Source organism: Equus caballus, chromosome 8, assembly GCF_041296265.1.
Source record: "Equus caballus isolate H_3958 breed thoroughbred chromosome 8, TB-T2T, whole genome shotgun sequence".
Classification (NCBI taxonomy): Eukaryota; Metazoa; Chordata; class Mammalia; order Perissodactyla; family Equidae; genus Equus; species Equus caballus.
In genome coordinates this window covers 4,725,477-4,794,030 of record NC_091691.1, presented here as the reverse complement: position 1 = coordinate 4,794,030, position 68,554 = coordinate 4,725,477, and the positions used below count along the sequence as shown (strand labels likewise).

The 68,554-nt window shown below is 55.8% G+C and overlaps 2 protein-coding genes and 2 long non-coding RNA genes across 20 annotated transcripts; 2 read left to right on the top strand and 2 right to left on the bottom strand.

Annotated features, from left to right (window-relative positions):
- Positions 1–5,873: 5,873 nt before the first annotated feature.
- Positions 5,874–7,086, bottom strand: LOC138915305 (uncharacterized). The gene is made up of 2 exons (XR_011421106.1): positions 6,582–7,086; positions 5,874–6,415 (listed from the first exon to the last, which is right to left on the bottom strand). It is a non-coding gene; the product is annotated as an uncharacterized lncRNA (long non-coding RNA).
- Positions 7,087–12,589: 5,503 nt separating this feature from the next.
- TOP3B (DNA topoisomerase III beta) lies at positions 12,590–37,320 on the top strand. Of its 14 annotated transcripts, none has more exons than XM_023646809.2 (19): positions 12,726–12,819; positions 13,551–13,722; positions 19,817–20,000; positions 21,081–21,212; positions 22,498–22,604; positions 23,233–23,307; positions 24,677–24,873; positions 25,369–25,525; positions 26,343–26,456; positions 27,919–28,009; positions 29,909–30,063; positions 30,185–30,290; positions 31,028–31,174; positions 31,289–31,462; positions 33,345–33,473; positions 34,015–34,164; positions 34,540–34,640; positions 35,512–35,713; positions 36,757–37,320. In XM_023646809.2, exons 3-19 carry the CDS (start codon positions 19,931–19,933, stop codon positions 37,236–37,238), a joined length of 2,589 nt encoding a protein of 862 aa, XP_023502577.1. In that variant the 5' UTR covers positions 12,726–12,819; positions 13,551–13,722; positions 19,817–19,930; the 3' UTR covers positions 37,239–37,320. The 14 variants fall into 14 exon arrangements, with proteins under 14 accessions (XP_023502579.1, XP_023502576.1, XP_070131363.1 ...); XM_070275261.1 differs by having other exon boundaries at positions 34,381–34,640; XM_023646810.2 differs by having other exon boundaries at positions 12,741–12,819; positions 19,820–20,000.
- LOC138925320 (uncharacterized) lies at positions 31,102–34,770 on the bottom strand. The gene is made up of 3 exons (XR_011441293.1): positions 34,479–34,770; positions 32,255–32,511; positions 31,102–31,242 (listed from the first exon to the last, which is right to left on the bottom strand). It is a non-coding gene; the product is annotated as an uncharacterized lncRNA (long non-coding RNA).
- Positions 37,321–41,477: 4,157 nt separating the features above from the next.
- PPM1F (protein phosphatase, Mg2+/Mn2+ dependent 1F) lies at positions 41,478–67,151 on the top strand. Of its 4 annotated transcripts, none has more exons than XM_023646804.2 (8): positions 41,478–41,592; positions 48,182–48,429; positions 53,408–53,547; positions 58,399–58,601; positions 59,279–59,467; positions 61,217–61,360; positions 62,237–62,330; positions 63,556–67,151. In XM_023646804.2, exons 2-8 carry the CDS (start codon positions 48,233–48,235, stop codon positions 63,906–63,908), a joined length of 1,320 nt encoding a protein of 439 aa, XP_023502572.1. In that variant the 5' UTR covers positions 41,478–41,592; positions 48,182–48,232; the 3' UTR covers positions 63,909–67,151. The 4 variants fall into 4 exon arrangements, with proteins under 4 accessions (XP_023502572.1, XP_070131361.1, XP_023502573.1 ...); XM_070275260.1 differs by lacking the exon at positions 63,556–67,151 and adding an exon at positions 62,577–62,745; XM_023646805.2 differs by lacking the exon at positions 41,478–41,592 and adding an exon at positions 41,633–41,770.
- The last annotated feature ends 1,403 nt before the right edge of the window (positions 67,152–68,554 follow it).

Here is a 68,554-nt window from a genome sequence, read left to right as displayed (position 1 = left end):
GGTCACCCATGCTGCCCGGTGGACCCAAGTCAAGTTTACCTCCTCCTCTGGCCACGGGGCTTCAGCTGAGTCTGCACAGTGAAGGCTCTTCTAGGCTCGCATACGGCTCAGCCTCTGTGAAATTACACAGAGCACTCTCGCTGGGGGTTCCTGTATCTTGGGGCTCTATTGCTGGCAAAGGCAGAGCTGAGGATTTGGGGTGCTGAATGCAGAATGAGACCAAAGTTGGTGCAGCTCTGCTTCCCCAGAGGCAGCTCTGGAAAGAGCAGGGAAAGACTTGGGTTTCTCGGCCTGTCCTAGGAGGGACAGCACGTACTGGAAGTGTGCTCTCTGGAATTCTGTTTTATCCTGCATCAAATTCCATCCTGGTGAGGAACCCAGAACCTTCCAGGCTCTTGGAACCTGCAGCCTGGAACATGCTGAGAGATAAGGCCTCAGTTCTTGGTCACCTGGAAGAGTTCCCGAGGGGCCTCTTCCCACCCCTGCCTCCTGCTGCTTTTTCCATTTGACACAAGGAGGCAGTGAAGGACACGCTGCAATCTGGCCCTTCCCCATCTCCATCTGGCTCCCTGTTGGCCCAGCAGCCAAGTCAAGATAGCTACAAGCTGTGCCGGATTGTCTGGGATCCTTCCCTGCCTGCAGGTCTTGCTTTAGGTGCCATCAAGGTCGAGAGGCAGATAGGGAAGGAGGGCCCACGGCCAACCTCTGCAGGGCCAAGGTGCCACCTACCCACTGGCGTCTCACTAGTGGGGGGATCTCAGCAATTTTCTTGTCCAGCTCAGCAGTCTGTGCTACTTTGAAGCAAGGATGTTTCCTCAGGTGAGGAGCCGCGTTGAAGCCCTGACCCACCGTGTTGCTGTATTTGGAGATGGGGCCTCTAAGGAAGGAATTAAGGTTCAGTGAAGCCATAAGGGTGGGCTCTCATCTGATACGATTAGTGTCCTTATGAGAAGAGACACTGGAGAGTTTGAGCTCTCTCTCCCGTGGTGCACGCAGAAGAAAGGCTGTGTGAGCACAGAGTGAGAATGCAGCCCTCCACAAGCCAGGAAGAGAGCTCCCGCCAGTAACTGTCAGCCACACCTTGTTCTAGGACTTCCAGCCTCCAGAACTGTGAGAAAATGAATGTCTGTGGTTTAAGCCTTCCAGTCTGTGGTACTTGTTGTGGCAGCTCTAGTGTAAGTGCCTGGCGTTAAGTTTTTGATTGCTGAGGCATCCACTTGAAAGACATCTGCCTTGAATAAACATACCTCACACTACACAACTAGATAAGGGACCAGGCTGATGCGGGCTCCGTGAGCCGAGGAATCGAAAGAAAGATTTCTTGGACTCTCAAGGTCTGGTAGTAGTGCTCTTTTATTCAGAGTATGGCATGGAGTAGCATGGGGACAGGACCCATAGGCGGTGCAGGGTTCCAGCATGGGGACAGGACCCATGGGCAGTGAACAGCTGCAATGCTAAATTTATAAGACATAGGTATGTGAGTTATTTCTTTACAAGACAGAGGAAAGATCATGTAAAAAAGTCGTTAAAAATGGTATCAGTGCAGGTGGGGTCTGGTTATCGGGTGGTCCTATAACTTTGGATAGGAATCAGGTGGGATCAGGTCAGGACGTCCCATGCTTCCCAGAGGATGATATAGATAGGTCTGTAGGGCAGGACACCTTGGGCTTCTCTCCCTGGGACAGCCTTGATCCTCGTCAAGGCCACCCTACCCGTGAAGTTGCCCTTTTTTTTTTTTAGGTCATGTTGGCTTATACAATTGTGTAAATTTCAGGTGTACATTATTATATGTCAGTTTCTGTGCAGACTGCATCATGTTTGCCACCAACAGTCTAACTTTTATCCATCACCATACATATGTGCCCCTTTATCCCTTTCGCCCTCCCCCCACAGAAGCTGCCCTTTTTAGAAAGCTCTGGTTGACCTAGATAACTGACTGTTTGACCGACAGCTTGCTTTTCCCCTCCTGCACTTTAATTCCCACTTTTATGTTTTAAATTCACCAATTAAGAATGAGAAACCCTAAGAATCCCATGTTTGACCCCAATAAAGGCAGAACCCCAGGTCGGCACACTCTCTCCCCATGACCTCCCTGTGTGGCCCCTGGTATGCCACGTATCCTCCAGGACCTGTGAGTAAAAGACTTGTCTTTCCAAAGTTCCCTCATGGTTGTTGCTAAAGTTCATCTTGCAATCACAGTAAGAACCCCAAGGGCCAGTCCAGCCACAACACTGGCTCTGGTGGGGGGAAATGTCTGTGGGAGCTGGCAACCAATAGTGCAGGCTCAGGTGAGTGCCCCTAGGCATTTCTAGCCAATAGCATCACTATCAATGGGCTGAGACCGAGTCAAAACAGCAGCCCTATCCAAAATATATAAAGAACTCATACAATGCAATAACAAAAAAACAACTCGATCAAAAAATGGGCAGAGGATATGAACAGACATTTTTCCAAATAAGATATACAGATGACCAACAGGCGTATGAAAAGATGTTCAACATGACTAATTATTAGAGGAATGCAAATCAAAAATACAATGAGATATCACCTCACACCTGTCAGAATGACTATTATTAAAAATACAAAAGGCCAGCCTGGTCGCGAAGTGGTTAAGTTCATGCACTTGACTTCAGCAGCCCAAGGTTCACAGGGTTGGATCCTGCGTGTGGACATGGCACCACTCATCAAGCCATGCTGTGACAGCATCCCACATACAAAATAGAGGAAGATTGGCAAAGATGTTAGCTCAGGGACAATCTTCCTCAAGCAAAAGATTGACAATAGACGTTAGCTCAGGGTCAATCTTCCTCACCAAAATAAAAAAAAAAAAAAAAGACAAGACATAACAAGTGTTGGAGAAGATGTAGAGAAAAAGGAATCCTCATACACTGCTGGTGGGAATGTAAATTGGTGCAGCCACTGTGGAAAACAGTATGGAGATTTCTCAGAAAGTTGAAAAATAGAAATACCATATGATCCAGCTATTCCACTTCTGGGCATTCATCCAAAGAAGACAAAAACACTAATTTGAAAAGATACATGCACCCCTATGTTCACTGCAGCATTATTCACAATAGCCAAGACTTGGAAGCAACCTAAGTGCCCATCAATGGATTAATGGATAAAGATATATGGTATATATACGCAGTGGAATACTACTCATCCATAAAAAAGGTGACATCTTGCCATTTGTGCCAACATGAATGGACCTTGAGGGTATTATGCTAAGTAAAATAAGTCAGATAGAGAAAAACAATTGCCATACAACTTCACTCATATGTGGAAGATAAACAAACACACACATAGCTAAGGAGAACAGATTGGTGGTTACCAGAGAGGAAGGTGGCAGAGGGAGGGCGAAAGGGGTAAAGGGGCAAGTGTGTGGGGACAGATGGAAACTAGGCTTCTGGTGGTGAACACAATGCAGCCTATACAGAAGCCAAAATATAGCGATGTACACCTGAAATATACACAATCTTATAAACCAATGTGACCTTAATTTAAAAAAAAAAAAGGAGCCCTGGCAAACTAACACAGGGATGATGAAAAAGTTTTGGAGATACATAGTGGTGATGGTTGGACATAATGATGAGTGTAATTAACGCCACTGAACTGTACACTTTAAATGGTGAAAATGGCAAACAATGTTGTGTATATTTTACCACAATTAATATTTTTTTTAAAAAAATCAATTGTACTTCTATACACTTGCAATGAATAATCTGAAAATGAAATTAAGAAATCAATTCCATTTACAAGAGCATCAAAGAGAATAAAATATTTGGGATAAATGTAATAAAAGAGGTGCAAGACCTGTACACTGAAAACTACAAAACAAAAGAAATGAAAGACCTAAATCAACAGAAGGACACGCCACTGGAACGACTCGGGAGACGTAATAACGTTAAGACGGCAGTTCTCCTCAAAGCCATCTGCAGATCCAGTGCAGGGCCTGCCCAAGCCCCAGCCAGCTTCTTTGCAGAAACTGACAAGCTGATCCTAAAATTCATACGGAAATTCAAGAAACTCAGAATAGCCAAAACAATCCTGCAAAAGAACAAAGCTGGAAGACTCACTTCCCAGTTTCAAAATTTACGATAAGGCTGGAGTAATCAAGACAGTACGGTACTGGCATGAGGACAGACACATTTCGATCAGTGGAATAGAATTAAGAGTCCAGAAATACATCCTCACACTTACGATTAGTTGATTTTCCACAAAGTCGCCAAGACAATTCAAAGGGTGAAAGAATAGTCTTTCGAACAAATGGTGTTGAGACAATTGGATATCCACATGCAAAAGAATGAAGTTGGACGTTCACCATATGCTAAGTTACCTCAAAATGGATCAAGACCTAAATGTAAACAGCAACAACTAAAAAATTCTTATAAGAAAACAGAGGGTAGGTGCCAGCCTGGTGGCACAGCAGTTAAGTTCGCGCGCCCTGCTTCAGCGGCCTGGGGTTCACGGGTTCAGATCCCGGGTCTGGACCTATGCACCACTTGTCAAGCTATGCTGTGGCAGGTGTCCCACATATAAAGTAGAGGAAGACGGGCATGGATGTTAGCTCAGGGCTAATCTTCCTCAAAAAAAAAAAAAAAAAAAAAACAGAGTGTAAATCTTCATGACCTTCAATTAGACAATGGTTGCTTAGCTATGATACCAAAAGTATAAGCAACAAAAGAAAAAATATCTTTCTCCAAAGAAGATATACAAGTGGCCAGAAGCACACAAAAAGATGTTCAACATCATTAGCCATCAAGGAAATGCAAACCAGGGCCAGACCCCATGGTCTAGTGGTTAAGTTTGGCATGCTCCGCTTCGGCAGTCTGGGTTTGGTTTCTGGGTGCAGACCTACACCACTCGTCTGTCAATGGCCATGCTGTCGTGGTGGCTCACATATTAAAAAAAGAGGAAGACTGGCAGTGGATGTGAGCTCTGGGCAAATCTTCCTCAGCAAAAAAAAAAACCAGCGAGGGGACTGGCCCCGTGGCCAAGTGGTTAAGTTCGTGCACTCCGCTGCAGGCAGCCCAGTGTTTTGTCAGTTCGAATCCTGGGTGCAGACATGGCACTGCTCATCAAACCATGCTGAGGCGGCATCCCACATGCCACAACTAGAAGGACCCACAACTAAGAACATACAACTATGTGCCAGGGCACTTTGGGGAGAAAAAGGAAAAAAAATAAAATCTTAAAAAAAAAAAGACAGATAACAAACGTTGATGAGGATGTGGAGAAATTGGAACCCTATACACTACTGGTGGGAATGTGAAATGGTGCAACCACTTTGAAAAACAGCCTAGCCATTCCCCTCGAAAGTTTAAACAGGGGCCAGCTCCGTGGCCGAGTGGTTAAGTTCACGCGCTCTGCTGCAGCTGCCCAGGGTTCGGATCCTGGGCGCAGACATGGCACCGCTCGTCAGGCCACGTTGAGGCAGTGTCCCACATCCCACAACTAGAAGGACCTGCAACTAAGATATACAACTGTGTACAGGGGGAGTTTGGGGAGATAAAGCAGAAAAAAAAAAAAAAAAGATTGGCAACAGTTGTTAGCCCAGGTGCCAATCTTTAAAAAAAAAAAAAGTTTAAACATATAGTTACCCCAGGAGTGAGCAATTCTACACCTAGGAATAGACCCCAGAGAAATGAAAGCACACAAAAACTTGTACACAAATGTTCATATCAGCACTATTCATAATAGCCAAAAGTTAGAAACAACTCAAATGTCTACCAACTGATGACTGGATAAATGAAATGTGGTATGTCCATACAACAGAGTATTACTCAGCCACGAAAAGTGCTGATAATGCTACAACATGGACGAACCTTGAAAACAGCAAGCTACGAAAAAGAAACCAGACACAAAAGACCATGAATTGTAGGATTCTATTTATATGAACTGTCCAGAATACAGAAAGTCGATTACTGATTCCCAGGGGGTGGGTGGGGATAGGGCGTGACTGCTAATGGCTACAGAGTTTCTTTCTCCAGTGATGAAAGTGTTCAAAACCTGACTGTGGTGGTGGTTGTACATATCTGTGAATATACTAAAAACAATGCATTGAGTTGTACACTTTAAATGGGTGAGTAGCATGGTACGTGAATTATATCTCAGTGAAACTGTTATGAAAAGAAAGAGAGGAAGGGAGGGAGGGGGAACTCCTGCCGCCCTCAGGGGCTGTAGATGGCCCGCAGTGTGTGGTGCGTTTGTCTCCATGGAGACCACAAAGGCTGCACATCCTGTCCCGGCTACTTCCAACACAGGCACCTCCTGAAGTCCAGGCCCGGCTGGAGGAGCTGCCGCAGGCCGCAGGTGGACCCAGGCACAGGTACGATGATCACTGCTGTCCCCTGTGCCTGCTGTGCCTGCAGCCCGGCATGACCAGGAGCTCTGCTGGCCACGAGCAGCCAGTCCCCTGTTGTGCGACACGGGGGAGGACAGCAAGATAGTGTGTCGTCCCCCACCCCTCCTGCCCCAGTGCTGCCCCAGGAGCAACAGGAGGTCTGAGCCCCAGTCTGGGGGTGGGGGAGGGGGGTGGGTGGACAGGAGGGGTAAGCAGGGGGATTGGGCAAGTGACTTACGTCTGGAGAAAGGACAGGTGGCTGTCTTCACACATATGTGACCCAAGAAGGCTGCAGGCCGTGTATCTTGTACAAGTGCGAAGCCTGAAAGGTGAATCTTGAGCTGGAGAGGGAAGTCCGGGCCAGGCAGGGATCTTGGAAATCCTCACCCCACTCCAGGTCGAGGTCGTAGGTGCCGTTTCCGCCTTTCTGGGCTCTGCAACTTCGTTTGCTTTGATTTTTCCTTTGTTCCTGATAAGATCATTTCTTCTCCCCGTTCACACCTTTGCACCCTGGGGCTCACGTGTTCAAGGACCAGGTTGAAAAGTTTTCAAAGTCCCTCCACCACCCGCCACCGCTGTCTCCAGAACAAACCCCAGACCTCTTCCAGGGGATATCCTTCCTCTGATCTCATTTCTCAGCAGAGCCCAGGCAGCGGCGCGGCATCAGCGGACCACTCTCAGCGCCTGCTCCTTTCTCAGACCTCCCCATGCCCCCTCTTTGGTCCCACAGGCTCCCACGCCCTAGCGGAGACTCCGCCCCTCCACTGCGGCATCCTGGGGGGAGGCCGTCCTTCCTGCACACTGACGCCCCTCCCCCTGGCCCTCTGCCTGCTCCATCAGCCCCCCATATCTGCTACATCCCCACACCCTGGCGTGGATGCGGCCCCAGGGAGCCTGAGCAGACGTTGGCAAATAGGAAACCAGGGGGCTGGTTGCGCAGCGGTGATCAGACCCCAGGGACAGCCCCACCCAGCCCCTGCTGCCCCAAGGCCCTGGATCCTGACTCCGCCACTGCCCTGCCCCCTGCCCACGCCACCCCCCAAGAATAACGCCCAGTGACATCTTCAGGCCGAAATGGAGAGTTGAGCTGGAAATAGGAAAAGATGGAGAACAGCCCAGTCCAGGGGAGGGAGGAACTCAAAGGAATAGATAAATACATTTATGACCATAAAATTGATGACTTAGACGAAATAGACAAATTCCTTGAAACAGTTTCCCAAAAGTGACAGAATACATAGAAAATCTAAAATGTCCTATATCTGCTAAAGAAATAGAATCTCTAATTTTAAATTTTCCCACAAAGAAAAACCCATGTCTAGATGGCTTCCCTGGTAAATTTTTCTAAGCATTTAAAGACTGAACACTAACACTTATCTAGGCCCCATAGCTAGAGATGAGCGCCCCCCAGTCCCTCCCACGCCCCCGGTGAAGAGGGGAGGTTCTCTTTGTGCAGATCCGCTCCCCTCGGCTCTCCCTGCATTCAAGCCTGGGAGATGGTACCATGAAGGGTGCTGGGCAGGGGCTGGAAGACAGCTGTGAGCCCCTGGGAGCACTGAGCAACTGGGAGCCAGGATCTGGGCATTCCAGTTCCAACACCCTCTGCCTCTCTCAGGGACATGCCCACAGCGCCCCGTGCTGCTTATGAGGAGACATTACAGGCGCTGCCTCCAGACTCCAGCCTGAATCCACGCTCCCCTAGTACACAGCACGGAGCAAATTCAGCCCTTACAGATGTGTTTGGGAGGAAGTACTGACTGGGAGGGTAGCAATGCCTTCTAGGGTGTTGTAAATGTTCCTTGTCCTGATCTGGGTGGTGGTAACATGGGTGTTTGCGTATGAATGGAATCATCTTGTCCATTTATGATGCCTGCACTTGACTGTCTGTAAGTTTTACATCTGCCTTTTTTTAGTCCATGAGATTGTGCATGAGCTGTGAAGAAAGGACTTGCATTTTTTGGTTCAGTTTTCTGATCATCTCAGGGAGTCTTAACTTGAAAATCACTGTTGTATATGATTCCTGACTTAAGGGGGAAAAAACTGCTAAGAAACTAGGAAAAAAATGAAAATTTCTTGGTTGTAGAGAAATAAAGTCTGAGTTCCATGAAGGACCCTGCAGCCTAAGGAACTAAGTCTCCTCATTTCTGGGGAGTACAGGCAAAACCAAGGGACAGCAGCAGGAGCCAGAGAGCATGACGTAGGAGCTAAGGCTCATTTTTTTCAAGCACCATTTATTGAAAAGAGTTTCCTTTCTCCTATTGAACTGCCTTGGTGCCTTTGACAAAAATCAGTTGACATTATACATGTCTGTTCTTGACTGGAAGCTCTGCTATGTTCCACCGATCTCAGTCTTTCTCCTTCGGCCAGCACCGTGCTGTTTGATGACTGTCTCATAGGAAGGGTTGAGATCAGGTCACGTAAGTCTCCCACTTTTGTTCCTCTCTTTCAAGTATATAAAAACAGACAGACAAAACAAATTTGAGAAAAAATTACAAGTTTAGAGGAGAGACAAAAAAAAAAAAAATCCAACACATATATAATAGGAGATGCTGAAAAGGAAACAAGAGAACAGTCCAAAGCCATGTACAGATACACATTCAAGAAAACTTTCCTGAAATTAGAAAAAAGTTTGAAACCATATATTCAGAGGGAAGCTGTGAACCTGAGAAAACTGATCACTATGACCAATACCAAGATGTAGTCCAGTAAAATTACTAAACTCAAAAGAAAAGGAAGTATACTTTGGGCATCCAGGAAAAAAAACAAATCACTTACAAGAGAAAGAAAATAAGATTATCAGACTTCTTGTGAGCAACATTTTATACCAGAAGAAATTGGAGGGACATATTTAAGACATTCAAGGAATTGGGGCCAGCTGTGGTGCAGCGGTTAAGTGCACAGGGTCCGCTTCAGCAGCCCAGGGTTCACAGGTTCGGATCCCGGGTGCAGACATGGCACCGCTTGGCAAGCCGTGCTGTGGCAGGCGTCCCACATATAAAGTAGAGGAAGATGGGCATGGATGTTAGCTCAGGGCCAGTCTTCCTCGGTGAAAAGAGGAGGATTGGCAGATTTTAGGTTGAACCAAACTGACTTCCAAGTACAGAGAGCACAGATGAACCGGTCTCCATATACCACGGCCAGCCACAGGGCCAGAGATGCACAGGGAACTGACATTAATTAGATGTGAGTACAAGAAACACAAAAATGCCAGAACTGATTTATAAACCATCTTGGTGACAAGAAAGAATAAAATTTACCCAGCAGACAATGTCATCGGTGTGCCAGAGGATTTGGGAGGTTTGTGTCTCACTTCTCCTGGGGTCTGGAGCTGGGAACCATGCAGGCTTACCTGCGGTGTCAGGGGAGTGACGGTTATAACTGGCCTTGTCCTCAGCTTGGAGCCCAGCAGTGGTGGGGAAGGCTGTGTGGCCCAACTTGGAGCCAAAGAACCACCTTAGGAGGATCCCTAAGGGCCAATTGTCATTCTTGTGGATGAGGACTCTGGAGACCCAGCAGATGTTGGTCCAGTCTGCGGCATATGGCCCAATGTTGCTTCTTCGTGTGCAGGCTATGGTGCCCACGTCTCCCAGGGACCCCAACACTGAGGCCAGCTGAGTCAGCACAGCCTGGGCCCTGGGGCCTGGAAAGATAGAGAATGAGAAGCAGTGAGAGGCCCTGCAGCAAGTGGGTGAGAACTTGGCTTCTGGAACCCAGCTGACTAGCCATGCAACCTGGCTCTGCCATTGACATCTGTGTGACCTGTTCTCTTATGTGTAAAATAAGGATAATAATAATATCTAATTCCTAGTGTCATCATGAGAATTAAATGCATTAATAATAGAAAAGTGCCTAGGAGGGAGTAAGCACTAGGTGTGTGTTAACTAGTTACGGTATTATTAAGACCATGGCCCAGCATGTGCCCTACCAGAGAGGAGAGAGACCCAGGAGCTCTCAGGAGTCCCTCCCACCACAACCAGGCACCTGTGCGAATGTAAGGAGGGTCGAGGGGTTCCTCCGAAGGATGCGGAAGTCAAGGGTTCCTCTGAATCCTGGTCATTTGACAACATAAGGGTCCGCAGAGCCGTCTGCCCCACAGCTCGCTGAGAGGTCTGCGGGGGGCTCGGCTGCAGGGCTCCCCAGGCAGTGGGAGAGCGCATGGCAGCGGCGGTGTCTCCGCTGGCGGGAGCCCCCAGGCAAGCAGGCACGCAGAGCTGCCCGCTCAGCGCCTCCTCCTGGGGCCGGGCCACACGTGCTCCCTGCTGCTCAGCAGGACAAAGCCCTGAGCTGCGTTCGAGGGGCGCCGGGGCCCCTGTGTTGCCTCTCTGCCAGCTGGACACACCCTTCAGATCCACTCTTAGTCCTGGCCGCTGTAACCCTGGGCTGTGTGGAGAGCAGCCCAAAGGGCGCAGGGTGGAGACCAGGAAGGAGATGGGGCTTGGGTCAGTGTGGTGGCCACCGAGGCAGGATGGACTGACTGGATCTCAAGTATAATTTGAAGATGGTGATGGATAACGACTGAGAGAAAGAGAGGAATCCGGGATGCCTTCAAGGCTTTGGGCTGGAGCAACCAGGAAGATGAGGCTGCTATTTTGGAGGTAGAGAACTGGCTAAAGAGTGGGTTTGGAATCAGCAGTTTTGTTTTGAAAGTGAAATCTCACTGTAACTTAATTTTCGGCATTTCCCAACCTTAATTTGACCATAAACTTTTCTTTTTCCAGAGCATCTATCAGGGCTAGTATTCTAATAAAGGCAAGTTGGGAAAAGTGTCTGCAGGGACCAAAGGAAATGTGCGTATGCTATTGTTTAAAAGATATTAGGGGGCTGGCCCCGTTGCCGAGTGGTTAAGTTCGCGCGCTCCGCTGCAGGCGGCCCAGTGTTTCGTTGGTTCGAATCCTGGGTGCGGACATGGCACTGCTCATCAAACCACGCTGAGGCAGCGTCCCACATGCCACAACTAGAAGGACCCACAACGAAGAATATACAACTATGTACTGGGGGGCTTTGGGGAGAAAAAGGAAAAATAAAATCTTTAAAAGATATTAAAATCAGGTCATAAAAATTATTTTAAATCTTCCATAATCCTAATGCTCTAACAAAAAAAATTACTTTTATTTTCCAATTCATGCTCCACATATATTTTACAATTTATTCATTCCACAAATGTTTACAGTGTCGACGAAAATAATCCATAACCAATCTATAAATGAAAATTTAGGTGAGTTTATTCTGAGCTGAAATATGAGGACCATGGCCCGGGGCCTTTCTTCCCGAAGGAAGAAAGGGCACCAAAGAAGTGAGGTATACAGAGTGGTTATATACCCCCAAACAGGACGTTTCACATATGATTGAAATGTCCCTCCCACAATAGTCACAAGATTGCCCTGTCAGCACAGCACTTGATGGATACAGCAGGCAGTGGGTCTGCTATCTCAGAGGGCGTAGCAGGGGGCAAGTCTATTGTCTCGAGCCAGGCGGTCACAGGTGAGTGCAGCAATCAGTTTCTAGCCTAAGGAAAGATGCTTAATCCTTAAGGAGATGCCAACGTTGGGAGGGGGAGAGAAGTTGCACCTTTATCTCAAGGGCCTTTTGCTCTTGCCATAGGGAATCTCTAAAGGAGATATACAATGCGTGCTCAACGGCTATGGTCAGGCCCTTTTGGAAAGATAAGGTCAGGCCGAATTAGGTTTACACAAAATGGCTTCCTCATATACTCCAATATATCCTATTACTTGCCATTTTTATTTGTCAACAGCATTGAAAGAAGCTTGCTCTGCACACATCTGTAGTTTGTTTTTTGGCTTTTTTTATTGAGGTAACATTGGTTTATATTATATAAACTTCAGGGATACATTATATTTCAATTTCTGTATAGACTACACGGTGTCCACCACTGAAAGCCGGGTTTCCATCCCTGGTCATACAGACGTGCCCCTTTACGCCCCCGCCCCCCCCCCCCAAGTCTGTTCTCTGTATCTGCGTGTTTGTTGTGTTTGTTGTGGTGGTTTTCATCTGCCACATACGAGTGAAATCGTACAGTATTTGGCTTTCTCCGTCTCACTTATTTCACTTAGCATAATACCCTCAAGGTCCATCCATGTTGTCGCAAATGGCACGATTTCATCTTGTTTTATGGCTGAGCAGTATTATATACCCGTCTACAGTTTTCAATTATTTTGATTATTAACAGCATACACATTCTCATGCTTATCAGCTAGTTTTCATGTTTATTGTAATGATGACTGTCATATTGCCTCGTCGCGGCGGGAAGAATGGGCTGGAGGGATCGGGGACCCCTGCAGAAGCGGCGGGCCGGGGCCAACTCTGGCCGTGCTCCCGGAACGCGAGAGCCACGGAACCCGAGAACGGAGACGTGCGGGCGCCGGCGGGGAGACGCGGGAACGCCAGAGCGGCGGGACCCGGAAGTGGGGTTGCCGGCGGCTGCCCAGGAGCGGGAGCTGCGGCGGGAGCTCGGGCTGTGGGTGAGCGGCGGGCCGCGGGCGCCGTGCGGGGCGGCCCGGGGCTGTGGGAGCGCGGCCCTTTCCGGGCACCGGGGGACCCCCAGCCCTGCGGCTCGGGAGAGGGTCGCGGCCGGGCTCTTTGCATTCTCGCCGCCTGTTCCTGTTCCCCGGCGGCGTGGACCCCCCTCGCCGCAGGCTTGTGTGGGGTCGGCGGGTGATGGGCCAGCACCCAGCCGCTGCCTGGAGGGGAGCAGGCGCTGCGCTGAGTACTCTCCTTCATCCAACCTCCGGCAGTTATTAGCGATGTGGTGTGTTATCAGAGTTTGTCGTCACGGGTGGGGAAACTGAGGCTCGGGCGGCCGCGCAGCCATCGGGAACAGGGTCGGACCCAGTGCGCGCGGCTCCGGGCCGAGGCGGGTTCCACGTGCCGCCTGCCCCCGGCCGGGTCTCCGGGCGCCCGCGCGTGGCCCTGAGCTGTTGACGTGGAGCAGACAGGGTGCTTTTGTGAACAGCTTTGCCAGAGTCCGGGGCGGGAATTTCTCAGAGGTGAACAGAAAGACCATGGCCTTGTCTTGCCTCTAGCGCTCAGCCTTTGGGAACAGGCCGTAAGAAGTCAGCCCAATGTGGGCTCGATGGCCGGTGAGCCCTGGGGTCCCTAGAGCCTTAGCAAAGGTCACCAGACACTAGTCTCAATTGTTCCAAACCTCAGTTGCCTCATAGTTTGAAACATTGCAATACCGCCGGCCTTGCAGGTTCCTTGGGGAGCTATAACGTGCCTGCTGCAGAGGAGGAGCTGAGTGAACCGGCGTTTCCTCCCTCGTCTTTGGGAAGGTTCCACGTGGTCGGTCCTGCGGGGTGACTACTGTTTGCCCTGCTGCCGGGCCTCCCTACGGAGCTGGGTGCACGAGGTCCTGGGACACTAAGGTGAGGGGACAGTCCAGTGTCTGCCACAGGACTGGCAGCATGTGGGGTAGCTGTGAGAGTGGACAGTGCGGTGAGAGGCTGACCTGCTGCTCCCTCCTAATTACAGCCCCAGTTTGGGGTGTTTGCCGTCAGCACCCCCTTAGCACTTGCTAATCCCCCTTTTGAAATTAGAGGGCAAATTTCAGGCTCAGCTTTGGCAGGCAACAAGGTCACACTTGACATACCGTGTAGGTTGCTGGAAAGAACCGGGTTCTGGCCATTGATGACAGGCTTTCAGTTCCTGTGAGGCTGTAAAATTGTCATTTTTTGTGTATTTAAGCTTTTTGAAAAAGCAAAAACTGAAGTGAATAATAATGTTGATAAGGCCAAAGCATTAAGATGGTATATAAATGAAGTTTGCACACCACTGCTTTCAGCTTTTGTTCTCACTGGCTTCCACTTTGAAATTGGGGATGTGCCTTAATGGAAAAATAGGGAGGTCTCAAGATTAATCACAGTTAAGACTGCGGACGTCTTTTAAGAGGTGGAACCTGGTACAGTTAAAAACAAAAAACGTGCCTGGCTGGAAGTAAGGAAGCGTGAGTTTCAGCCCCAACTCAGCCACCTTCCCAGGGTTCCTTTAGAAACTGCCTTTCTGAGTCTTAGTTTGTTCCTCCTTGAGATGGTGGCACCGGATCGTCACCAAACTCCCTTTCCCGGGCTTCCATGATTCTATATCCCTGAAGGAAGTGATTGGTTTTTTTCCTAATAAAACAGTGATACTCAGATATTACAAAGTACCCGTGCAGAACTGAAGTATAAACTATAGAACTAGAAGGTGGTTTCTTTAGAGCGTGAGCTGCTGACAACGGGCCACGTATCAAATGTGGAATAGCCACTGCACAGTCTGGCGGGAAACAGGTGATCTGAACTGGGGCATGATGCTGACATGCTTTTGTGTGCACTGTCCAGTTGTAGCCCTAGTCCTGGATAAATGAGGTGATCCCTTTGAAGATGCCAGGGCAAAATGTTTCTCTTGAAAGGGATCTTGAGAGAAGAATCTGTTATCTCCTGAAAAAGTATTTAGGATCCTTGGGTATGAAGGGGAGTAGTGAAGATGTAAAACTTCTAGAAACTTCAACACCATGGAAAAAAAGAACGTTGAGAAGGAGAAGTGTATGCAGTTTTTAAATTTTAGATATCTAAAAGACTATTTCTATTATTGACTTTGCAGGTAAAATTACTCTTTTACATATTCAATCATTCATTCAGTCAGTGTTTGCTCATTGTGTACACTTAGCAGTAGGGTAAACAAAATGCAGCCCCCATTCTCTGGGCACTTCCTTACGGTCTGGGATGCGTCAGACAGAAAACCACGTGAGTGGAGGAGACTCTGTAGGTGAGTGCCCGAGGGAGGTAAGCGGCTGCTCCTCCGCCTGGGATGCCCACCGAGGCGGGCCAGGGTGAAGGCTGAGCCCGCGGCTTCTGGAGCAGACAGGCGCGGTCCCAGTCCTGCTGCCTGAGCTCTGGTCCCCCTGACCCTGCAGTTCTCACCATAGGGCAGCGCCCCACCCGAGGACACCAGCAGGACTGCCGGAGCCTGGCATGTCATCACTACGCTGTCATTGCTGGCTATTGTGACACAGAAGTGAGCAACTCTGACAAAACATTCTGGGATAAAACCTTTTGCCTCCTTTGAAAGGGATGGGATGCTCGAAAGCTGTCGTAGAGCAATCTCCCATTGCTGCCTGTTTCCCCTCTGGCCTCTGGCTTCTCTGGGAGGGGGAAGGGAAGCCCCTGGGTCCCTTGAAACCGCACTTCTGGGCATCTGACTTTCCCCAGAATGGAGAGCAGAGGCTGGATACAAACAGCCTTGGTTGTTCATTCATTCATTCAGCAAACCTTTAGTGAGTGCTGGGTGCTGTAGATACAGCAATGAACTGGCCACCATCTATGGGGGGACCCCCTCCGTGGATGCACTGCCACAGATGCCAGGTGTGGTTTTCAGGGGGATGGATGGCAGGGGTCAGAGTAAGTAGACCTAGGTGGAAGCCTAGGGCAGGACCCACCCTGACGCACAGGGAGGGAGGAGGTGGTGTTTGGGAGAACAAGAGTAGGGGCACACAGCGGGGCGGTGGGCCACGTGCCCAGAGTGGTCATCAGGTCAGTGGGTTCGTCTGCAGACCATCGGTGCTGTTATTCCAGGCATTCTCGGCTTTTTTCTCTGGGATGGTTTTGTATTTAAGAGGAATGTCCAATTATTTATTTTGCGGAAAAGAGCAAATGGTTATCTCCAGGGCAGCTTTCTCATAAAGATCACTGGCCTCATTGTGGTCGTCTGGCCTCTCACAGAGGGGACAGGGTTGACAGCAGAAGCAGCCCTTGGGCCGCATCCCCTGGACGTCACGAGGAGGAACAGAAGCCCTGAAGTGAAGGTGGTTTCTTTGGCATCCTTTCTGAACGGTGCCCTTCCCAGCCCTTCTTTATTTTTCTGGTCTTACTTTATTTTGTCTTTATTTTTAAATCTGTTGTCTTAGGTCTTTTGACTAGTCACATATGTCCACAGCCCTCAATGTAAACCATGCAAAAGGGACTGTGGTAAGCAGGATGCGCCTGGCCCGCCCCCAGGGGACCGCTTCCACTGCTACTTTTCACAAACAAGCATGTGCACGCATGCAGTGCTCCGCATGCGCTGTCACACCCCCGACTCTCTGCGTCCTCTCGGCAGTCTCATCCATGTTAGCATTTACCTGGCAGTGCTTTCCTCTCTAGCTGCCTCTGGTGTTCCACTGTACGGACGTGCCATACGTCTATTTAACTAATTCCTTGCTGACCTACACTTCATCGTTTCTGATCTTTTATTATGACTGATAATGCTGCAGAGAGTTCCCCAGCTGCCTGTTCCATCACAGGCGCTGCCATGTCCTGCCCCTGGGAGACTCAGTGTCCACGTGGACAGTCTTGACAACGCTACTGCTCTTTCCGTGGCCTCCTTTCCCACTTGGACTTTGCCCCCATGTCCCCCATCCCCCCTCCAGCTTTCTTTGTTCTTGGATCCACTGGAGCATGCCCTGATGCCCTCACCTCCTCCCCACGGTCTTAGAGAATCACTCCCCTCAACCCGGCCCCTCCCTCTCCCTCATACTCCCCTGGCAGATCCCATCCACACTAAACCCAGCTCTCTCCCTGCTGTAGGCCTGCCCCCAGGGCCGCCTCCTGTCCTCTCCTTGCTCACCTCCAAGGGCAGCCCTTGGCTGACCCGCTTCCTCTCACCCCCTCGCCCACCAGGAGACATCTCTCCTGCATCTTCTCTTCCCTCTCTACTGGACCAGTCCCAGCCTCACACAGACATGCTGGCACATCCTCCATCTTAAAACAAAATGAACGGGGCCAGCCCCATGGCCGAGTGGTTGGGTTCACGCACTCTGCTTCGCCGGCCCAGGGTTTCGCCGGTTCGAATCCTTGGCGCGGACATGGCACCGCTTGTCAAGCCATGCTGAGGTGGTGTCCCACATGCCACAACTAGAAGGACCCACAACTAAAAATACACAACTATTTACCCAGGGGTCTTTAGGGAGAAAAGGAAAAATAAAATCTTTTAAAAAAAAAAAAAGCAATGAACAAGCATACCATCCCCCTCCTTCTCCCAGGCTTTGCTGAGCTCACCCTACTCGGGCTTTCATGTCTGTCGCTGCACCCCACAGCTCCCGTCAGGGCCACCGGGGACCTTCAAATCACCAGACCTCGTGTCAGGTCTTCAGCTGTCATCTCGCACATCTGCAGGTGTGGGTAGCCTTTGATGGAGTGAAGGCCCCCCCAAAGTTCCTTTCCCTTGGCTTTCAGGACCCCGCCTCTCCTGACCCACCTGTCTCCCTGACCCCTGCCTGGGTTCCCTCCCCCTGCTGCCGCCTCCTTCAGCCTGCCAGGGCTGTCTAATGGGCAGCTTACACTGAACATGCCTGAGACGCAGCTCCTGAGGTCCATCCCCCACCCCCACCCCGAACAGCTCCTTCCTCCATATTTGCCAGCTCAAGAAAAGGGAGTCCCCTCTGAGTGCCCAGGCCAGAAGCCTAGGAGTCATTCTTGACTCCCCTTGCTCTTCCTCATCCCAGTCCTGTCGGCTCTGCCTTCGGAATCTGCCCAGACTCCAACTTCCCCTCAGCGCCTCTGCTGCTGCCACCTGGGCCCAGTCACCCCTTTCTGCGGGGCAGCCCTTTAACATGCAGGGGTCCCTTTAACACCTGAAGTCAGATCATCCCACTCCTTCGGAGCAAACCACAGTCCAGGAGCAAACCACAGTCCACGGCCCGAGGTCTACACCCCTGTTCCCTCTCAGCCCTGCCACCAGCCTCCTCGCTGTCCCCGACCCTGCCCTGGTCCTTCTGCCCGGGCTCTGCCCCCAGATTCCTCCCAGTTCCCTCTGGCCCAGTGCCTCCCCTCCCTGCACTGCTTTGCCCCACGTAGCACATAGCGTGACATCAAGTGCCAGAGGACAACATGGGGTTGCTCGATGCTGTACTCCCTGCACCCAGGACAGGCCAAGCGTGTCGTCGGTCCTCAGTGACTACCTGTGGGGTCACTGAGTTCCCTTTTGGGAGTGGGAGTGCTGGGGTGTAAGGTATGGTCCCACGGCTCTCAAGCACTTGCTCTGAGTGAATTTCATCACTCACACTTGAGTTCCCCGCTCCCACACGGTCACCTGTGCGTGTGTGCTGACCCTCATCTTTGCTGGGGGGAGAAGCCGGAGCTCCTTGGAGCTCTAACTTGCTTTGATGAGTATTGTTGGAATCATTTCCTATTACAAAGGGCTAATTTCCTCTTTATAGAAACTACTCCAAAAGTAAGAAAACAGCCATCCAGTTGACAAAAATGGGTAAAAATATAAATAGACAGTTCACAGAAAAGGAAGCCAAATGCTTTTAAACATGAAGAATGTGGTTCTGAGTGCTGAGGGACTTACGAATTTTTCTTTTTCATACTAAAGTCCATGTTTTCTTCTGGTGTTTTTCTGGTTTCATGTTTTTACTTAAATCTTTGCTAGAAATTGGAATCTGTTTTGGTGGAAGTTATAAAGTACGTGTCTACCTTTATTTTTATTCCCAGAAGGTTGCCCGGTTGTCTCAATACGAGTCTGTTTGTATACAGCACTCTGTTTGTCGGTGTCAATGCCATATTTTTAAGGATCAGAAAGAGAGAAAGTGTTCACGTGTTGCTTTCACTCAGCCAGCAGACATTAAATGTCCTCTGTCGAGCACAGAACCAGCTGTTGCCGTTGCCACCAGTGACTCAGACATCAAGCCACTCGTGTGCAGCGGGGGGATGAGGTGGTAGCCGACTGCGCGTGATGTGCAGAGGGTGGCGAGGGGCCAGAGAGGACGAAGAGATTCCTCTGCTGGCGGGCGTGGGGAGAGCGCTCTAAGGAAGAGTTAGCGTTGAGCTGGGCCTTCCCACAGCCCATCTGCGTTCCCCAGGCTCGGCAGAACATTCTGAGCAAAGGGAACAGAGGCCTGAACAATGTGCTTTTTCTTTAGACAGTGGTCTCTAATTGGCCAGAGTACGACCTGCAAAGCGAGAGGTGGGTGGGAGCCTGTTGTGAAGGGCCTCGAGTGCTCTGCCGGGGACTGGATCCCCTGGCCAGTGGATCTCAGGCGCGGTGGTGGGTCAGAAGGACCTGGGAGCCCGGCCTGGGTGCCTGCATTTAGAAAGGCGTCCCAGGGCACCTGGATGCTTAGCTGAGGTGGAGGTGCCGCTCTCAGCCACAGGGAGTAGACGGAAGTGCTGCCTGGGGGAGGGTCGGGCGTCCACTCTTCCCGGACCCATCGATCCAGGTCCAAAGGCCCAATGTCTCCCGAGCATGGGTATGGAGACAAAATTGACCTGAGGTCGTGGGACTACCTCAGCTTTTCCCCAATGAAGCCGAATTCCCAAGGTCATCTCTGAGCCAGTTCAGTTGACCTGACTGGTTGTTCGTATGTCAGATGTCTTCAAGTTTCCCTAATTTTTCTTTTTCTTGCCTCAGGTTTATTTTTTTGCCTCTTAAAGTGAGTTTCCTTGTTAGTGGCATGGGTTCCGCTGGAAGCATTGCCTTCTTCTGCGTGTCTTTTCTTCTCCTCAGTAGTCAGCATCGACAGTAGCGTGGAGCTGCAGGAGAGCCGTTTCTCAACTTCTTCATCGCCGTTTCCTGAACCTGGAGTGTGGAGGCCAAGGGCCCTGTCAGCTGTAAGACAAGATGAAGACCGTGCTCATGGTTGCAGAAAAGCCGTCCTTGGCCCAGTCCATTGCCAAAATCCTCTCTCGAGGTAGGGAAGACCAACCCTGGCGTTCTCTATGGCTTTGATCTGTAAGCATGGTTGTTTCCACTTTACACAGTTTCTTTCTTTTGCTGAAGCGTGACTCCAGCCTGCTGGAGTAGATTCGGTTCAGGACCGCAGGTGCTACTGAAGCACCTCGGTGTTAATTGCCGTGGGTGCATTTACTGCCACACCCAGCGTGAGCCTGGCCTGGGGCTCCCAAAAGGTGCAGGCAGAGTTCACAGCATAGCACCAGCTGGCGCCGACGGCCACTGTCAGAACACTGTCTGATCAGGGTAGTTGGTCACAAGCAGCAGAAACCAGCCCTGGTAACTTACTCAGAGAGGGAATTCACTGGAAGGAAAAAGACACAGCCGGGATCCCACCCCAGTCTAAGTCTGAGGAGGCCACGGCATCATCACCACAGGGCCCCCACCACTGCCCTGGAGCCCTGATGGCTGCAGCTGCAGCCCACGCACCCTGTGTCCCTCGAGAGCAGCCGGAGACACTGGGGGGCTGGGAAAGGGAATGTCTGCCCGACCCCGACTCTGTCCACTGCGGTGGTTGGTGGGGTGCTGCTTCCCCTACCGTCTCTGACTTCCTTCCAGACAGGGAGGGTGTTTGGGTGCTGGGTAGCCAGAAATGGCAGACATCTGTCTTGACCTCTAAAAGGGAGAGAAGAACTGAGCTGTGGTGCCCAGTCCCCAGAGGCTGCGAAAGTTCGGCTGAGGGGCTGCCAGTCAAGTGTGACAAGACACCATGGGACTCAGTAATTAGGAGATCCTTGGGGACCTCTGAGGAAAGTTTGAAAGAAGTGAGGCCAAAATACAGAGAATAGCCCAGGGGTGTTCAGAGGGGGCGCCCGTGGCCCCCAGCCCACCCCTTATGCTGGGTTGGTTGACTGCTGGTGTTTTCCCCAAGAACCATTAGATCTCGCGGCACTAAACTACCTGCAGTGCCTGAGGAGTATTACCACTTAGCACTCTGGGGAAGGGGACTCTGGCCCTCCAAGAGGCAGTGTCTTGACCTGGGGCCTCTGCAGCGACTGCAGCTCACTGGAGCAGCCATCACCATGGTTCTCCTCCCCAGGGAGCATGTCCTCACACAAAGGGCTGAACGGAACATGCTCAGTGCACGAGTACACCGGGACCTTCGCTGGCCAGGCAGTCCGCTTCAAGATGACGTCCGTCTGTGGTCATGTGATGACCCTGGATTTCCTGGGTGAGCCCCCAGTCCCCCTGCCCACCCTCCATTCCGCTGAGGGAAGCCCAGCACGGTGCTGCCCAGGGTCCAGTTGGAGAGAAGCTTGTCCAGAACCCATGAGTCATGGGACCAGCAGATTGTGGAGAGTGGACTCAGGGTCCCTGGGTGAAGTGCCCAGAATGCAGGCTCTGGTCTCAGTGCCCATGGGTGCCCATCCCAGCAGCACCCCTTAGTCATTCCTGCCCTGTGCACCTGCCTGTGCAGACGGGAGGTGGTGGTGCCCATCTGAGGGGCCTGGCCCGTGCAGGCGTTCAGAGAGGGCTCTCTCCTGCTGAGTGGGCCTGCTGTCCACAGTCACTCGGTGGTTGCCATCGTCATCCTCATGTTGTAATTGTTATCTATCACTTTGGAAGGGCCAGCTTAGTGACCCAGCAGGGCTACGTGCAGGGCCTTGTGGTTGAGGAGAGTCCAACCTGTCCTCTGACCACAGCTCATGGGCTGGGATGGCACTGGGACTGGGCCCCCATGAGTTTCTGCTCCTCGTGTGTAAACTGGGTCTTAAGACAGTGCCATCCACTTCCCAGGATTGTTTAGGGACTCAGTGTGACGGTGAAGGTAGAGTGCTTAGTGCAGGGCCAGGCACACAGCAAAGCCTCAGTGGTTCTTGCTGCTCAGTGATGACAGTGACATTGATTCATTTTTGTGGCCAAGCATTAGGACCTAGAGCTTTACTACCAGCCAGCAGGTAGGGTGCCAGTATTTGAGCTTGGCAGGCTGAAAGAAACGGGGCCTAAAAGAAAGCCAGAGGGCTGAGCATTCAGGTGCCGAGCCCCAAGGAGGGAATTAGGTAGATGTGGCTGACATGAGACCGAAAGAGATTGGTTCTCCATGGAGATCAGCTGAGCTGAGTGCCCATCTCATGTGCCAGGTTAAGTGCCGAGGGCAGGTGGGTTACAGAAATACAGTCTGGAGGAGAAGATGAAGGCGCAAGGGGCATGGTTGGGGGTTCTTGCAAAGTGAGCCAGCCCAGGGGCCGTGCTTCCAGCCAGGGAACATCCCGGAAGCGAGGCTGGAGCAGCAGCCCTGCCCAGAGTTTGTGTGGCTGCCATGGGTGACTGAGGTGGAAGGCCAGGCTCTGCCTCTGACTGTCAGTGTTGCCCTGGGAACATTGTGCTCCAAGCATCCCTCTCCCCGTTGGTGAGACAGACCGTCACCATCCTCACCGGGTTACGACGCTCTAGGAGGCCAAGCGCCTGTGAGCCATGAAGTCCAATTCAAATGCCATTGTGCTCATGGTTTGTAGGAAAGTACAACAAGTGGGACAAGGTGGACCCGGCAGAGCTGTTCAGCCAAGCCCCAACAGAGAAGAAGGAAGCTAACCCCAAGCTGAACATGGTGAAGTTCCTGCAGGTGCTTGGGGTGGCCCACGAGGGGTAAGGGAGGGTGCAGACTGCCAGGGAGGTCCTCCCCTGGCTTCCCTTGCCTGCAGCCCTCTCTGTGGGCGCCCCCTGCTGGCCCACGAGGCACCTCTCAGGCCCACTCCCCCTTACAGCACAGTCCACCAACCTGGGCACCCGGGTCCCTCAGCCTTGGAGAGCAGGAATTCCGCGTTTAAAATTGTTTGGTGGTGGTTGTTTTTCTAATTTTGAAACACATACATACACATTATAGAAAACTGGAAAATATAAGTAAGTAGAAAGAAGAAAAAATTATTGATAATCACACTGCCCAAGACACCCGCTGTTAACATTTAGGGTTATTTCATTTCAGCCCTTTTTCTATGCGGTTTCTAAGGTTGAGATCATCTTGCATTTATAACTTTGTTGGTCCAAGAAACAACAGTTCTGAACTAAATTCTTTCTGAGTGGCTAAGCCAGCCAAACCGCAGCTGACTCCACCAGCCTGTGCCCCGGCCTGGGCACCAGGCCTCCTAAACAGGCTGGGAGTCGGGCTCTGCTCCATTGCCGGCGGGAGCGCATGGGTGCGCACAGTGGGGCGGGACCATGGCAGGGGCAAGTCACCACATGCTCTATGGCAGGTGGAGGGCAGAGGCTGCGACTACATCGTGCTGTGGCTGGACTGCGACAAGGAAGGGGAGAACATCTGCTTCGAGGTGAGGGTGGGGCCCGCTGAGGCCTCACACCCAGCCCTCCTGCCCACCCTGAACTGCCGCACAGTCACACCATTCCTGGGGCAGAAGTGGGGAATCAACTACATTGGCTTAGAAATGCCTCTGTGCTCCTTTATCTTGGAAATACTGTGGACTTTAAAATGCATGGACTCTGCTAAGGGTGGTGGAGTGCTACTTCACTTGCTGGAGGCACATCGGACAAGTGAACTTAGAAAGGGCAGAGTTTTCTAGGTGAATGCAGGTTTCCGATTGGGGCTGTCTGGAGGAGAAGCCCACTTGGAGCCTTGCAGGGACCTCCCGTCAGTGCCGGCTGATGCCCGGCAGGGTTCTGTGCTCCTTTCCGTGCCTCATCCTTCTCACCTCCCACCTTCCCACATCTTCTTCCTAGGATGCCCTCCCTCCTCTGCCGCCCCCCAGGGAGCCCTCCCTCGGGGAAGCAGGTGGCAGCTCCCATGCCTGCCTCGTGCTGGTCATGACTGCAGGCGTCCCCTGGTGCCCCTCAGGCTGTGACTCCATACTAGTCACCCTCCTGCCTCTGCATCCCCAGCTTTCACCCGGGGCCTGGCAGGAAGTACTTCCAGTGCAACTTGGGTGCAACTCAGAGCACCCTCTGCAAAATCGATCATGCTCCATCACTTCCCAGACACCCCCTCCGGTCCCCTCTCCTGCAGGGCTGCCCCTCCCCCGGGGCCCTCTCGGTGGGGGGGGGTAGAGAATGGTGGCAGCTCATGGGGCTTTCTCCCTTCAGAAACGAAGCCACTTCCCTGTAAAGAAGCTGCATGGCCAGGCTGCAGCGTGACTCCCCTCCCACTGCACTGCCTTCTTAGTCTCGACTCCAGGACCCTGCTGTGCTTCAGCCCTGAGCCACCCATGCCCCCACAATGGGGGTCGCCGTGGCCTTCCCACTCCTGCCCACTGCCTTTTCCTCTTCATTCCTTTCTCCTTCCCTGTCTTTTCTCTAGTCTCGTAAAAGTTCCACCCAGCACTCCCTCTTCTAGAAGGAGGGGAAATGGGTCCAGTGGGGCAGATCTGGTGACTCCGAGTTCCCTTGCATACTTGGCAATAGCATTTCCTGGCTTCGTGGGGATGGAAGAGATAAGAAGAGAGTGGCAGCTTACAGGGCAATAGTAAGAAGCGGGGATGTTTGAACAGGACTGTAGACAGAAGGAAAGGAAGCCATGTGGCAGGAGTATTCTAGAGAGATTGAGGCTTCTGGAAAGGGAGACAGAGGAGGGTCAAGCAGGAGTGGAGAGGGGTCACACACACCTGGAGAGGAGCCAGGCCTCACACGTGAGGTGTGGAGTGGGAGGCAGAGACCTCGGGGTGGGTTACAGCCGGCCGCCTTCCCCAGGTCCTGGATGCCGTGCTGCCTGTTATGAATCAGGCCCACGGGGGCGAGAAGACAGTGTTCCGGGCCAGATTCAGCTCCATCACGGACACGGACATCTGCAACGCCATGGCCCGCCTGGGTGAGCCCGACCACAATGAGGCCCTCTCAGTGGACGCCCGACAGGAGCTGGACCTGCGCATTGGCTGCGCCTTCACCAGGTGCTGGCCGCCCTCCCTTGGCCAGAGCCCCTGCCTTGGCTGATCCCATCCGCAGCCCCGGCCCTGATCAGCACCAGACAATTGTCAGTATTTTAAAAACCCTGAAGAAAACTGTCTATTTAGCTGAAATAGACCATACAGGCCACTGCTTGATAAGTAGAGTGTGGTGGTCCATACTGAGTGGGTCTTGAGGGGATGGAGGAGGGCAGAGAATATAATAGAAGGGATTCCCCCCCCAGGATGGTTGGAACCTCTGCTCTTCTCTCCCACTCTGTCATCAGCACACACTCATTCCTCCTCTCCACCCACATGCACCCTCCCCAGCCCCCCATGCTGAGTACGTCCTCTTACCCCGTCTTCTGAGCAGGGAGCGCCCACCTTGGGCCTCCTGCTTGCACCCACCAGCTAGCCCTGGGGTGGACTCACGGGCGGTTGATGGTGTCTTGAGTGAATGCATGACCAAAATATCTTTCTCTCCCCCACCTCTCCTTATAGGTTTCAGACTAAATATTTCCAGGGGAAATATGGCAACCTAGATAGCTCCCTCATCTCGTTTGGGCCATGTCAAACCCCGACCCTGGGATTCTGCGTGGAGAGACATGACAAGATCCAGTCCTTCAAACCAGAGACCTACTGGGTGCTGCAGGCCAAGGTCTGCTGTCCCTTCTCTGTTCACGCAGGGTCTTTCCAGGTTTGGGGTGTGGATTCTGAGAGTCTTCCATCATCATCATCGTCATCATCATCATCATCATCGTCATCATCATCATCATCATGACTGTTGCCATCCCAAGGCCGAGGGCACAAATGTGGGCAGCTGTCCCAGAGGAAGGAGGCCAGACAGTTGTCTGTGGGATGCCCAGGGAGGGGACCCCCACCTTCATGGAGGTGGCAGGATAAGGCTAGGCCTGGAAGTGTTGAATTTGGAGAAATGGGAATGAACTCAGCTTTGGCAGTGCCCCTTGGGGGCCATCAGCTGTGGCGATCAGGTCCAAGGACTGGACTCAGGGCCACAGGCCACTGACTTTCAAACTTTTTAAAAGTCTTAGAACCCCTTCTCTAAATAAAGCCTCCATGAAAGCTTCTCATAAGATTTAGAACATAAGACAGCTGCTCCTGTCAACGCCAGGCTGGGGCCCCTGGGTGGGGCCATACCTAGTGCTGGCCAGGCCTTAGGGGGTGGGCAGAGGTGGCGTGGGAAATGGAGGCTCTGAGGCTCCTTAAGGACACATCAGCCTCGGTTTGGGGCTACCCCCATGAGACCGTCTGCCTGATCCCAGGGGGTAGGCAGGGTCAGAGCAGCCTTCCCTCTGGGGATGCTGGGTCTGCTGGCGTAACTGCACACCCGACCAGGTGCAGCTGTGAGACTGCAGAGCTGGGCGTTTTGCTTCATCTGCCTCGCGTCTCTTCCCTAGCAGTGGGCGCACCTGGATCCTTTCTCTCCGGGCACTCCTTTATCCTTCCTCCTGCAGGTTAACACCGATAAAGACAGATCTCTCCTTTTGGACTGGGACCGCGTGCGAGTGTTCGACCGGGAGATTGCACAGATGTTTTTAAACATGACAAAGCTGGAGAAGGAAGCCCAGGTGGGCCTGCTCCACCCCATCTGTCACATTTGTCAGGGGTAGGGGTAGGAAGCCTCTGGCTGGGGGAATAGCTCATGACCTTGGCTTGTGGTCTTTCTCCCTCTTCCTGAAGTGCAGACATCGTGTGGAAAGAATGGTTACTCACGCGTGTACTCCTCCTAAGATGTTTCTGCTCAAACCAAAGCAGCAGTGTGCTGTATGCCTGCTCTGCACCAGGCGCTGTCCCACACCCATGACCCGCCGGGCCCTTCCACTGGCCCTTTCCACATGACCCCCTGGGCATTCTCTCCTTTTGGCAAGACTCCCTGTCACTCAGATGTCCCTTTTCTGTGATCTCTAAAGCTAACAACTCTAGAGGGACCTATCTGCATGGCACCAAACCTGACCAAGGTCACACAGCTGGCACAGATGGGTCTGGGGTCTCAGTCAGCTTTCATGGCCTTTATAGTGCCGTTGGCCCTTAAGAAGAGGGTGATGCCACCTGGCAAGAGGCTGGCTGCACAGGGTGGGGGCAGGTCCGTGGCCATCACAGCAAATGCCCTACACCCATGACAGCTACCAGAATCATTGAGGTGCGGCCTGGCCTTCTTCAGCCGCCTTGTCCTTCTCCAGCCTTCCTTGGGTGCCCTCTTGCCCACCCATGCAGTTGACTCAGGCTTCCAGAACTCCTTCTAAAGCTGCTCCATGCTTTAATTCTCAGTCACATTCCTGCAGAGACACCATCACCACCATGTCCAGATCTCAGCCCACTGATCCCAGACTCCACTGCTGCACATACACAATATGGCCTCAATGCTAACCCTGACATCCGTCTGTCTGGAATTCCGAAGGCTCTGCCCTGGCCGAGGCTTCAGAGTTGAGATGTTTGGATTGTTTGTGCCACAGGCAAAGCAGAGTCATCTCTTCAACAGTTGGAAATGGTAGTGCTCCAGTGTTTTATTTAAACTGTATGGTGTTTACAGAAGTTTCAAAATAGTTACCAACATTTAAAAATTGTGAGATTTCACATAAAAGTCCTAATTTCCAGCTCCTCTTGACAAATTGGGAGATGTAGCAATGCTACCAGGCCCTGATGGCTGCACTCAGGCGCAGTGAGGGCAGGCGGCCCCCCCGAGACAGTCCTGCCCTTGCGGCCACCCCAGAGCCCGCCTGCCATCCCTGTGGCCTGGCTGACGCTGGCCTCTATGGATTTTGAATTTACAGCCCCTTCCCCTGACTCTTCCCCATTCCTCCAGGTTTTCTCTTTTCCTAGAAAATTCTCCAGAAAAGAATTTTCTTTCTTTTTCCTTTCCTGGGCCTGAATAAATTTTCATTCAAGTCTTGACTATCGTGAAGAGTGAATTTGAGAAAGAGAGAGACCCAAATGAACAAAACGAGACCCTTTGCCCACACGTCCTGATTCTGTTATGGCGTCTGCTCCCCCCACCAACCCCCAAATCACTGATTCTCTTCTGTCTTCTAGGTGGAGGCCACAAGCAGGAAAGAAAAGGCCAAGCAGAGGCCCCTGGCCCTGAACACCGTGGAGATGCTGCGTGTGGCCAGCTCTTCTCTGGGTGTGTATGGACAGTTGTCGGAAGCCGCCAAAAGACTCTCTTGGGGCAGGCACATGGCGACCCAGTTCAGCCCTGCCACAGCGCCTGGAGGGCAGTGCCGACACTCTCACCTGTGCCAGCACCACCCTCCCGGCTCACCTGTGCCATGCACCCCATCTCTGTGCTCACCTGTGCCATGCCCCCCTTCTCTGTGCTCACCTGTGCCAGCACCCCCCTCCCCGCTCACCTATGCCTTGTACCCCTTCTCTGTACTCACCTGTGCCAGCACCCCCTCTCTGCTCACCTGTGCCAGCACCCCCTCCCCACTCAGCTGTGCCAGCATCCCTTCTCTGTGCTCACCTGTGCCAGCACCCCCTCTCTGTGCTCACCTGTGCCAGCACCTCTCTCCCCACTCAGTTGTGCCAGCACCCCTTCTCTGTGCTCACCTGTGCCAGTACCCGCCTGCCCACTCACCTGTGCCAGTAGCCCCCCTCCCTGCTCACCTGTGCCATGCACCTGCTCTCTCTGTTCCCCTGTGCCAGCACCCCCACACCCCCACTCACCTGTGTCAGCACCCCTTCTCTGTGCTCACCTGTGCCAGCACCCACTTTGCTCTCCTGTGCTGCACACCCTCCCCATTGCTGTGTTGCCCAAGGCTTAAAGGTAATCTGAGCCTCATGTAGATTTCATTTCTCTTAAGTTCCAGAGTGGAAACAAGTAACAAACAGGAGAGAGGATTCCATTTCATAGGATTGTTGGTTAATACTTAACAGCTGCTTTGAGTTTATGTCTTGGGGGGGGGGGATGCAGGCCACTTTATCTTACTAAATGGCTGAGCAGCTGCAGCCAGGCCTGAACACATGGAAGGCTGTGGGGGCAAGGGCCACCTGCAAGGCAGCCTTCACATGTCCTTGGCTCAGTGAAGTCCCCTCAGAGGCATTAAACCGTGGAGTTCCAACTCCGGAGCCAAACTCTGGTCCACGTCCAGCTCAGCCACGTCCTTCCTCGTCCCAGAGCCTCAGTTTCCTCTTGAGAAAACAGGGTGACCATGGTACCCATCTCTCTGGGTTGTCATAGGGATTAAATGATTGAAGCAGCACGTCCTAACGAAGGCAGTGGTAATGATTGCCACCACCTGAGCGGACGTCCTGACAGCATCTCAGAGCAGCTCCCCTGGTAGAGAAACCAGGCATGGGGGGTGCACTCGAGGCCCGTCCCATCTGCTGGGGACAGCTGTGACAGTGTGACATAGCCTCTCTAAGCCTGGTTTCCACAGTAGCAAGAAGGGGTTGGGCTGGAAAGTTGGCGGTCTCTGACAGCTGTCGGCCTCCAGGTGCTGGTGGCCTCTTTGCAGCCTTGGGAAACTGTGGGCAGTGTCCTCTCAGAGCAGCACCTCCAGGGATCCTTGGAGTGACATTGAGTGACAGCTATCTGTCAGTGCTGACAGCAGCCTGTGTTGGTCAGGGAGGAGCAGGAGGACGAGCCCTCCCTCAGTGGTCCTGGAGTGCTGTGAGGACAGAAACCCAAGGGACTCAGAATACTGGGCATCTGCTCATTCTGCTGTCATAGCAGGACATCAGCAGCCCCTGAGGTGTGGTTATGGCTCCAGGCCAGAGTGTGACAGACAAGAGCTCTGAAGGCCAAATTTAATCAATGTGGCTACCAGTATCATGAGGGTGACCCTGTGGAGCATCCCTGTCCTGGGTCCACCCTTACAGGGTGAGGACCTCAGCCTTGGATAAGGCTGTGTGGACACAGGCACCTGGCCAGCAGCCCTCCTCTGAGCCATGCCTGCTCAGAGCCACCTCACCTCCCAGGAGGCCCTGTCCGCCTTTAGGGGAGCCTGAGGGCCCAGGCCCGATGGCAGGCGCCTGGCTGTCCCTGGTGTTCCAGGCCAGCTGAATGTCCTGTCCCTCACAGGCATGGGGCCGCAGCATGCCATGCAGACCGCCGAGCGGCTCTACACTCAAGGCTACATCAGCTACCCACGGACTGAGACCACCCACTACCCCGAGAACTTTGACCTGAAGGGCCCTTTGCGGCAGCAGGCCAACCACCCAGCCTGGGCCGACACGGTGAGCAGAGCCAGGCCCTGCCCCCAGCTCAGGACTTGGGCCAAATCCAGGACTGGCGGCGGCTCCCTCTGGGCGGGAGGGCAGCCGTGCACAGACTCACACTCTGCTCCTTCTCCCTCAGGTGAAGCGGTTGTTAGCAGAAGGTATCAACCGCCCACGGAAAGGCCATGATGCTGGTGACCATCCCCCCATCACCCCCATGAGGTCTGCCACAGAGGCCGAATTAGGTACCGGGTGCTCCGCCAACACTCGCACACTCACACACTTCAAGCTGCTAGGGAGGGAAGGGCAAGAAGCTCCAGCGCTGTGGCACCTTTGGACGGTGTCAGCCCCCACTGGCAATGTGGAGGCTCCCTCCTGCCCCACCTGCCTGGCTGTGGTGAAGGAAGTCCCCTGCAAGTTGTGCTCTGTCACCATGGGATGGGACAGGAGCGAGGTGGTGGTGGCAGGTGTGTGATGGTGTGTCTGAGTGCAGGGCGCAGGCAGCTGCTCTCAAGAAGCCCTGGAGTAGAGAAGGCCAGGCAGGAGGCAGGAAGGTGAGGTGAGTGGGCAGGTGGCCACGATGGAATGGGATGAGACTGAGACAGTGTCGGGCTCAACCACAGGGTGCCCCGCACTTCCCACCTGACCGAGGCGGTGCTGGTGGCCCGTGTGCCAGGAGAAAGCAGAGGGGAGAAGCAAGCGGTGGAGACAGGTGCCACTTGTGCACAGCCCCAGTTTGAAGTGATGGTGGCATGTCACTAGTTGGGGCCAGGCCAGGCACCTGAAGAGCAGTCCCACCTGGAAGCAGGAGCAGGAGGTGGGAGCCGTGGCTGCAAAGGAGCCACAGGCACGAGAGACTCTCCCTCCCTTCCTGTGTGTTTCCTCCTGTCTTGGGCTTTGGAGCAGGCCAGCCTTGGCATCCTGTGGCCCTGCTGCTTGAGCCAGAGCCCTGGCCGGTGACCAGCTTCCGTCCCTGCTGCAGGGAGTGAGGCGTGGCGGCTCTACGAGTACATCACCAGACACTTCATCGCCACAGTTAGCTATGACTGCAAGTACCTCCAGAGCAGCATCTCCTTCAGGATCGGGCCTGAGCACTTCTGCTGCACAGGGAAGACCGTCATCTCACCAGGTAAAACCGCAGGTCCCAGCTCTGCTCCTCTGCATCTCCACAGACAGACGGAACCTTCTCCGTCAGACCTGGGGATGGGATGCCCAGGGTCTAGACGGTGCCCTGTCTCCCCAGGCTTCACGGAGATCATGCCCTGGCAGAGCGTGCCCCTGGAGGAGAGCCTTCCCACCTGCCAGAGGGGCGACACCTTCGCTGTGAGCGAGGTGAAGATGCTGGAGAAGCAGACAAGCCCACCTGACTACCTGACGGAGGCCGAGCTCATCACACTCATGGAGAAGCATGGCATTGGTGTGTGCACCCGCCCACCGCCCGCCTGGGGCCCTGGCCTGAGGGTTCCCAGCCCAGGACTGGGGCCTGGGAGGCAGTGCTTCCAGAGTTGCCCGGTGACTCTTCCATACCCAGCACCTAGTGACTGAGCCCAGGGTGTGGCCAGCTGAGCCGGGCAGGGCGGCAGAGGGCAGCCCCTTGCCAAAGCTCCACGTCAGGACCTGGCCTTGCCTGTAAAAGCCAAGATGCCCCAGCCTGTGCACTGACTAACACCCACAGGGCTGAGTGTTGGCCCAGGATTCATCTAAAGGAAAACACAAAAGTCAGATCAGACTCCTCCTGAGTCTACACAGCCAGCCTGGGTCTGTCCTGGAATCAGATGACGCAGAAACCAAACTCTCTGGGGCGCCGCCCTCACTGTGAGGGGCACAGAGATGCCCACCACAGGCCACAGAGCTCCTGCATGGCAACCAAAATGTTTCCGAGTGGGAATGGGAGGCCCAGGGCAGTTTGCCAGCTCAGAAGTGTAGTCGCTGATGCACGCTCATCACAGGCATGGTGGTCTTGCCCCGTGCCCCAGCCTAGGCCTGTGACTTGTGTCCTCACACCCTTGGGCCGTCCTCGCTGCTGGAGCCTTCTCCGTAGGCAATGCTCACTCCAATGGGCACTGCCTACTCCCTGATCCGCTGCCCCACTGACCAGGCCCCTCCTGGTTGACAGGCTCTGGAGGGCCATGGGACAATCCGGGCTGCTGTACCTGGGCCCTGCTCCATCACTAACAGGCCTTCTGGTGACTGCCAGGGAGCATCTCACCTGAGTCTGCAGTCCTGGTGACAGTGGTGGCCTCAGCAGGAGAGCTGGGCCTGCTTCTTCCAAGGCCCTGGGTGCCTGATACATCCTGCCTTGGTGGTCCTCAGTCTGCTAGGGGGTGCAGGCACTGCTCCCCCAGAGTCCTCTGCTCCTTCTCGTTGATGGCACATCTGTGGCTTCTGGTATCCATAGACTAGACAGCAGCCCAGACCCCATGACCAAAACAAATTCGTGACAGTGAAGAGGGCTCTTGGGACTTTCTGAAATAGATGGGTCCAGGGCAGCCCTGTCAACTGTGGCCCCCTAGGCTGCATAAAAAGGGCCTGATGAGAACCACCCCCCAAGCTGTGGTGAGAGTGCAGCAGGGAGCATGCTGCAGAGCCTCCTGAGCCCGGCGGCCCCAGGTAGCAGCAGGTGCATCCCCGCTCAGAGCCCCCACATGAGCTTCAGATCCCAACCCCAGCCTCATCCTGCGAGCCTGGGGCCTCGGCGGGCTCCTTAGCTTCTGAGCACCAGCTCAGGAGCCTCCTCCTGAGCAGTGCTGGCAGCATCTGGCAGTGCCAGGTGACCTTGAAGTCCCTAGGGGAGGAATGTCCTGGAACTGGGAGCCTGCCCTGGAGACTGATCAACAGGGACCCAGAAGCCAGAAAGTGGGCAAAACTGGGCAGGTTCCAGAAGGGACAATTTGGCAGTGAGTGGGTAAGCTCCTCCATGTTCAGGCAGCTGGGCCCTGGCTCCAGATGGGGGCAGGGGCTGCAGGATCCAGGCAGGAGAGGCCAAGGAGGTCACATTTACCTGATGTGATGGGCAAGCAGAACGAGCTCTGTGACCTTACAGTGTTCCATAACCTTTCTGAAACTGTTCACTTCAGTACAGCGGGAATAAGCACCTGGCACTGGGAGGGCCACCCTCGGGTTCACAAGACAGTGCATGAAAAGCACGTGGTATGGTGCCCAGTACGGTGCTGGTGGGAGGCAGCAGGGGAGGGGCTGAGAGCCAGGCCCCATGATGGGTGGGGCTGAGGGGAGCCCACAGTCCAACGGGGAGTGTCAGGGCAGGCTGAGGAACAGCAGGGCCTTGCTGTGCATTTCAGGGACAGATGCCAGCATCCCTGTGCACATCAACAACATCTGCCAGCGCAATTACGTCGTCGTGGAGAGCGGGCGCCGGCTCAAGCCCACCAACCTGGGTATCGTCCTGGTGCACGGCTACTACAAGATCGGTGAGGCCGCCTGGCCAGCCTTGCTGGCTTCTCCCTGCGCTGTGGCTCTGCCTCTGTCAGCTCGGAGCCTACCCCTACAGGTCATGGCTATGCAGCGAGCCGCAGCTCCCACCACAAGGTGCTGCACCGGCCACCCCTGGACCTGTCCCGGCAGGGGCTCAGTGTGGCTGCTGGATGAATGGACAAGGGCGGAGGATCCAAAAGGGGAGGCGAGGGGCTCTTCCTCGCAGACTAGCTCCCAGCCAGGCCTGGGGTCCTCACTGAGGTGCTGTTTGCTCTGTCCTTGAGGGATTCTGAGGAGCCTGTGGGAGATGGCGGAGCAAAGACCTGGCCTGAGGACTGCCAGGAGCACATCTGTGAGGCAGTTCCAGAGGCAGGATGTCCCTCCACTCCCCACAGGATTTTCTGGGTGGGCGATCAGGAAAGGCCTGGGGGCATGGGAACCAGCCTGGTGCCTTCCGACTCCAGCAGGAGCTGGGGGCAGGGGCCGACCATGGCCCCTCAGGTGCGAGTGCTCACAGCAGTGTCACTCAACCCACAGACGCAGAGCTGGTGCTCCCCACCATCCGGAGCGCAGTGGAGAAGCAGTTGAACCTGATCGCCCAGGGCAAGGCCGACTACCGCCAGGTCCTGGGCCACACCCTGGACGTCTTCAAGAGGAAGTTCCACTACTTCGTGGACTCCATCGCCGGTAAGGTCTACCCCTGAACCAGAGGACCCTGGGTCAGGGCCGCCTGGCCCACAGCTGGACTCCGGGCTCTAGGCCTCCGTGTGGAGGATGGGGTGATGAGGGCTCATCCCTGGGCCAGTGTTGGGATTGAACAGCAGGTGTAGTAACACCACATGCAGGGCACACGCTCGTCTGACAAATTGGTCTGCAGCTCTGCCATTTCCATTACTGCCATAGAAACCCCACCACCCTCGAGGCCGGGGACGTACACTACAGATCCTCGACTGCATGTGGTGGCCTTCCCTCCAGCTCGCCCAGTTACACCATCCACTTACCAGAGAGGCGGGCTGCCGGGGCCGGGAGGATATGACTCTCGCCTGCACTGCTCGCTTTCAGGCATGGATGAGTTGATGGAGGTGTCTTTTTCACCCCTGGCGGCCACAGGCAAGCCGCTCTCCCGCTGCGGGAAGTGCCACCGGTTCATGAAGTACATCCAGGTAGGTGAGGGGATAAAGGGCTGTGACCGCCCCTTCTGGCCTGCAGTGCCCTGTGCACAGATGTGGGCAAGTCTTGTCATCTGTAGGCCTCCACTTTATCTTCAATCATATAGGAATAACATTCTTTGTCCTATTGTCACATAAGAATGATTGGGAGGCCTAAAGCAGCCTTGCCAACAAACACCCACTGTTTCCCCATGACCCCAGGAACATATAAGCTTTTAGGCACTTAAACACACATTGTCCGTTTTTCCCTCACAACACATCACTTGCTATCATGAGTGTTAATATATAGGTACAGGGAAGTTAGAACTGCCTTTCTTCATACCTGGAGCGAGTGTCCTCAGACTCATGGCCAGGGATCCCTGCCTGAGGGGCCCTTACCTGGCAATGTATTACAGATTATGTATTACAGGGTACATATTACAGAACCTGTTTTATGTACCACCTATTATGTATTCGGTATCATGTTATGTATCACACATTAGGTGTTACGTTACGCATCCTGTATTACATATGTATGTATTCTGTGTTATATACATATGTATTACATATTATGTATTAGTATCATGCGTTATGTATTACACAGTGTTTATTGTGTTATACATTATGTATTACATAATTATGTATTATGTGAACATAATGTATTACATTATGTATATAATGCATTAGGTATTATATAACCCATTATGTATTACATAACATGTACATTATGTATTATGTATCATGTGTTACATATTCTGTATTACGTATTATATATCATGTGCTACATATTACACATTACATACATGTTCTGTGTGATGAGACTGAAGCGGGCGGGAGAGCTGGGTGGCCTCAGCAACCCCATGCCTCCCGCCTGGCATTGCTGCAGGCCAAGCCAAGCCGCCTGCATTGCTCCCACTGCGACGAGACCTACACCCTCCCCCAGAACGGCACCATCAAACTCTATAAGGAGCTCCGGTGCCCGCTGGACGACTTTGAGCTGGTCCTATGGTCATCGGGCTCCCGGGGCAAGAGCTACCCTCTGTGTCCCTATTGCTCCAACCACCCGCCCTTCCGAGACATGAAGAAAGGTGAGCGCTGCATCCCCGGGCCTCGGCCATTCCCTCCCTCCCGGGCTGCCCCCATCTCCCCATACCTGTGGTCTCTGTTCAGCGTCAGCCCCTGCCTTGCACCATGCTGGACTCTGAGGGGATCGCTCCCCCAGCCCTTCCTATGCTCACTGGCACCGGGATGGGAGACCCCGGGGAGTACGTGGCACTGCTCAGGCATCAGCCAGCTTGTCTGCTGCTCTCCATCCAAGTCCTAACTGGATAGGCGACTACAGTTGGGATCTGGGCAGTGTGCATGCTGTGCCCCCTCCTGGGCTGGGGTGAGTGAAAAAGGATGCGGCAGGTGAGGGGGTCCCACCTGGAGAGGGGCATGCCCTCGGGCAGCGTCCACTGGGGTTCTCTGTCCTCGTGCTTTTACTGGAGAAAGGAGAGCACGTATCCAGGTGGACCCAAGAGCTCCAAGCCGGGAGTCTGAAGGGGGCTCAGGACCCAGCAAACTCACCCTCTGCTGGGCTGTCTCCTGTACACCCCGCACAAGACAGACAAGAAAAGGGTGCAGCAAGAGTGAGGCACCCACCCACGTTCACCAGAGGGCCGGGGAGCCCTCGGCGGGGGGTGGGTCTCAGTCTACCCTTCCTGACTCAAGCCTCACCTATGGGGCAGGCACAGTCTGCATCTGGGCTGCCGGGGGCAGTGAGGACCATCCCTGCCCTCCACAGCTTCCAGGGCAGCCGATGGCTCCAGGTGGCCCGGTGACATGAGGGCCAAGTGGAGCTGCCAGTAACAAGCTGTGGAAACAAAGTAAACGGTGGATAGAATCAGTGAGAGGCCACCAGGACGGCCTTCTGGAAATGACCTTAGCCCAGGAGGAGGGGTCCTCAAAGGTTCAGGAGGTTTTAGATAAGCAGAGAAGGGCCAGTGTGCCCAAGGCCAAGAGAAGCACTTTCTGCTGGGACGAGGGATCCTGGAGTGTGAGGCCCTGAGAGAAGGCCCAGGGCCAGGGCGGGGCTGCAGCCCGGGGTAGGCGTGCAGGTGTGCAGCATGGGCCGCCCTCTCCCCACCAGGCATGGGCTGCAACGAGTGCACGCACCCCACCTGCCAGCACTCGCTGAGCATGCTGGGCATTGGCCAGTGCGTGGAGTGTGAGAGTGGGGTGTTGGTGCTGGACCCCACCTCAGGCCCCAAGTGGAAGGTGGCCTGCAACAAGTGCAACGTGGTAGCACACTGCTTCGAGAACGCCCACCGCGTGCGGGTGTCCGCCGACACCTGCAGCGCCTGCGAGGCTGCCCTGCTCGACGTGGACTTCAACAAGGCCAAGTCCCCACTCCCAGGTGATGAGACGCAGCACACGGGCTGTGTTTTCTGCGACCCCATCTTCCAGGAGCTGGTGGAGCTGAAGCATGCAGCCTCCTGTCACCCCATGCACCGCGGTGGGCCAGGGAGGAGGCAGGGCCGAGGGCGGGCCCGGGGCCGGAGACCCACAGGGAAGCCCAGTGCCAGGCGGCCAAAGGACAAGATGTCAGCCCTGGCCGCCTACTTCGTATGACGGCCCGCCGACCCTTCCCCAGGCTCCAGATGGCTATCCTTGGGGCAACAGAAATCATTAAAACACATCTTCTCCAGAACAAGCAGCTTGAGACCTTTTGCTGGTGTCAGAGGGTTATGGTGTCCTGCCCACCCCGTCCCTGTGCCCCACCTCTCCTTCCACTCTGCACACACCTCCTAGATGCCTGCTCTGTCCACACCCTGGCGGTGCCTGCAGGGAGGCCCCCAAGTATGGAAACGGAGCACACCCAGTCCACGGCTTACGTCACATTCCAGTACATGGGAGACACAGCACAGCAGCTGTGTGCATGAGGAGGAGGTGGCCCTGGCGCCCATGAGGAACGAGGGCACCAACCGCCAGTCACCCCTGACAGATGTCAGGAGGGAGACCCAGTGGAGGAGGCGGGGCTGGGAGAAGTCCTCTCTGGACCTTGGCCTTCACTCCAGCCCACTGCTCGGGGTCAGACCCCATACTCCCCACTAAGTGGCTCTGAGCAGGTCTGTGTGTGGTGTGTGCATGTGACCCTGGCAGCTTCCTGGGACCTGTTCCTATTTCTGATCTGGAACGAGCCCTTATTGTCTCAGACAGAGGCAGGCCAGTAACTTATAGGAAGGAGCCGGGTGGGGGCCCATGGTGAGCCACAGGATAGCCACTGAAGCCATTTACATGCCAGGTTTAGAAAATACCCCATCAGCCACTGCCTTGTGTGCCACCTGCTGTCCTTTCCGTGTCCACGGTCTGGCCCCCAAGAAGGAGCACCTGCATTAGGCAATCACACGTCCATGACGCGCTGGAAAGCCCCACCCCCCGCCATGCCTGGGAGGCAGCAAGAGCTCAGTAAAACAGCTTTCCAAGCTTTGGGTGGAACACTTGTGCAAGAAGCAGATCAGAAATGTTTTGTACACATTTGCAAGGGATAGTAGACTCTTGGTAGTAGGTTCACAGTTCACACTAGAAGATAAAAGGCCCTGAGAAGAGCTTCTGTAAATAAACCTGTGCCTTCACCCAGCCTTCCATGCAGGTGCTGTACTCCCCGGGCTCCTTCCTGGAGTCCCAGCAAGCCAACCCTAGTGTTCCTGGGAATACGGTTTGGGAAACTACTCTAGAAGCTCAAAGAAAATGTGCAGTGAGATGGAGAGGTGTCACTTCAACAAGGCCCCTGAGGGTAGGCTCCCAGGATGGTGTCACAGGGCAGGGGCACTCAGAGGTTTGTGCGGCTTCCCCTCCCCACCTGCTCTGGTCGGATTGTGGGGCACTCACAGGCCACATCTGCTAGTGCATAGGGTCCCTGGCACATGACTGTGACTGCTCTGCCACCCATGTGGCCCATAGTGAGCAGACCCAGGGCCTTCTCTCCACAGGGCCCCCTTCTGCTGTAGAACCCCTCCAATGAGGCAGCAGGGGAGAGGGCTGGTTTAGGCTTAGAGGGGCAGGCTGCACCTGAGGCCTTAACCCTGCCCCCCCCATTCCTTCCTTCCCAGGATTCTGCACTGAGGTTCAGCCACAAGCAGGGCAGTCATAAAGGGTTCACCTATTTTTCTCTGCAGTTGTCCTTTGTGCAAGAGTCTGGACTCTGCACTCTGGGTCCCTTCACCTCATCCCATCCAGCACAACTGTTGTTTCTAACATGGCTGCAGGAGCAAAGAGGACAAGGAGATGAGGCCCGCCTTAGGCCAGAACTGCCACTTGTGCTCCTTGGGACTGTACCTTCTGTGCTTGGGGCCGGGGAGGTCAGTGGCTACAGGCCAGCCTGCTGTGAGGGGGGCACAGGGCAGAACCCCCGCAGACCGGGCCTTTGCACAGGGCAAAGCAGTGGGGCCTGGTTGTCCAGCTGAATTGGCTGAACAAAGACCGTTGCCCTGTCACCTGGAGACCCTGGCACATGCTGACACTGGATGCCCCAGTGTGTTTGTTCAGATGAGTGTAGCACCCCTTCCAGGCTACTAGACAGAAGACACCACAGACCTGTGGACAGGAACCTCCTCCCCCTCACCCACCATGGGGCAGGCCCTCGAAGACCTGAAGACACCAGCAGCCAAGGGGGATCCGAGGACCCCTTTTTAGAAGGCAGCACTGCTGTAGACAGGAAGCCAGGCAGAAGTCCCATTGCAAGTGCCCTGGAAAGTCAGGGGTGAGAGAGTTGCACTTCCCTCCCAAGGTCACAGCATCACTGATAGTTTGAAAGCCCAAGAGTAAAATATCCCATCTCTACGATTCCAGGATTGTGTGAAACCACCTGCAGACGCATGAGGTTGTTGTGGGGGGAGCAGAGGGCTCAGGGTGGGGTTCCAGAATAGGGGACGTTTGGGGACCGGGAGAGAGTTCAGTCAGAGGGGATAGAGGCAGTAGGAAAACCCAGGCAGAGTGCTTTGGGAGCCCTGTACTCTGCTCACCTCGCCAGGGGTGCAGCCTTGTGAGAGAAGCAGAGAAGCTGGAACTCAGTGGCTGGGTGGGGTGGGTGACATTGAAAGATTCCTTTCACAAGGGTGAAAGGCAAGAGCCAGGAGCCGAGGCGTGATGGAATGCAGACAGGGAGGGGTTGACAGAAGTCACGGGGCACGAGTAATCTCACAGGCATGTCCTTGGCCCAGCGCCTGTAGGGGCAAGCTCCTGGCTAAGCGGCAGTGCCTCGATTTGCCATCATCTCTAAGCTGCCGATCTCGAATGGAATCAGTGCTCCAAAGAGTCTAATGTGGGCCCCAGCTGAGGAGGTCTGCAGGTATGTCAGCGTTCATGGGCACCCCTCTTTACAGTGTGGGAGGTCCTGTCCCATGCACCACCACCTCACCTGCACTATGGTTCTCAAACTTCACCCCACAGTCATTCTGATTGCAGGTAGTCCTGGGCACACTTTGAGAAACACTGATACAGGGACTCACAACAGCCTCATGAGATAGGTTGGTTGCTATCGTCCCCATTTTTCTGGTAAGAAACTGAGGCTAAGGAACACTTCCAATGTCACATGTTATAAGAAGTAAGCTCAAGCCCTGTTCGAGGTCACCGCATGGACAGAGGGTGCCAGGATCTAGGAAGGCATGAGTAGGAGAGTGGGATGAGGCACCCCTCCCCCACTTTCTCTGCCCAGACACCCTGCCTTCCAGACCCACCCCCACCCCAGATGGTTTCCTTTCATATCAGCCAAACGCCAGTTCTCCAGCTTCCTGGCTCACCACAACCCTCCTGTTAGAGAACCATCCCAGAGACCTTCATTCCTGGGAAGAACACAGGCTGACGCGGGGACCTGAAGGTCAGGTGGGCAGGGCTGCAGCAGGACTTTTGAAGGCCCTTCCTCCATCAAATTTTTTTAAATTATACCTTACAACCGCATTGATATAAAATGAATATATTAATATTATATACGAAAACATTTTCTTTGACTTAAAAGTTCACTTATTTCTTCTGGCTTTAAAAGAAAACATCTTCGTGGGCCACTATGGTGGCAGAAAAATGGCCCCCCAAAGATGTCCACGTCCTCATTCCTGGAAACTGTGCGGATGTTAGATTGTGTGGTAAAGGGGACTCAGGGCTGCAGATGGAAGTAAGGTTGCTCATCATCTGACTTTAAAATAGGGAGATTATCCTGGACCATCTGAGGGGCCCAACGTCATCACAAGGGTCTTTAAAAATGGAACAGGGAATCAGAGGAGGGAACCGGAGAGATGGCAGCAGGAGGGGGACTTGTTGGAAAACGGAAGAGGCATCAGCCCGGAATGGGCAGTCTTTAGAAGCTGATGGGGCAAGAGAATCAGTCCTCCTGGAGCCCCAAGAAATGAACACATCCTGCTGACACCCTGCACTTCCTTTGGGACCTTGTGGACTTCTGTCCTCCAGAACTCTAAATAATAAATTTGTGTAAGTTTGTGGTAATTTGTCATAGCAGCGAGAGGAAACCAACACAACCCCTAATAATATGGTCAGCCCCAGGCCTTGTGCCTGCTTGCCTGATGGATGGCCGGCCCTGGGCAGTCTGGGTTTGCATCCCTGCTCTGCCACTTACCAGCTGTTGACTGCACAAGTTGCTTAATTTCTAGGCGCTGTGAGTTGGGATCGCTTTCCCGCATCTACTCACCCACCCAAGGCTTGAGAAGTGAAGCAACTCGCCAGTGAGCGGCTTGCCTGCAGAGCCGGGCATGTGGGCCGCGTGCCCACGGCGACCCTCCAGGTGGAGCGCATCGCTTCACCTGAAACGAAAGGGCCTCAGTCACAGGCCGGGAGACCGCCAGGGGGCAGCAGAGGCCCGGCCCCGCCCGCCCGGGGCTCCACTGCGCCTGCGCCGCGCCCGCCGCGGCCAGGGACGGGAAGTGGGCGGGGCCGGCCAGAGCAGCGAGCTGGGCGCGGAGCCGCCGAGTGGCAGGTGAGGCCCGCGGGGCCGGGGGTGGGGGGCCCGGGTGCAGGACCGGGGTGCTGAGGAGCCGGGGAGGGCGGAAGGGGGCTGCGGAGGCCGGGAGGCCGAGATGAGCGGACCACGGGGCTCCGGGGCCGAGTGGGGAGCTGAAGAGCGGGGCGAGCGGCGGGCACCCGAGGAGCCCTAGGTGGGGAGCTGGGGGCCTGGGGAGCCAAGGGTGCAGAACCGGGGGGCCGGCGGGGATGTGGCCGAGCCGAAGACCAGGTGGGGGCCGAGGGTCGTGAGGCAAAATGGGGTGCAGAGGGGTGACGTGCCCCCCTTTTGCCCGGACCGGCTCCTTCCACCCCACCCCCCAGGAGCATTTGGGCCTGACCCACCACCCTGACCCCTGCCCCACCAGCCCCTGCACTCTTGCTGGACCCCATAGTCCCCACTCCTGACCCTCCCCGGAGTGTGTCTAAGGTAAGTGTTTTAGTTAAAGGCAGTGCGTGGGCTGCAGCTGCTTTAGCCCGGCGTGTGTGAGAGACAACCTCAGGCAGGGGCGCATGGGCTCCACACCTGCAGCTTTGCAACCTCAGGCAAGCCCCTTAACCTCTCTGTGCAAAAGGGAGAAATGGCACCTGATTGTAGGGATTTTAATGCAGAGGCTAACACGTGGTGACACCTGGTCCATAGTGATGGACTCCTCTCCTGCAGCCTTCCACTCAGCTGGACATGTGTTCTGAGTGACATGTGTCCTCATGGAGTTCTCTGGGGCAAGTTCTGTGGGCCGAGCTGTGCTCCCGCCGGGAGGGCGGGGGGGACAGAATGTGAGGCCACACTCTGAGGTCATCTCTGGCTCATTTCTGGCCTTTATGCCCACATCCGGCCTATTGTCAGATTTCACTCTTTTCCTCCTGCAACTGAGGTGGAAATGACAAAGGCATCAGAAGACCCCGTTCGAGTCCAGCTTTGCCATTTCCTACATGTGCGACCTTAGGTGTGTTATTTACCACCCCGCAGCCCATTTCTTTGCCTGCAGTGTGACTGACGGCGCACGTAGGTCAGCATAGTTGTGAGAGGTAAACAAAATGAAGACTGCTTCGAACAGCATTTGAAAGCTGTGAAGCTCCCCACAAGTTCATTTGTAGAATTCCTTTGAGATATTGCCTGACGCCAGCCCTGTCTGTGAAACCTTTCTGTGCTGCCCACCATGTCCCACAGGCTGTCAGCTTCCTCTTAGAAGGTGCCAGGCCTCAGGCTGCTGGTCTCAGCCCACACCACCCACTGGTGGTGGAGGAAGGAAGCCGACCCTTCCCTCGGCCATCATGCTTGCCAGCTGCCACGTGCAGAGGACAGGGGTGGGCCCCCTGACCTCAGGAAGCTTATAATCTGGTGAGAAAGTCAAGCTTGTAAAAAGTGGTGGTTGCACAGCAATGTGCATGTGCTTACTGCCACAGAACTGCACACTGAAAAATGGATGGAATGATAAATTGTATGTTATGTATATTTCACCATAAATTTTTTTAAAAGAAAGAAAATCTACGTAGGAAAAGATCTGGAAGGGTTTACACCAAACTCTTTCCAGTGATTATTTGTAAACAAAGAAACAATATCCTCCATTTGTAGAAAAACTTAACAATGAGTATAATACTTGGTGACAGTGATACAGTTTCCTTTTCTAAGGATTGCTGTTTTCTTCTGCACTCAGCTTCTGAAGTCAAGCAGGACTCAATAAGTATTTTGCCCACGCCACCTAGAAAAATGCAGTTGTACAAATATGCATTAGTTGAGCTTTTGAGTCAAAACTGGTAAACTACAGGAAAATAAATATTTTAAATGGAAAGAAAAGAATGGGCTCTTTACCAGTCAGGTGCAAGCAGAAGCTCTCTAGAGCCACGGAAGCCACCTGCTGGCCCACAGAGGTGTGGTGGATTTCAGCAGAGCTCGGATCAGAGAGGTCTCAGGGCAAAATGGAATGCCACAGGCAAGGCACAGGAGCGCGGAGGCAAGAGGCTGCGCCAGAACAGGGGACACATAAATGAAAGAGGGGCCGGGAGAGAGACCACATCCCAGGGCTGGTGACCCATGAGGGGTGGGCGGGGTTTCTGTGGCAGTTAGGAGCCAGGCCCTGCAGTCAGACTCTAGTGGGGACTTTTGGCAAGTTGCTTGGCCTGAATGCCACAGCCCCCACCTGTAAAGTGAGGATAATAACAGGTTGTTGGGAGGTGAGAAGAGGTGATCCAGGAAGGGTGATAACACCCGGGGGCCCCTGGCAGCCGTTATTCCTGCCACAGTGGCTGCCTGCTGGTGAGCAGCGCAGAGGGACATCGTTCTAGGAGCCGGGAAGACCCAGCCACAGGCCACATTTGGCCAGACCGGTCAAGGCAGGTGGCAGTGGGGGTTTGGGACCCAGTGTCTCTCCTATGCCCACCCCAGGCCCTTGGTGACTTGCACAGACTTACACACCAGTCCCTCCCCCCTGAGCCTCTCACCATCCTCCCCAATTAGCACCCCCTGCACCAGGCCCGGCTCCACCTCATCCCCAACCCCCTTGTCCTGCTGCCTGCCTGCTGGCCACTGTGTCATTCCTGAGACTGTCCCCTCCAGTTGGTTCTGTGAGAGCTCAGGGCCAGGGCACTATTCCCCACCCCTCCTGTCACTCCCAGGGCTGCCTCTGGGTCCTCCTTTGCGTTAGGAATTCCTCCCCCCTCCTTTATCTCTAGGTACCGGACTCCCCAGGAAGGAATTGTTTTGCTCATATCCGTGTGGCTACATCAGAGTCACGAGTTTGTTGAGAAAAGGAAGGAAATTGCTCTTGTCCCTTACTCTAGCTGGACCCCAGAGAAGGAAATCTGCGTCCTGGCTCCTCTCCTCTGCCCTCGCCTCCGCCAGGTGATGCAGAAACAAGCCTGGTGGTTCCTCAGCATGCAGGATGCCCCAGGCCCCCTGCCCATCTAGCAAGCGGACAGCTGGCGCAGGAGCTGAGAGTAGGCCAGCCGGTGCCCTGGCAGACGCAGGCTGAGCCCACACACAAGCAGTCACTCCCCTGCTGCCTTGCCCCACTGGCCCCACTCAGCACATGTGTTGCAGGCGGCACCCCGGGGCCCGCACCGGACCCTGGGCACAGGGCACACAACCACAGCCCCTCCTGAGCAGGGGCACGGCCAAGACTGAGTCTGCAGTGCCTAGAGGAGGGGCCACCAACCCCTAGAGAAAGAGGCAGACTCCAGGGGAGGGGGCTCCAGGCCCAGGAAACAGCATCCCAAGGCTGGGAGGCAAGAAGGAGGCCCCTGCATTCTAAAATGTCTGGCACACACCACCACTGGCAAGTGAGGTCGAAGGTAAAGGGTCTTGAGTTCTGTGCTTTGTAGTGTGGGCCAGAGCTTCTAAAACTGGGGACTTCCTGTGCATCTGGAGAGGTCAATGAGCATGCTGTTATCTTGTTTTGATCCTAATGTGACACTTGCATGAGCGTACCTTGAGCCACCGGAGATTTCAGTGCCTGTAGAGTATTTGTTTCTGGACTCAGAATTGCATGGAGCTGGGCAGCATTTCTCAGCCCAGGGACAATGGCTGTTGCTTAGAGGCCACTGTGCTGTGCATTACTCACACTTCTCTCCCCCAAGCAGCCGGAGGCCAGAGCAGACCACAAGCAGAGGTAGCTTGGCCTCTTTCTCTGCCCAGGGGCGTCCACGCCTGCTGGGAAATTCATGCCATCGTGTTTTTCGTTGGCTTCAGCTCTGCAGCTCTGCCAGGCAGGCGCTGGTGCTGAGCGCTAGTGCTGGCCGGGGGTGTGTGCGGGTGCGGGGGTGAGGGTGGGCGCTGGCTGGCCAGTGGCCTTCTCCCCAGCTGACCCTCACCGCCCCAGGGGCTCCCAGCCCTTCCTGATCGCTAGAGCACAGCTGTCCCCCTGCTCTCGGCCTGACGGTCTCCCTTTCTGTTCTGTTCTGTTCTGTTCTTTTTACCTGTTTGCCTTTTCCAACCATGGCTACATTTTATTTATTCTACTTGTGAGTAAACATGAAAGGTAACAAGGAATTTAAGTCTGTCCCCATAACCTTCCATCACAGTGCCCCCATTTCCGTATCATTTCCATGTGTCTAAAACTCTTTTCAGTTCTTGTCTGAGAGGAGAGAGAGGTTTTCTGTGCTTTTAACTTGCCTGCTTTGCCTCCGAATCCTCCACTGATTAGACTTTAACTTCCCCATCCCCTCCCCCTCATGCTCTCCCTGTGGTTTTTCTCTGTTCTTCCAGAAGCCTTGCTAAGTTAGTTCTAGACAAGGACGCCCCTCCCCTACTGTGTTCTTCAGCGGGCAGAACTGCCTTCATCGTCCAACTTCAGACCCCTGACCACAGCTGCCCTTGGCCAAGTTTGGAGGCATGGTCTGCAGATATTCTAAGACTCGTGATTCTGGAAGATTCTTTCCTGTGGTCCTGCCTTTCCATTCACTTGTCAGAACCTGGAAGGCCTCAGGAAGGGGACGGGTTATGAGACTGCTCCCCAAATTCTCCTCCTAGACTTTGGGTGCTGCTGGGACTCTCAAGTCAACTTGTTACTGGAACAAAGGCTGCTTGTTTCCCTGGGGGCCAAGTTACGGGATCCGTTCCAGGAGCAAGTTCCCCAGCCCGAATGTTACCGAAGCCCGGGGGGGTGTCCCAGCCCTGGGAAGGCTCATGGGGAGCAGCAGAGCTGGAGAGGAAGGGGCGAGAGAGAAGGGCCTGTGCTGAGCAGGTGGCAGGGACGTAGGGCCTGGAGAGGGCTGGACCGCAGCCCCCCAAGAGTGAATAGGGGAGGGTGGGGTGGGAGGGATGATGGAAAGGAGACACTCTGGGATCATTTGGGTCTGGAGGGCTGTGAGTGGGAGGCATGAGCCCAAGTGGGCCCTCGGGGCTATCGGGGTGTCTGACAGACAGGGCCTTCCCTAGCACATGAACCCAGGAGTGGGCAGGCTGGGGAGAAAGGGGGGCAGGTGTGAGGTGGAGAGGGTGGGCTGGCAGTGCATCAGCAGTCCTGAGCTAGGGTTGAGGAGCTGGAGGTCCACCTTGGGGAGGAGGGTGGGGCAGGAGCCGTGGGTGCGTGAGGCCCTTGTGTGGTAGGAGTGAGGTAGGGTGGTGACGAGCTTGGGCTCCAGAATCCCTCCTGGACACCATCATCCATTTTCAGGTGATGGGCTACCCCCTCCAGGCCTCAGTGTTCCCATCTGTGAAATGAGAGCTTGTCCTGGCTCCCAGGGGTGTTGTGGCAGTGCACAGGGCCTGGCAGCCAGTAAGCCCTCAGCCTTCCTATGGATGTAGGGAGAAAGAGCCCTCAAGGGGGGCCAGCCCTGTGGCGCAGCAATTGAGTTCGCATGTTCTGCTTTGGTGGCCCAGGGTTCGCTGGTTCGGATCCCACGTGCAGACTTGGCGCCGCTTATCAAGCCATGCTGTGTTAGGCATCCCACATATAAAGTAGAAGAAGATGAGCATGGATGTTAGCTCAGGACCAGTCTTCCTCACTAAAAAGAGGAGGATTGGGGGCTGGACTGGTGCCACAGCAGTTAAGTCCACACATTCTGCTTTGGTGGCCCAGGGTTCGCTGGTTTGGATCCCGGGTACGGACATGGCACCGCTTGGCATGCCATGCTGTGGTAGGCATCCCGCATATGAAGTAGAGGAAGATGGGCATGGATGTTAGTTCAGGGCCAGTCTTCCTCAGCAAAAAGAGGAGGATTGGCAGCAGTTAGCTCAGGGCTAATCTTCCTCAAAAAAAAAAAGAGGATTGGTGGCGGATGTTAGCTCAGGGCTAATCTTCCTCAAAAAAAAAAAAAGGAGCCCTCGAGGTGGGAGCTGGTACCCAGGGCAGTGGGTCAGGCTCTGGGCTGTCCACAGCACCTCTCCTCCAGCTCACGCTGGTTGGACTCCTCCTGTGGAGAGGATTTAATAGGCCTTCCCCCGTCCTAAGTGTGAGCCACTCCACCTCCCCGACCATCCTGGGTTAACCCTCAGCTTCTCTCCCACTGGCGCCCTGGGAAGGCCTCTGGGGAGCCCTTCCTGCTCCCCTTCTCCATCTCTATAACAGCCCAGCCTGGCCCTCTGCTGCATGGTGACCCTGTCACCAGCCCAGCCTGGCCCTTCTCTTCCTTCCTTCTTCCCTCTGAGTACCACTTCCAGGCTCACATCACTTCCTCACCTCCTAGCTGCCCAGGTCACCTGCCGTGTTCACCTGCCTCAGTGGCCTGGCTCTGGGTCCCTCTCCTGCCCCCTTTTGTTCACACTGGCCACCCTCTGCCAGGAACACTCCTTCTTTGTCACTTCTTCAAGACGTCCATGCTGCCTCTGCTCCTGGCTCCATCCCCTGGAGCCGCTTCCCTTGGCTCCTGAGCATTCCCTCTGCATTAGGACATGGGCCAGAGTTGTCGCTCCTGCTTACTTGGGCCCCTGAACTGCATGAGGCCAGATGGCCCTGCCCTTCGGCTGTGAGGCCCCAGGCTTCATGCGGCACCTGCAGAGTGATGGCTGGAGGTAAAGCAGAGAAAGCAAGGCATCGTGCACTCAGCACTGCAGGGTGAACACCCAAGTACCCCAAGAGCAGGGCGCTGATCACCCATGGTTTTGCTGACCTCCCATCTCTCCCCAGGGTGAAGACTAACTGGAACCCTGGCGGCAGGCCCCCCGGGATGCTCTGGGCATGGCCTCTGGAGCCCTACAGGAGAGCAGCCAGATGGCAGAGGAGACACTGGGCTTCCTGGACATGCTCCTCTGCGACTTTCCAGCCCCACTGAGCCCAGACAGCCCTCTGCCGTGGAAGGTGCCAGGGACAGTGCTGAGGCAGGAGGAGGTGGAAGGCGAGCTGGCCGAGCTGGCGATGGGTTTCCTGGGCAGCAGGTAGGCCGTGCACCTGCCAGGAGGGGGCGGCACAGGACGGGAGTGAGGGGCTTAGTGTCTGCTGCGTGCTGCCCTTGACCCTGGAGGCCGTCTACCCGACATGTCCTGCCCTGTGTCAATGTGTTCCCTCTGTAAATCCCTCTCTTGGTCTCCCAGGGCGACCGTAACAGAGCACCACTGACCAAGTGGCTTCGAACAACAGAAATGTGTGGTCTCACAGTTCTGGAGGCCGGAGGTCAGACACCAAGGTGTCAGCAGAGCAGTGCTCTCTTAACAAAGGCCATTGAGAAAAGTCTGTTAGCTTCTGGTGTCGCCAGCAGTCCTTAGTGTTCTGTGGCCTTTAGACACGTCAATCCAGTGTGGCCTTCGTCGTCACATGGTGTCCTCCTGTGTGTCAGTGTCTTCACGTGGCACCCCCTGTCGATCTGTGTCTGTTCTCCTCCTCTTGTAAGGGCGCCAGTCCTAGTGGATGTGGGGCCCACTCTGCTCCAGCATGACCTCATCTTTCACCTGCAAAGATCCTAATAAGGTCACGTTCTGAGCCTCTGTGGGTTAGGACTTCAGTGTTTCTTTTGTGGGGACACAATTCAACCCATGACAGGTGCTAAACAGTAGGTCCTCTTTCTGTCCCATTTCACAGAGGGGAGGCAGAGGCCAAGTAGGTTAAGAGACTGGCCTGAGGCCTCATGCTCAGGGCGGGCCAGGGCCAGGCCGTGTCCCCAGTGCAGAGAGGAGACACAAGAACCAGCTTCGCAGATACGGGCAGGATAGAGAGCAGCGGGCCTGCCTGCAGCCCCCATGGGAGGTGCAAGGCGGTGCGGGCTGGCAGGCCACATGGTGTCCATGTGAGCCTTGTCCCTCCCCCAAGGGCCGTGACCACCATCCCTAGTCGCTGCATCATTCACAGGTCATCTGCAAATCTCCTAAAGCTGGGACATGCCCCAGTGTCTGTGCACTGGCATCTTAGTGTCCCCAAGCATGCTTCCTTTGTGGCAGGTCACCTCCATCTGCACATCCTCTGAGGGCCTGCTTGACAGGACCCCAAGGCCCTGGCAGAGTCAGCAAGTTGAGCCCGCGTCGCTAAGCAGGAAGGCTGAGGGCCTGCTCCAGGGCCTCATCCTGGACATCCACCCCGGGGTCCGCCACAGCCCCCCAGAGCTCTGGAGGAAATGTCCGGTGACCGTGTCCCTCGGGGGGTGGCCTGTGCAGAGGGTGGTGTTGGCTTGTTTAGTTTTGCTTTGAGGAAATAATTTAGAGGCAGGCGGTGTAAAGCAAATTGGCCGGCCCGAGGCTGCCTCGGGGCTGCTGGATGGGTGGGAAGGGGTGCCTGGAGCTCTGCCTCCCTTGGGACCCAGCACAAAGGAAGGGAGGGAGGAGAGGGAACCGGCTAGCCGGGCAAGTGGTGTACTCAGAGGGGAGAGGGAAGTCGAGGGCCCCGGGGCCTCAGTGTCTGGCTTCCCAGGGGCACTAGGCCTTCTGTGGGGCTCAGGGGCAGTGGGAGGAAAGGCAGGCCCTGAGGGATTGGTACCCCTGCCACCCCTGCTGGCAGCCCAGCGCCTGAAGAGAGCAAGAGGACAAGGATGATGTGTCCACGGGGATAGAGAGGAAACGAGCTGAGGATCGAGGTGGGAAAGCTGTCCTGGGTCACAACAGAGCCCGGGTTAGCTGGTCCTCTAGGCAGGTGGCACAGCATCAGAGGAGGGACAAGCTACAGTGCGAGGCCTGGGAGGGGCACCAGACTGAGCAGTCAGTCCCCAGGTCCAGGGAAGGGGGGCGCGGAGGAGGCATGTGCCCAGGGGGAGGGTCCCGGACCATGGGGCTGGTTTTGCTTCACAGCAGTGGAAATGGGAGGGGGTGAGGAAGAGAAGGGTGGCGGGCGGTGGCAGGAACGGGGGACCTGCCCTCCTGCCCAGGGTGAGGTCTCAGCTGGAGAAATCAGGGGTTGGTCCGAGGGGTCTGCTGGGCTGCAGGGCCTTGGAGGGGTGAGTTTTAGTTAAGATGGAGAGAAGGTGTCTCAAGGTAAATGTAGGGAAAACCAGCACTTGTTGGAGGTGGGGCGGGGGCCCCCCGAGGCCCTGGTGGCGGGTGAGGCTGAGCCGGGAGGAGGCAGCAGGCCCCGGGCTCAGGTGTTGTTGAGCAGGCGTCCCGTCCGTTAGCAGGATGGCAGAGCAGGTCTGAGAGCATTATGATGGGGGAGAGGCCAGGGGTCCCGGCCGCCAGGGCCTGAGGCAGAGGGGTTGGCGCAGGCCTCTGCAGAGCTCCCCTTGGCCCCCTTAGACTTCCCTAAAAATGAATTACTTTGAGTCTTATATTTTCCAGCCATCTTAATGGGTTTATTTTCAGTTATTTTTGTCCTCTTCTAGTAGTTCCTTCCTACGTAGTCGCAGATGCTCACGTGTGTGGTCACAGGTTTTCTATACTGTGTTTGACTGTCGGGCACTCCTGCACGCTGGGCGGGCTCCCCTCGAGCTCTGCTTCCCGGCCTGCAGCTCTGGTGTAAGGCCCCGAGCACGTGGGTCTGTGGGGTTTTCTCAGACCATAGTGGTGTCCTTATGAGACTGTCTGGAAGGCAGAGCCCCAAGGTCACGGGTGCACTGACTGACGTCCTGTCTTCCCCCATGTTAGTGTTCCCATGCACACCTCAGGCACCCAGCGGTGCACACCTTACACTTACACCTTGTGTAATGCGTAATTACACATAAGCATTTACGTACCTCTTCACCTCTGCTGCTGGACGGAAGTTCCTTGAAAATCCCAAGCTGGGCGGGTCCACGGCAGCATCCTCGGGTGTGATGCAGCATCCTGGGATGTGGTGTGGGGCCTGAGCGCCAGGGCTTGTCGGGTGGGACTCCTGGATAAGGCGGGAGGGGCGTCCAGGAAGCCAGGCCTGTGGCCCACGGCCAGGCATTGTCTGGGTCCCCCTGCCGGAAGCTGCCCCCCTGTCCCCAGCAGCGTTGTGGGCCTGGAGGAAGCCACAGCACAGACGACCTTGCCGACCTCACTGGAGCAGAACAGGCGCCTCTTCTCCCTGCTGTGAAAAAGGAAAACCTGGTGGCTGGCAGGAAATCCCCTAATGGCAGAGGAACTCATTTCTCATGTCTTGGCTGGTTGTTTTTCAAAGGCCGTTCCAGAGGCTTCTCCCCTGAGTCACCCTCTCATTTTGAAAAATCATGAATTCATCCTGGTAGATTTCTAAGACTATCAGTAGACACACCATGGACGCCCAGCCCCCAAGGGAACATGACCATGCACCTGGCTGTTGGGAGGTCCTTGCCCTCAGGGGAAAGCCGAGTGTGTCATTCCAGCAGATGGCCGCCTCCCCAGGCGTGGGCCCCCAGCCCCTGGGGATGGGCACGGGGAGGGTAAGGGTGCACATCTCTCCGCCTAAGAGGGGCTCCCCTTGGTGGGGAGGCAGATTCCAGGGTCAGGATGCATCCTAGAGGCTGTCGGCCCCAGGAAGATGGATCCCTGTGTCCAGGGAGCCAGGGAGGTGACTGGCAGGCCGGCTTGGAGCTCATGGAAACATGCATGGGTGGTGGAATTTCCCAGAGTCCTTCCATGCTGGCCTCAGTCTCTCCATCCTCAGGACTCCCCAGAACTGCTGCCCGCCCTCCCTGTCCTCCTGGGCAGCTTCCCAATCCTCTGTTAATTGGCTTTCCCAGCCCTGCCTACACCCCCTCAGCTCTGTTCTGGGTGACCTCTCTGTGCCCTTCGAAGCAGTCAGCCAAATCTCGCTTCTATGGCCCAGGCAGCCACTGCTGGGGTTACCCCACATCCCCAGCTGCTCCCAGCCCCCCAACTCCTCTCTGCCCCTCCTCTTTGGCAAGCTCCTTCAGCTGCAGCCCCCACCCCCATTCATTCCAAGGCTCCATCTCCCATCCAGTCCCCTGCCCAATGCCTGCTCTGTCCCCTCCCCTCCACTGCCAAGCCTTGCCCAACTTGGACCTTGGCCTCTCCCCAGTGTTCACCCTGCAGTCCAGGGTAGGTGTCTAAAAGCCTGATCTGATCATGTCACATCCCTCTTGAAAACACACCAAGGTCGTGGCTCCCTGTTGCCCTGACACCTGCCCCCCGCCCAGTGCATTCTTGCACCAGCTGCCCAGTGGCCTGCTTTGCCCAGGGACCCCAAGGGTGGTGCCCAGCCACGCCCTCCAGGCACAGTCCTCGGGTCCCATGCTCCTGGATTCCTTTCCTGGGGTGGACATAACGCAGTCCCACAGCCTAGTGTCTTAAACAACAGAAATGTATTGTCTTGGAGTTCTAGAGGCTGGAAGACCCAGATCAAGGTGTTGGCAGGACTGGTTCCTTCCGGTTGATGCTGGCGGTCCTTGGCTTGTGGGCTCCACGCTCCAGTCTCTGCCTCCATCTTCACATGGCTTCTACGTGTGTGTGCCTGTGTCGAGATGCCCCCTTTGATAAGGACAGCATTGTTATTGGTTAGGGGCCCATCCTACTCCACGATGACCTCATTTTAACTCATTGCATCTGCAGCAACCCTATTTCCAAATAAGGTTACATTCTGAGGCACTGAGGGGTTAGACCTTCAGCATGTGAAGTTTGAGAGACACAGTTCAGCCCATAAGATCCCCAACCCCCAGGGCTCCCCAGCTGGTGTTGGTGACCAGGAGTTCTCATCAGGCTGGATGTTGGGCAGTTTGTCTGACCTGGCCACCAAGACCAGCAGACAATCTTATGCGTCTGTGACACCCCCCTCCCCACCAGCCCCAACCCACGTTTGGTACCGCACATGCCCCGGTAAATGGCATTGCATGGACATCCTGTCCAGCTCCCTGAGGACCGGAGGCCGACCTGCTCATTGGGGCCATACACTGCAGTGTGACTGGTCATCACTGCCTCCAGAAGGGCCTCCCTGAGTGGCGAGGAGCCCAAAGTCTCCATCTGGAGCACTGGGTGGGCACTGGGGTATTGGCTTCTGCCGAGGAGCCAGCTCCACTTCACATCGCGTTCCCGTCCCCAGGAATGCTCCGCCACCACTTGCTTCGTGTCTGGCCCATGAGGCAGTTTCCAAGCTGCTGCAGGCGGACCTTTCCGAATTCAGGAAGAAGCCCAGGCAGGAGGAGGATGACGACGCAGAAGAGGAGAAGGCCCCTGTGACCTGTGAGTTCTGCCCCTCTTGGGGCCCTGGGGCTTAACAGGTGACAGACTCACCAGCCAGACAAGGGACAGGCTGCAAGGGAGCACCAGTTTGGGAGATGTCAGGGTTCACCTGGACTCCGTTTCCATCCCCGTTTTGCTGGCGGAAGGGCGGTTGTGGGCCTCACATGATGAGGGCTGGAAGGGGCAGCGCCGGGTGCGCATGCTCACGACAGGGTGGCAGAATTGAGATGCAGAGGAAGCACGCACACTGGCATGAGGTCGGCGAGGGGAGCGCCACAGCCAACTCACTGATTCAGCCCAGGAGATGAATAACGCTCATCCCGTGTTACATGGGGGGAAACCAAGGTGCTAACTCACATCGAACACCTGCTCTTCTGCCTCAGCTGACATCACCCCGTGGTGACGTGGGAGCGGTTCCCAGGGGCAGCCTCGGGGTCCAGCTGGTAGAAAATGCCAGCGCTCGGGCCCATTGCCTGGGCTGGCCCACCTCAGGACCCTGTCAGGTGGAGACTCAGTGGTGTCCATGAGAGCTCGGGGAGGCGCCAGTGGAGGCCTGTCTGCCTGCCTGTCCCCGGGACAGCAGGCAGCAGGTGGGCCCTGAGCCACATCGCACAGCCAGAGGAGCCAGAGCCGGAGGGAGCCTCCTCATAGAAAGGCAGGGCTCTTATTTTGCATGTCTTTCTTTCGCTTTATTAATAATTCCTTTCGTATTTCCCCCAAGTGTCGGTTCATGTGGGACAGAGAGCGGGAGCCGCCCGGCCCATGGACTGTGGCGGGGTGTGCCGTGGCCTGGGCTTGGCACAGGCGGCGTGGCTCCCTGCCTGCTGGAGAAGGGTGCCGCTCAGGCCACGGGGGGGCTGCAGGCAGCTGGATGCAGAGCAGAGTGGGTCTCGGCCGGGCACTGGCTGGCTGCGCAGGGGGAACCTCAGTGGATTTCCCTTCCTTTGCCATGCCCATCTGACTTGTTACTTTATTATTATTTTTAATTGAGATGTAACCGGTGTATAACATCGTTTAAGGTTAAGGTGTACAGTGTGTTGACCTGATGCATTTATATATCGTGTGTGTTACCATGTAACACACCCCTCCTTCCTGTCACAGTTATTATCTGACTGTTGCTTCAAACTCAGCATTAGTGCCCTCATCGCGGGGAGAGCAGGAAGAGCTGGGGAAGAGGGAAGAGACACGGCAGCCTCTCGCTGCAGTGGGTGCCGACCCCTCTCGTCCGAGTGCCGCGCCCTTTTCCCTGGCTCCCTGCCCGGGTTCCATTCCAGCACAGCCGCGCACTCCCGCCTCCTAGGTGCAGGAGACCCCGTGCACAGTGACGGACACCCATTGTCCTCTGCAAAACTGCCTGGCTCTAGGCGCCCACAGGGAGCGCCGGCCAGCCCTGCTGTCCCGGCAGGAAATCGGCGCCACCTGCTGGCGGGAAGGAACAGTGCGGCCGTCACCAGTGTGGCCCTTCATGTGGGGGCTCCCCGCGCCTGGGGTGGAGGAGGGAGGCGCCACGCAGGAGGAAGTTGCAGCCGGACCCTGCCCTCCGACCTGTCATGGGAGCCGAACTCAGTAGTCTATCATCTCAAAGCCATACTTGCAAAATTAGCGTCGTGGCGGGTGTTCTAAGAATCACTGACCAGGGGCAGAGCCATGACTAAGACTGTGTGGCCCGGGCAGGCAGAGCCCCGCGCCGGCCCCTCCCCAGTGAGCAGTTCCCATGAGGTCCTGTCTCCCCTGAGCTGAGCCTTCCCGCACCCACAGCCCCTCAGACCACCCTGCTGGCCACCAGTTCTCCCGAACACCTGAATGGCCCTTGTGTCCTGGGTGTGGTAGCGGCTCGCAGTCCCCTCCCCCGCCCGCCCCGCCCTTGATGCATGGATTCCCTGGGATGTGTGTCCGAGTGGCCTCCTGCGCTCACAGACCCTCCAGGCCTTCCCTGGCCTCAGCCCTTCTCCTGTAGCCACCACCTTTGGGCAGGAGCTCTTCCTTCTCCAGCTCGCTGAGTCCCTCTGGTATGGCCTGTGACACTCCTCAGAGTCTGCCCTGTTTTCAGTTACTTGCCCTTGAGCCCCACCCCCACCAGCAGGTGAGCAGCCCTGACTCACCTATGCCTGTGAACCAACGCACCTGGGCCGGGAGGGGTTTGTGCATCGAAATGAACTGAGTCTCTGAGGTACGGCATCCGAGGTTTCCTTTGGACCTTTCCCCGTTAATCTTTTCTTTAGAAGTCAGGTTGAGGTAAGATTTGGGCTTCTGTTTTAAAATTCATGTTGTGGGGGGTATTACCTGTTCTGCATAACAAATTGCCCCAAAATTTAGCGGCTTAAAACAATAAACTTTTATTATCCCACCATTTCCCTGGGTCTGGAAATTGGGAGCAGCTGAGCTGGTGCTTCTGGCCCAGGGTCTCTCATGAGGTTGCGGTCAGACCAAGGCCTGTGGGGCAGAGGTTCCACTTGCAAGATGGTCCAGTCACATGGCTGTTGGCAGGAGGCCCCAGCTCCTCACCATGTGAACTCTCCACCGGGCTGCTTGAGCATCCTCACAGCATGGCAGCTGGCTTCCCCCAGAGCCAGTGATTCACGAGGGAGACAGAGAGGGAACATGCAGTGTGGAAGCCACAGCATCTCCTAGGACCCGGGGTCTGAAGCCGCTCACAGTCACTTCCGTTTTATTCTATTCATGAGAAGCAGGTCACAAAGTCCCACACTCCAGAGAAGGGAATTAGGCTCCCACTCTTGAAAGGAGAAGTATCAAAAAATTTATGGATGTATTTTAAAACCATCACCTGGAGCTAACACTTGTCATGGAAAATTGAGAAAGCACTGAAAAAAAGTGTATGGAAGGAAAACAGCACCCACAGAACCAGCACCTGCCGACGCTGACGCTGACATTTTGGTTGTAGGCCTTTCCTGCCTTTCATTTTCTGGGTCCAAGAGGTGGAAAGCTTTCTCATGTACTCATCATCAAACTGTGTGTGGAATATTCTACCCTCCCTTTTTTGACAACATTTTTTTTTTTTTAAGATTGGCACCTGAGCTAACAACTGTTAGCAATCTTTTTTTTTTTATCCTGCTTTTTCTCCCCAAATCCCTCCAGTACATAGTTGTATATTTTAGTTGTGGTCCTTCTAGTTGTGGCATGTGGGACGCTGCCTCAGCGTGGCCTGATGAGCGCTGCCACGTCCACACCCAGGATCTGAACCGGCGAAACCCTGGGCCACTGCAGCGGAGCGCACAAACTTAACCACTCGGCCATGGGGCCAGCCGCTACAACATTTTTTCTTAAACATGAATGTTTTTCCTTAATATCATGACATAAGCATTTTACATACTTGCAAACTCTGTAAAAGCCCATTTTTCTTTTACTCTTCAGGTTTTGTTTGTTTGTTTTGTGAGGAAGATTGGCCCTGAGCTAACATCTGTGCCAGTCTTCCTCTATTTTGTATGTGGGGCGCCCACAGCATGGCTTAATGAGCGGTGTTAGGTCCATGCCCGGGATCTGCTCCTCCCAAACAAAGCGTGCCTGCTTAACCGCTGCACCACCAGGCCAGCGCCTTCAGTTTTTTTAATTCAACTGTATTTAGAGATAACTGAAGCCTCATATGCAGTTGTAAGAAATAATATAGAGTGATCCCATGCATCCTGCACCCAGTTTCCCCCAAAGGTAACATCTTGCAAAACGACAGGGAAGTCTCGCGACCAGGACCTTGACACAGCCGAGACACAGAACAGTGTCATCCCACAAGGATCCCTCATCCTTTACGGCCACCTTAACACCCCCCACGTCCTGACCCCCTGACAACCATGAATCATCTCTATTTGTGTAATTTTGTCAGGTCAGGGTGCGTACAGACGGGGTCACACAGGATGTAGTGTGGGGGGCTTGGCTTTCTCCACTTGGCGTAGTTCTCTGGAGGTTCTTCCCGCTGTCTGTGTCGGGAGCTGCTCCTTTTCTTCTGTGAGTAGTGTTCCGTGGCACCATGTACCAAAGTTTGTTTAACCGTTCACGTGTTGAAGGACATCTAGGCCGATTCCAGCTGTTCCAGTTAAAGCCGCTGTGAACAGCCGAGCACAGGTCCTTGTGTGAATGGAGTCTTAATTTCTCTGGGATAAATGCCCAGGGGTGCAGTTGCTGGGTTATAGGGCAGTTGCATGTTTAGTTACGAACATCTTTTTTATTTTTTTTTTGGAGGAAGATTATCCCTGAGCTAACATCTGCTGCCAATCCTCCTCTTTTTGCTGAGGAAGACTGGCCATCAGCTAACATCCGTGCCCATCTTCCCCACTTTATATGTGGGATGCCTGCCACAGCATGGCTTGACAAGCGGTGCCATGTCTGCACCTGGGATCCAAACCAGTGAACCCCGGGCCACCAAAGCAGAACGTGCGCACTTAACCACTGTGCCACCAGGCTGGCCCTGTGAAAATCATTTTTAATAGCAGCTTAATTCTTTGTCAAGAGAACAGACCATAATTTACTCTATCATTGGATATATATTGTTTCTAATTAATGCACAATTATAAATGATTCTGTACTTAGTTCTTAAATTATCTTTGCCTTTCCTTGGGATGGGCTTCCATGAGGGGCGCTGCTCCACTGTGGGACAGGAGGCTCCTGGCACGGATTGCCAAGCTGGACATTTCTCACGGCCAGTGACTCAGGCTGTCACACATAGTGTATTAGGCTAGTGTGCTCAGAATGCCCTGGGGGGTGACGGGCTGGTTGGGCCTGTGCAGGCCTGTGACAGGGCTGTTGAAAGCTTCAGGGGCCCCAGGAAAGGGGGACAGAGAGAGTGGGAGCCTCGTCTGGCCTGCCTGGTGCTCCCTAACAACCCGCCGTCCTGCCCATCAGTGCTGGATGCTGAGGGCCTGGTGAGGACTTTCTTTAACCAGCTCTGGGAAGTATGCAGCCGGTGGCAGAAGCAGGTGCCCTCGACTGCCCAGGCTCCGCAGAGGCAGTGGCTGGTCTCCATCCACGCCATCCGGAACACTCGCCGCAAGATGGAGGACCGGCACGTGTGCCTTTCGGCCTTCAACCAGCTCTTCGGCCTGTCCGTGAGTGTGCCACCTCCAGTGCCCTCCTCCCGGGCCCCGGGGTGGCGTGTGAGGCTGGTGTCCCTGATCAGGACAGTGTAGGAGGGCTTGCGTGGCGGGTGGGGGCCACCCTGGGTGCAAGCAGAGCTGCCGGCCAGAGCTGAGGCAGGAGTGATGCCTGCAGTGGCCACCTGGAGGCCGAAGTGCCGGACGGCTCTCAGAGCCCTTCCCAGGGGGCCTGGGAAGCCCCATTCATTGTCCCGGCACTTCCGGGCCAGGACAGCCATCAGCCACCTAGACTTCCCAGCTGAGGGACTGGAGAAAGGGCGTAGTTTGCCCACGTCTGTTAGGAGGGGAGGCCCCAGGCGCCACGCTTATCTCAGGCTCAGGATTGCTGAGCCCTGCTCTGTCTCCAGCCCCCGCGCCACCTGCTACATCTTACCTCATCTTATGCTCCCAGCAACTCGGGACAGAGGTGAAACTGAGGCCCTGGAGGGTTGTCCTTTTCCAAATCTCCCAGCTCATAAGTGCTTGAACCAGGTTGGCTTGTCTGATGGCAAAGGCCATGCTGGTCTTCCAGACCCTACCCCATCGGCACCCGGGCTCCCCCACCAAGTGAGAGCCGCTGGCCGGGGCACGGCCTTGGTCAGGCTCGAGGCCAGCGGGCAGGACTGTGACTCCCACTGTGTCCCCACCAGGACCCCGTGGACCGCGCCTACTTTGCCGTGTTTGACGGTCACGGCGGGGTGGACGCTGCGAGGTACGCTGCTGCACACGTGCATGCCCATGCTGCCCGCCGGCCGGAGCTACCTACAGACCCTGCAGGGGCCCTCAGGGAAGCCTTCCGGCGCACCGACGAGATGTTTCTGTGGAAAGCCAAGCGAGAGGTGAGAACTCGTAGGTGGGCTCGTGCAGTTTGAGGGCAGGAGCGGGGAGCGCCAGGGAGACCTGACCCTGCAGAGAGAGAAATCCAAGTGGTTCACTGCCTCAGAAGGGCCTCAGCAAGCTCTGCTGGCAGTCGTGCCATTTCCTTCCTACAATGAAGGGGGCGTGTGTTTCATTTGAATAGAAGCAGCATAAAGCTTGCCCCTGATCCCACACGCCTGGCCCCACAGCTGCAGAGGGCGTGAGGCCTCATGGAGGAGGGCAGCCTCTCTTAGACTGTGCCCAGGGTTTTGTTTGAATCAGGTGTGATAAGACGACAGGCACAGAGACGCCTGCCTTGAACAAGGAGTTTATGACTTACAGTTCCCGAGAGGAGAGGCCAGGCCATGCAGGGCCACGCGGAGAAGCACCGGGTGGGTCAGGAGGCAGAGGGAGTAGGGGTGGCGTGGCCAAAGCCATCACTGGGGACTCCGCAGGAAGGCGTGGGTGAGGCAGGGTAGGCAAGTCACAGAAACACAGGACCTGAGAGTGTGAAGACCCTCGACGGGCTGCGGGCTTGGGGGCCTTCCCCGGCCTTCCAGGCTCAGGGAAACAGTGGCCTGGCATGAGGAACAAAGGAGGCCATTGAAGCCCCAGCCGGCTTGTGCGTGAAGGGCGCACTCCCACCAGACGTTTGCTGTCTTTAAGAATTAGCCCTGGGAGGGGCCTTCTCTCCAGGATTAGCAAGTCCACCGACTTGTCAAAGCCACAGAAAACAAAACACTTGGTTAAGGCCCAGCCCCGCCTCCCCTTGCTCTCCCGGGTAGGGTCTCGGCAGCTGCTGCTGTCTGCTGGGGGGCTCTTTCCTCAGCAGTTACAGCCATCTGAAAGAAGAAAGAACGTGTCGCAACTGCTGCCCACCCCCCACCGCCCCATCAGCTTACTGCCCACAGCACCTCGCTATAGACTCAGTGGTCCTCCAGCAGCCCTGCGGGGCAGATACTACGGTCGTGTCCAGAGTCCCTGGGAATCTGAGGCCCAGAGAGCTTAAAAGGCCTGCCCCGGTTGGTGTAGCTCAAAGGAGACTCAGGAGGGAGTGCAGTGTGCCAGACACTCTGAGCATGGACCTCAGCAGAAAGCAGCAAAGCTGGACTTTGCATCTTAACAGAAAGCCACACAGCATCCAAGGCTGTAAGGTGGGAGCCCATTGACAAGCTGGCACGCCCATCCCTCCTGGCCACCGTCACCCCAGGAGTTGGGAAGGGTCCCTGAGCTCAAGGCTGCCTCTCAGAGTAGAGAAAGGATTCTCTGAAGCAGGTGTTGAGTTTGTTATGATTTTAAAACAGCTTCATTGAAATCTAATTGACGCATAAATTGCACACATTTAAAGGATACAATTTGATAGGTTTGGGCATTTGTCTACACTGAGTAACCGTCACCACAGGAGCAGACATATCCATCCCTGCTGAGCTTCTTCCCGCCCTTCATTGTCCCCCTGCTGCCCACCTGCTCCCCCGGCACCCGCTGGTCTGCTCTCTGACACCGCAGGCTGCAGTGTTCTCTCGAGTTTGATCAGCGGGACCACACAGGACGTGCTCTCCTTCCTCGCAGCATAAGCCTTATGAGAGTCCTGGGGGCCCTTGTGCGCATCCGCTGTCCATTCCCCTTGCCGGCCGAGCCGTCTTGCAGCATCCTGTCCGTCCGGACGGGTGTGTGCCTGTGGTGTGGACACCCGGCCACGCCCTCACCCAGGCGGGCCTCTCTCCCTGCAGCGGCTGCAGAGCGGCACCACCGGCGTGTGCGCGCTCATCGCGGGAAAGACCCTGCACGTCGCCTGGCTCGGAGACTCTCAGGTCATCCTGGTGCAGCAGGGACAGGTGGTGAAGCTGATGGAGCCGCACAGACCCGAGCGACAGGTAAGGGGCTCCTTCCATCCGTGCCTGGGACACCCCCGGCCCCCACCGTGCTGGGCCCTGCAGGGAAGCAGACAGTCGGGTGGATGAGGGCGTAAAGCAGCGCGTCTTCCTGGACGCTCCTGTGCTCCTCCAGAGGGAGGGCTCCCCTGCCTGTCTCGAGTGGCTGGAGTCCCCTGAAGTTTGGGGCATTGACAGCCAGGCATCCAGAGTGACCCCTTCCTGTCACAGCGACATGGAGCCTTGAGCTGCAGCGGGGAGCCAGGCCCTCTGCCCCGGCAGGCAGCCCAGTGAGGGGGTCAATATGCAGGGTCCTGTCATGCACATGGGCAAAGAGCAGCCGACCACCTGGGCTGTGGGGGAGGAGGGCTTCAGGGAGGAGACGACGCTGAGCTGGGGTTGAAGGATTCAGGCTGGGCCTATGCTGGGACCCAGAGATCACTCACCTGTCTGAGCCTCAGGGTCTTGACTTGGCCGCAACCCTGCCGAGTGGCCACACACAGCACATGCTGGGTCTCAAGGTCCCAGCAGCCCACAAAGGAGGCAAGGCAGCTGAGGGACCCGCTCTCTGACCCTGGGGTGCGCGCTCTCTGCTGCCTCCTGAGCATCTCCCTGAGCCCGAGACTCGGAGGCCACGGCCGTCCGCCAAGGGTGGTCCGTCTGTGCTGGCACCATAACCCATTTAGCCGTTCCTGCAACTGATGGTCGTTGAGGCTATTTGTCATTCCCACTGTTTCACTGGTGCCTCGTTTGGGCATTGTTCAAGAGCCGTGGCTCCCAATGCCATCTCCAAAAGCAGCTCATCTGCTCTCGGGTGACAGCACCACACCAGGCAGCCGCCCTTCGCGTGCCCGGGCCCCACTCTCGTGTCTCCTGCAGGACGAGCGGGAGCGCATCGAGGCGCTGGGTGGCTTCGTGTCTCACATGGACTGCTGGAGAGTCAACGGGACCCTGGCTGTCTCCAGAGCCATCGGTGAGGAGGCGAGGGAGGGAGGGCACGGCTTCCCCAGCCCAGGCCTCCTGACCCCTCGAGGCCACGGGCTCGCCCAGCTGTTTGGGCGGCGGTGTCATGTGCCGGCCTACAGGGTGGTGCCATCCATCAGATTGTGAAGGGACTCTGGTGACCTTAGAGAGCGCAGGTGCAGACCCCTTAGAAACTTTCGTCTCGCACAAATAATTGCAGTTTAAGTTATGTGTTATTTTCTCTTTGTGGAAACAGTTCCTCAGAAAAATCTAGTAGGAAACCCTTGGCTAGCTGCTCCACATGCTGGAAGATCATTTTTCAACATTCCATACGTGAGGCTTACTCCCCTCCCCGCATCATGCTGATGATTTTTTCTATCTTTTAAAATCTGAAGTAAAGAGAGCACCTGTCCTGTTTTCTCACAGCCTCACGTCTCCCTCCGAGGACTTAGCAACCTCCCGCTCCACTGCCCCCCGCAGCGCACAGTGCTGCCTCCGCAGAGCCCGCCTCCTCGCTGCTCTGCCTGGCCCGGGCACCCGGGCGGGAGGAGGGCCAGTTCCCGCTCCGTGGAGAAGGGGCTGTCGGGCAGGAGTGGAAGGAGAGGGGCCCACCAGAAGCTCTGCGGGGGTCTGGGTGAGGCATGAGCTGTAGAAACGAGGAGGGGGCTGTGGGTTCGAGATGCATTTTGAAGGTAAAGCCGACAGGACTTGCTAATGGACTGGGTGTGGGGCGTGAGGCGGAGAGTCAGAGGGAACCTGCAGATTCGGGCATAAGGACCTGGGGGGGATCGTCCTGCTGTTTTCTGCGATGGGGAGACTGAAAGAGCAGGTGTGAGGGAGGAAGAGCGAGCATTTTGGACACACTTAGTTGAGGTGCCCATTAGGAGCTGTCAGGAGCTCAGGAGGGCCAGGGCCACAGCCACGGCCTGTGCAGTGTCCTCAGCCACCCTGCTTGGGGCCTGGCTCCCCTGGAAGTGAGAAAGCTGCTCTTTGGAGCTGAACTCTGGCCTTGCTGCCCTCAGGGACACCAGAATCGACCTGTCACAAGGTCCTCCTTTGTGTTTCCCATAGCGCTTAGGACCGTATGAAATTAGTTTTTCACCCCTGTGCCCTCGTCCTGTGAGCATCCTCGTCCCATGAGCATCTGCGGGGCACAGCGAGGCGAGACCTGGCAGGACGGGTGGGAGCAGGAGGCAGCGGGGCCCTCTGACGTGAGGCGCTTCTCTCATACCCAGGGGATGTCTTCCAGAAGCCCTACGTGTCTGGGGAGGCGGATGCAGCCTCCCAGGAGCTGACGGGCTCCGAGGACTACCTGCTGCTCGCCTGCGACGGCTTTTTCGACGTTGTCCCCCACCATGAGGTTGCTGGCCTCGTGCAGAGCCACCTGGTCAGGCAGCAGGGCAGTGGGCTACACGTCGCCGAGGAGCTGGTGGCTGCAGCCCGGGAGCGGGGCTCCCACGACAACATCACAGTCATGGTGGTCTTCCTCAGGGACCCCCGAGCCCTGCTGGAGGGCGGGGCCCAGGGGGCAGGGGACTTGCCCTCTGGCCTCTCAGAGCCAGAGACCAACACACCACCGAGAAGCTAGGAGGTCCCAGCCCCTGGCCCCACCCTGTGACCCTCCGTCAGATGCCTTAGGACCTGATGGCTAGCAGTGCAGGTGGCACCGCCCGCGCAGTGCTTTGCCCAGCCCCCGAGCCCCTCGTGTTGCTTGCATTGGCCCATCCCGGGGGATGGGATCTGCACTGGGTGGTGAGTGTCGCGCCCTGCTGGTGGTAGGCAGTGGGACGGCAGGATCTCCAAGGGAGCCTAGGAAGAGACCTCACCACGGAGCCAAGGCCAGGAGGTGGGCCGGCCCTTGCTCCCGGTCAGGCAGGGGCTGGACCAGAGGCCACAGGCGCCAGGCGAGCACTCAGGGCAGCAGGACACAGCATGGGGGGCCATCGGGCAGACCTGGGAGCCACGGACATTTTCAAGAGCGTCCTGGGTGCCCGGCACAGGTTTCTCACTGGCTCCACGCTGCCCACAGCCGCGAGGGCTCAGATCCGCAGATGCGCCTGGCGGGTCCCTGCTGGCCGAGCCGGCTTCCCCACCAGGAAAAAAGGGAGCACCAGGCATCTGGTCTGCTGCATCGCCCACCACTGGTGACACGCCTGCCCTGGCCTCCCTGGTCCCCCATCCCTGGAGCGCCCGGGGAGGGGGGTCTCAGAATGACCATGCGCGCCTTTCATTTGCGGTCTTTTGTCAGGGAGCAGTCAGATTCAGAAGCAGTATTTCAGGGCTGTCTTTTTCGTCAGTGCCAAGGTACCTGATGTGTCATGTAACTTAGACAGGGCTTAGTGTTTGGTTTATCCCTTAGGAAACTAAGTATTGATTTTTTTTTTTTTTAGGGGAAACGTCTTTTGCAGTATTACTGAATTTTTTTTCCCCTAAATCAGGACTGAGACAAAATTTTTCCAGGTGGTGTTAATAAGCCATTCAGTGCCTTAAACAGCCTAAGGTGAGGCTGGAAGTGCCGGGCCTCTGACGGATTCCGCCAAGCATGTTGCAGTTCTTACAAAGGATTTATTTTGTCAGAGTGGCATGATTCGGGCTAGAGTTCTTCCTGGAAGAGTTCTGTCTTTGTGACGTGCCACTGACTCCCGTGTGGAGTTGAAAGGGGCAGGGCTGGGCGAGGGCTCCCCGCAGAGGCCAGGGCCACTGGAGAGAGGAGCCTGGGGGCCCGACTCGCGGTGGTGGGCAGGGCTGTGCAGGCAGAGACCAGCACATCTGGGAAGGGCAGTGGGTGGCTTTGGCTTAGCTGAGGCTTCAGGAGAATGTCACGGGGTGGGGGGGGGCAGGGGGAAGTGGGAGGAAGCTTGGCGTCAGGTCGCCAAGGCCATGAGGTCCTGTGGTTCAGAGTCCCCCCACTGTAGTGGGGCCCCAGGGAGCAATCCCAGCTGCACTGAGGGGAACCTCGGCCCTTCTCACCCAGGGAAGGGGTGGATGGTGAGAGCCGCCCCTGCTGAGGCCAGTCCACCATCCAGCAAGAAAGGAGGAGCTTGCAGCCTCAGGGCTCACCCCCACTCCCACGGCAGGGAAGCAGCAGCTGAGACGGACGGTCAGTGCCTTGCTCCAGGGCTCGTGACAGAAAGCATCTCAGACATGGTCACTGCAACTCAGAGAGGGTTTGGTGGCCAACATGACCAGGTATTGCTCCATTTAACTTGAAGGCCCCTCTGCCTTCTGGGGGCCCGAAGCCTCCTCGTGAGCCCCTCCCAGCACCAGGCTGGCACGAGGGGGGATGTGGCCCCACCCTTCACTACCAGCCCAGCCACCCATGGGCATGACCTTAATGGAAGGAGGGGTCAATGGTTTCTTTGCGAGTCTCACTCGGTTGACAGCTACCAAGAGTGGAGCTTCACCCCATGGAGTCTGGGTCATGTTCATGCTCCGGCCCAAGGCCCAAAGCACAGGAGATCTCTCCATGCTTGTCCCAGTGTCTCCCCCACCCTGAGCCAGGCTGAGTCAAAGGCTCCCGCCCCCCACCCACCAGGCTGCCTGGCAGAGGCCTTGGCTGTCTGGTGCAGCCTGGGAGCTGCTGGTCCTTGCCTTGAGACCAAGGGAGTCCCCGCTCTCCCGCTGCCCCGGGCCTGACCTGGTGCGTGCACCCAGGCACGGAGGAGGTCTCTTCCATCTTGACAGAGCCCCTGGGCACCTTCACCCTCTGCGAGTCCTGGCCCACTTCCTCTCCAGGCCACAGGCACTGCTCTGTAAGCCTTGATCCCTTTCTCAAGTCCTAGCTTTGCCACTAGCTCATTTTTGGGGCTGAGCAAGCCGTTGCCCCTCCCTGGGCCTCAGTTTCCCCTTTTAGGGCACAGGGTTGCACTGAGTCTGTGCAGCAGCTCCTGGAACTTGGGAGGTGCAGGGGCTGCTTGCGGTGAGCCTGGTGCAGCAGGGGAGCTACTGCCGGTGCTGAGGCCCCGCCCACCGCCAGCAGGGAGGGGTGATTAAGTACTATTGGTGTCTATTCTTAAATTTAAGTGGGTTGGAAAAGAATCGCTGCAGATGCCAGCACCTCACGTGGGTGCAAAAGCTGGAGAGCCGGCCCTGCCTTCACAGGTAGGGCTGATGCTGAGCAGCGGGGGTGGCAGAAGCGTAGGCTCCCTCCTCAGGCGTGGGGGGCCTGGGAGGGGCAGGGCGCCGCCGGGCCCCCAGGGGCTTCTAGTCAAGCTCCCAACCTGCTGACACCCTGGAGGCAAACGCGTGGCCTCCCTGACCCAGACTGTCCTTGGAGTCCAGGACTAGGAAATGGATGTGTTATGGGGGGAGAGTGACAGGCGGGCCCCACGGGAGAAGCACAGGCTCTCTGAGGTCCGCGGTCATTTCTGACGACCCCTGCCCTTGGCCGCAGTCCTGCCTCCCCGCCCTCCCTGGGCCGGCACGCGGCCCCCGGCCTCGCCCCTTCCCCTGCGTCCCGGCTACCTCAGCAGTATTCCCAGGGCTGGGGGGCAGCTCTGGCTGTTCCTGGACCTGGCCCCCACCCGAGCTAAACGGAAACCGGGTGGGCCTGTGCAAAATAAGCTGTTTTGGTTTGATTTTGGCTGTAGCCCAAGGGGGCAGCCCCAGGAGGCCTGCGCTTTAGCTTTGCCAAACGTGCCACGCCGGCCTCGCCAAGGGTTTATCCGCACATCTCAGTGGGTTCCTGGGAGTGGTGCAAGGGGGGTCTTGTTCTGAGACAGGATGGCGGTCCCCCTGTCCACAGGGACAAGTCCTAGCGTGAGGGGGCCAGAAGGGCAGTCTCCTCCCAGGGCCACTGTGCTCAAGTGTCAATAAACCACAAGTTGTGAAACCCTGTCGCCAGAGTCCTACCTTCTCTCACCTCGAGCGCTGGGTCCCCCTGGGTGTCCAGGTGTGCTTGGCAGCTGCTGGGGGGGCCATCCACAATCTCCTTGCTGAGAGCAGATGCATTCAGGAGAGATCCCAGCCAGCCCAATCTGGGGCTCATCCCTGGGCTCCGAGCCCACCCTCGCTGGCAGCAGGGGGTGTGTTCACGGTGCGCCTGTGCAGGGCTGACAGGAGCGGGGCGAGGCACTGGGGACCTCACATGACACTGGGGAGCCCACAGGAGCCTGAAGTAGCCCAGGGACCCTGAAGATGGAGACCCTCCCAGCGTGACTCTCAGATGGGAGGGCAGGTGAGCAGCTTGCCCGCAGGGCTCGTGCTCCTGGCTGAACTCAGACCTCCAGGAACAGGAAATGTCAAAATGCTTCCACACATGCGCTGCTGAGCCACAGCCTCAAAATGCCGCCTGAACTGTTCCCCCAAACGTGGGTGGCACTTGTGCTGTTGGGGCCGTTTGGGGGTCAGCTAGCCGGGGATTCTGCATCCCTCCCACCCCAGCCCCTGCCCTGGACCCCGAGCCTTTGCCTGCTCTCCTTGCCCCAGGCCCCTTCTGGCCCACTTGGGGGCCTGTGGGCCTGATTTCTCCCAGTCCTTCCCAAGTCACCCCTGAGAGCTCCCAGGGCCCCTCCCACTCCAGGTGGCCCAGCCCCCATACCACACAGCATGGGAGAGAGCCTTGTCTCTGTCATTTCACTGAGGGCGGCTGGGGCCCCCCACACTCATCTGTCTGCCTTCCCCTCCCCACCCCTGCCGCCTCCGAGCTCCCAGCAGAGCCTCGTCCTTAAGTATATGCTGTCTTAGTTGTTCCCTAACGAATTCCTCATGTGTCTGAATCTGTCGCTACAGCCAGATGGTGGCTCTGCACTACCCCCATCGTTACGGAGCTTGGAGCCCGGGAGAGCACCCTCTCTGGGGCCGTGGAGTGAGGGCCAGGGGAGGCCTGAGGGACTGGGCACACCAGCCAGGCAGGGGCTGAGCGGCCCTTGGGGCAGCTGGGCGTTGTGATGGCAGGTGATGGTGGGGGCCGAGGACATCAGCCAGGCTCTCTGCCAGCAGGGGAACAAACTTGCAGCCAGAGGCCAAGTCTGGCGCAGAAGTCTGAGGGCACAGGGAGAGGGCTGGGAGCAGGGCTGTGGAGACAGGGTCTCACTCCCACCAGGTGGGGGCTTCAGCCTGAGCATGTGAACTGACCGCCAGGTCTCCCGGGCTGCGGTCGGGATGAGGCCGAGCCAGGAAACAGGTAGGAAGCTGGCTGGGAGGGCTGATGACTAGCCCACCTGCAGAATTCCCCACAGAGGCTCTCAGGACCCCTAGCTGTCCCCTTCCGGTCCTGCACAGCCCTCCTGTCCT

Coding starts and splice junctions, on each gene's coding strand:
- TOP3B (XM_070275262.1), top strand. CDS start 19,931: ATGAAGACCGTGCTCATGGTTGCAGAAAAGCCGTCCTTGGCCCAGTCC. Junction 22,605..23,232: donor ACATGGTGAAGTTCCTGCAG/GTGCTTGGGGTG, acceptor GCTCTATGGCAG/GTGGAGGGCAGAGGCTGCGA. Junction 31,463..33,344: donor CATGGAGAAGCATGGCATTG/GTGTGTGCACCC, acceptor TGTGCATTTCAG/GGACAGATGCCAGCATCCCT.
- PPM1F (XM_023646804.2), top strand. CDS start 48,233: ATGGCCTCTGGAGCCCTACAGGAGAGCAGCCAGATGGCAGAGGAGACA. Junction 48,430..53,407: donor ATGGGTTTCCTGGGCAGCAG/GTAGGCCGTGCA, acceptor TCCCGTCCCCAG/GAATGCTCCGCCACCACTTG. Junction 61,361..62,236: donor CGCACAGACCCGAGCGACAG/GTAAGGGGCTCC, acceptor TGTCTCCTGCAG/GACGAGCGGGAGCGCATCGA.